The following is a 58021-nucleotide window of genomic DNA, read 5'->3' as shown; positions in this document are numbered from 1 at the left end:
ACAAATTTTTTTAAATGTCCCATAATATTAGTTAAAAAAATTTTATAATTAGAACTTTTTGTAATATTGCCTTTGAAACTTAAATCACCTTCGAATAGGGGAGGAAAGCAACTTTTGTCTCCCAAGTTCATTCTTTTTCTTGGAGGGTCAGATAACTGTAGCTAATCTTCAATTGTTCTTCTCGCTAGGTGGTATTCTTCTCACTGAAGTACCTGTATCGATTTTTTCATATAAATTATTAAATTTCAAAACAGACTTTAAAAAAAGGAGACAAAAATTAGATTAGAGTGGCGTGAAACTTTTAAATTATGACTTTTTATAAATGATCTGTAAATAATTTGCTGGATATAAACATTTCAATCATGGCCAATTTAGTTTTATATTTCTTTAAATACAAATGCTTTTAAAACTTATTATTATTTAGTTTACTTGTTCTAAGCAGAATAATTGGGGTTTTCTTTTTTAAGTGTTTTCAGATCTGAAATAATTTATTCTTGAATAGGATATCTAACTGATAAATTATCTTCTGCTCCTTAAAATTCATCAGAATAATCCACTTGAACAAAAATTACTATGATTTTATTTATTCAGTGATGAGTTTGTAATAATTCATTTTAATGAGATGCATGACCTATTTTAGCTATAATGTTTGTTTTAAATCCTGGGTTTTCGAGGCCACATTCTAGAGGGAGACCAAATTAAATTACACAGTCACATTAGTTCTCTTAATTTGGCACATATGGAGGAAAAAAAATTCAAAGCAGTACTAAATACTCGCCTAAAATGTATTTTTATCTCTTTCTTGCTTTTAACTAAAAAAAAATTTAATCGATCATAGCTCCAGAAAATTTTTTTTATTTGAAATATTGACATATAGCCACTTTTTCCCTCCCAACCAATGTTTTAAATAAGTACATTTATCAGAAGCTTGGAATATATATAGGTATATATATATGGGCAAATTTCTAGAACCTTTAACTTTTTGATAAAAAAAAAATTTAAAAGAAATATATAGGCACACTATTTTAAACCTCCAGAATTGTTTGAAAATGTATGAAATATTAGAAAATAATCGTGAACATCAAAAATTTCGATGCCCTTATAAGTATAAACAAAATATTAAAATTTTTGAATTTTCCTTATTTACCCTTTATTTTTCATCAAAAATTATTAGCATCATAAATGAATTGAAAAATTTTAATATTAAGTTAAATTGTTATAAAAAAACCTACTTTAATTATTTTCAGTCAAAAAATATTTTCAATTAATAAAACAGGGAAAAAACTAAGTTCTGATATGTTAAATTCAATTAATTAATCCTGTGGTTACAGTCTGGACAACCTAGGGAATAGATCGAAAACTTTACTCAGATGCAATGCACACAACACAGAAAATAAATTGGGCAATGACAAACGTGTGATCAAAATTTTGATTGATTTTAACAATTACTTTTTAGATCTGCGTCAGGTTACGGTCTTGACATCGTTACTGCTACCTCACCGAATGACAGTTTGGGATAAATTCGATTAATTTATAATTATTGCAAATAAAAATATTCATCTATAATAATGATACAAGTTTGTTCTACTTTAAATAAGCTTTTGGAATATCACTCGCAGAATTGGATTGTATACCTTTTTTTTCAATTTTCGATGGTCACGGTTTGACGCGCCAAAATTTCGCGACAAACTTTAAGTGTTTGCAAACGTCAATATTTACGAAAAATATCATTCAAGAAAATATTATACTAGTACATCTGATACACTTAATTATGTTTTTAGTGATTTTCAGTTTTTTTTTAACAGAATACATATTGAAAAAAAAATAAAAAGTATGTTAAACTCTCTAAGCGACACTCCTGAAAAGTCGTCAAACGTAGGATTGAAGTAAGAAATGAAGGTCAAAATCAAGTTACTCGCGATCAAAACTGTACGTATCTGAAAGTTAGTAATGCATAGTTACTCCTGTAATTTTATTTGAATTAATTTTCCCTTATTATGTTATATATTTATAAGAAAAGATTGAAGACACCATAGGTTAAAGGTTCTAGAGATTTGCCCATATATACAGTCAAACCCCGATATAGTGAACGAAATGTTCGGTCCCGTGACTTGCTATACACATATAATGTTATTTTTTGTGAATATAGTGAACCAAAAAAGTGAGGAAGTTGGATGCAGTGAACTTTCTTCTGTCTTGGATGGATTTTTTTCTTCATTTTTTTAAAATAATTTTAAAATTTCTACATCAAAATAAATATGCATACTGATTTTTAAAACCATCTATAGAGGGGAATGTAGCGATAAGCATTTTTTCTTGTTTGCTTTTTTTTATCTCACTTTCCCATCCCTAAACAAACCAAGCAGATGTTTCCAACCAAGGCAGATGATGTACCTTAAGGTGTCAGGGGATGAATATGCATTTTCTGTCAGAGGGAATGAGTATTTATTCATTATTGGTCAAAGGGTTGAACACTAATATGTGTTGATAAGGACCTCATTTCAACTCCTTTTTTAGTTCAGTTTAAAAAAGGCTGCAAACAAGTGTCACAAATTTGACGAGCAGTAAACGTAAAACGTTCTTCATTGGTGATAAAATAGGCATTATCAGAAAATGGATGCAATCAAGCTGATATTTGCAGAGAATATAAACTGTACAAATCTGCAGTATGTAACATATGAAAAAATAGGCAGTTAATAATTTCTGCTCATGAAAAAAATTTAGATGCCAGAAAATAAAAGGGAGGATTTAAAGAACCATAAGTTAAATCGCCTACGTATCGGATATAGTGAACTGAAATCCCTTGAAGGTTCACTATTGCGGGGTTTGACTGTATATGTATAACAAAAAGAAAAGAGAGATTATCGAATAAATTAAGAAAAATAATAAGTTTTATTCATTGCGCATAACCTGCAGGTACATAGAATTCATATAGTAAGTTTTAAAAAATATAGAGAAAAAATTAAGAAAAGGAAAAAAAAGTAAGGAATTCCTTATTTTTCTTTAACCGCTTTTTGATTTTTTAAATATTTCAAAACTGTTATTTTTATAACTTTTTTTCTCTTTTAAAAAATTTCCAAACTTTATATATGTATTTATAAAAGATTTAAATAAATCCGATGTTTTCTTACCCTATTTGTCAATTAAAAATTTACCAATATTTTAAATAAAGAAATGTTGTGAGGAAGAAAAACTCCATTGCAAATAATTATTAAAAAAATTATTCTTCTGTTGGATATTTCAAATTATTATTTCTTAAACTAATAATTTAGAAATAGCTTGAGTACTTATTGAAAACATCAGTTTGATAATGATCGAAGAAATTTAAAACACAGAAATGCTGCAATACCTCTTAAATCAGAAGATTTTAGTTTGAATAATAGATTCAAAATGATAATACAAGTACACAACTTGATACAGAAGCAACTTAGTGAGTGATCCCTCAACTCAACATTTAAAAATTTTATTGAATCATTAACTTAGTTTAAAATATGAATTTACAGTATAAATTTTTAGCAATATTCCTTTCAAGAACTAAAATTGCAGACAAGTGTATAATTTTTAAGTGCAATATAATACAATGAACTTACAATTTTGCAACTATTATATTATTCGTTTAATTCAAAACAAACCTCCTAGCCAGAAAATTCGAAAACAATTCTGTAAAAATTAGTGGATGTTAGAGTGATTTTGACCAAATCAATTCATTATTTATCTTAAATTATAATTAAATAAATGGACAATAATTTAGATACAACAAACTTTCCACGGAAACCTATTTGCGAATGATTCGCAGAATTCGAACATAATCTCTGAGTTTGTAATTTTATAATGATTAAATTGTTGAACTAAGGAGCTTTTATTCCTGCAATAATTTTTTACCGTTGGTGAACATTCCTTCAATTTGATGTTTTAAATTTTTGAAATTATTTATTAAGTAAGACTATTAATGAATTTTAGGTAGAAAAAAATAGGTAAAAAAAAAAAGAAACTACACTTAAATAAAGTAATTTGAATCAGGATTTATGATTTTTTTCATAAAATTAAAATTAGATTTTTTAAAAGATACTTCAAGAGCTCCAATTAATATTAAATTAAATTTAATACATTGCAATTGATATAAAATTGAATTGCTTTATTTTCCAAACTGTATTACTGTATCAAATTTTTCAAACTGTATTACTGTATCAAATTTTTCAAACTGTTTTACTGTATCAAATAATAATGCATGCAATAACACAAAAATATGAATACATTTATTGAAAATGAAATAAAAATATATTATTAATTACAGAGAAACAGCAAAATAAAATAATAAATAAAATCAAAAAAATTAATCCTGATTAATTTGCATCCTGGAAGAAAGAATTATCTGAATTTTTATACACATTATAATATATATATTTACATAGAAGATATTTAAAAAAACTGTCACTTTTTAACAATTATAAAATTAAATGACAGAAAGAAAAAATTTTTATCTAAAAAATATTTTTTTCATATACACACAATAGAATATATATATATATATATTGAAAAAAATTACATATTCTTCTTTTTTGAATCCAGAATTCTGATTTCTTCTTATTTATAACTGCTCGAATTTGCTTATTTTTTAAAAAATTGTTGAATGATTATAAACATTTGTTATTCACTAAATCACTTAAGTTATTTCTCTAATAGATAAGTGCAACAAAAAATGATATTCTATGTTGCTGCAACAAGATGTAATATTATCAAAACAACAATAAGAAAATTAGGTAGCACTTAAATGTCTAAAATATTATGTCAAGTTTTAATATACAGGGTGCTTGAAAAGTATGAAAACAGGTAAATAGCTCAAAACATGTGCATATCAAAACGAGAAATATTTTAAAGATGTGACTTATCAAAATATTAAACAAGTCCCAAAATGTATTACTAAACAAAACATGTTGCACTTTTTAATAACTTTATAAAAAAAGGATTCTTTTCTGAAAAAAATGGGTAGTACTTTCATGAAAAGGGCAAGGTGGGCATATTAGCCTTAATAAAAAGGCAGGTATCGTGGGCCACTTTTATAAAAATACTTAGCGAGAAAACTGTGTTATGAATAGAGATGTTCGACAATTTTCATGTTTTTAGCAAGGGTGCAGAATATGTCAGATCATCACGTAAACGAAGTTTAGAGAAAATAAAAGCAGCCTGGAAGAAACTTTAGGTCAAATGAGAAAGAAAAAAATGCTATACAATTTTTTCCTTATATATAAAAAAAGAATGTTACAATTTGCTTATTTATTAGTTCAAATTTTTTACAATTATAAGTAGGGCTTTAAATTTAGTTTTATAAATTATTACCATTTTAATATATTTTGATTTTTATTATTTTTAACACAGATGCCAGTTTATTCAAGAACTGTATAAAATAATTTGTTTTTTCCTTGTTAAAGGAATAAATACTATCAAAACATTTTCTTCTAATAATATATTAAGAAAACATTTTAACTAAAAAAAAGCGCTATAAATTTGGGAGAAATTTCAAACCAATAAATCCGCATTCTGGGGAAATATTATGGTCTGAAAATTGTCTGCGCCCCTGGTATTTTTGATACTTTACAAAACAAATTTATGTAAATAATTTCACATTTAATTTACAGTGTTGCAAGTCTCAATGTGATCAACTCCATCAACAACACTAGCTTGTGACACTGTCTGGTCAGAAGTAGCATCATCTCCTAAAGATAGACTACTATTTAACAAATCATCTAATCCGGCAGAAAATTCTTCCTCAATTTCCTCTTCAATACTTTCCTCAGAATTCATCTGTCGGTCAATCTCTTCAGATGATTCAGGATCTATATCTTTCTTTGCAAAATCGTCTTTATCAACGTGGCCAATATCAGTTATTTCCTGCAATTCTTTATTTTTACTCTTATCCTGCTTCATCAAAGAAGGCAAATCTCTCAGCGACGATAAGCTTCCTTTATCAGATAACGATAAAGTAGAAGATATCCTTTTCTGATCCTGCAGTACGCTATCTTTCTCGGATGTTAAAAAAGAAGAGACTTTTATCTCATCATTTAATGCGCTACCTTTTTCAGATGTAAAAAAAGTCGAAGAAAGTATTTTCTGCTTACTTAGAGCACTAAGACTTTCTTTCTCAGAGGCTAATAAAGTAGAAGAAAGTGATTTTGGTTCTTTTAATGAACTACCCATAAAAATGTTCGACTTTTCAGAGGGTACAGGATCATCAAAAAAATTATCAATAGACTGATCTTTAAATATGTCTTTCTCTTCAGGCTTACTAAAATCAAAAAAATTTCTGTTATTTCCCACATTGTTCACAGAAAATGAAGTGTTGCTGTTTTTATTGGTTTCACTGCTCTCTAGAGAAATATCTTTCGTCTGCTTCGTACTTTTTTGAAAGCTATTTAGAGTATTTTTCTCATTAAGCTTATCACTAACAGAACTCTTATCCATTAAATCTTGAAATTTTTTAACATTGTCTTCATTATTTTTAGAACTAACAAATTTTGAAGAGCTATGCGTTTTTAACAGAGCTGACAAAATGGGTCCGTCAAATTCCGTTTCCTTTAAATTAAGATCTTCGCATAAGCTTTTTCGACTGGCAGTAGAACTAGAGACCTCTGGATCAAACACTGACAAAGTGAAACTGAGGTTGAAATATTCTAAGAACTCACGCACAACTGATACAGCAAGTTTCCCTTCATCCGTATTTAAGAAGTTTTCAAGTTGCTTGTTAAACAAAGGAATCTTTTTTTTAAAACTTTCTTCTTCAGACAAAGCAAGAAATACCCCAGCTCGTAGCTCAGCCTTAATTTTATTCAAAAATCCGCACGATTCTAAATTTTGAACAACTAAGTCTCGTAATTCACCTTCAGCAAACATTATTGCTTTTGATAAATCTTTTCTAAAGATAATAGTTTCAATTGGAATCTGCATTAATTAATACGAGTTATTTAAAGTTCGTAGAGGAACACAGCTTCCAATTATTTTGAGTCAAGCTTGTAAGTTTTTGCAGCTTGCATAGATTTTTGCATTCATAAGAGAAAGTCAAAAGCTTGCTTGTAGCTTTCTAAACTTTTTTGTAGCACTTTTTGAGCAAAGCAAGCTGTAAGAGGCAAACAGCTAAGAGTTTCAAAACCTCCCTTCAGTCATCATGATCAAAATATAACTAAACAAATGTGAACTTTCCAATTATAGTTAACAACCGGATATTTTAAATATATTTAGATTTTTCAGTATGTCTCAAGAGTGGTAATTGTTTCCTTTCATTTTCAATGTAATGTTTTGTTTAACTTTGTTGAGTAGGATTTTTTATTCATCATTTTACAGTCTTAAACCAATTAACACCCCCTTGTCAGTATCTTTTCTTTTCTTAATAAAACCGTATAAATGAAATATTTGCTCTGGTATAAAAATGAAATTTTATTGAACGTCATCAGCGATTTTTGTTTGATGCTGGATGAATTGAAGAATAAAATGTAGTAATAAACACATTATTTTGACAATTGAAATTAATATATTTTTTTTTTACTGTTTGCCAAGTAACATAAACATTTCCCAATAAAATTTTCTATTTAATTTATAATTGTTTTGAATCGTGCATTTGTATGCATTATTATTATTATAAAACAATTTTTAGCACAGTAATACAGTTTCAAATGGATTTATTTATAATAAATTATAATTTATTCATAGTTTGTAATTGTTTACAAAATAAAAGTTGTTAAAAGTGTCATAAATAAACCTAGGAAATAAGATAAAAATTAAAATCTGTAGTAAATAAAATAAATTGTCTTATTTCATTGTTTTAAAGAAAATCAAAAACTTGTTTTTATGTTAACTTGCTTTGTTTAATCTATTTCACATTTATATCAGTACATCTAATTCTGGTCCACGAATGTGGGCGTTAGTTCAAATCCCACTTCTGACACCATTTAATGATGTTCGGTGTCAGAGAATAAAAGGATGAATGAAGGTAAAAAAAGAGTTAAAGTTTATTAGTTTAGATCTGTTCTCCGTTTCAGAATCGTTGCAACACAGCGACATTGTCGCAGAATGTTACAGAGTTCTTGTTGAAAGATTTTTCCTTTGAGAAGTAAAAACTTTTGCTTTTCTTTTCTACAGAAATTTTCGAAATATTTTATCTTTTCTTCATAAATGTATTCTAAAGAGGCATTTTTTGCACATAGGAAAGGGGGGAATATAACAATTGAATTTCGAAATGAAAACACTAATTTAGTAACCCCTTTTTAAAAAGTTCAATTCCTGTGATTTCGCTCTCGATCTTTTTTCCGGCAGTTACTGCTATAGATTACACAATTTTTTTACATTCTTTTTTAATGTGATGAAGAATTGCAAAATGTGAAAAAGGAAATAATTAGTGTGTTATCTACCTACAAAATGTGAGAATAACGCCCATAATATTAAATAAAAATAAAAATCTTACATATTCAATTTAAAAATTTTTTTTAATTTTATCCGATTTTTTAAAAATCCTTTTAAAGCTAATGCTTCCGTTACATTCAATTAGTAACATGTTTATTTGTTGTTTTTAAGTATCTTGCAAAAAGATACAGTAGAGAACCAATTAACCGGGATGCTCGGGACCATCGCTATCCCGGATGTCTGAATTTCCCGGTTTTCTGGATCGGCCAAAAGTGCCGTTATTCAATGTTTTATCAAACCCAAATTACATGGAAAAAGTTAAACATATTTAAAAATAGGGAAAAAAACGAAAAGATCTCCTAAATTAAAAAAAATGGTAGAAAAATAACATTTAAGAGGATAAAAACATTTGCAAATTTAGACAAGAAAACAAGTTTAAAAAATACAAAATTTGCATATTTATTTTTTGATAATAGTTAAAATCCCAAAATTAACTAATATAAAACAAAACCAATGATTAAAAATCACAATATATTTCATACCTAATTATACTGGGGGGGGGGAGGTTGAAAAGAAAACTTATTAATCTAAATCAAAACAACACTTGAAAGTTATGGAACGGAAACGATGTTTGAAAAAAGCACTAACATAAGTATTAAAACCTCGAAGAGACAGGATATTATAAGATAAACGGAATTTTAAAAAAAACTTAATGATAAAATTTATGAATAAAGAGGATTAGTTTATTGAGTACGAAATTGATCCTAAAAGAAAAAAACACAGTTGAATCAGAAAACAGAATCAAAATTAAAAAAAAAAACTATCTTCTTTATAAAATAACTGCCTGCTGGCTTTTATTAACAAATAATTATATGTTTAAATTAATAAGCAATCTTCTTCTTTAATTTTTTTTTTTTTTTTATTGAAAGACTATTTTTAACGAAAGCAGATGTGATTGCACATCAAGAAAAACTTGCTAATAATATTGCATTTCTAAGAAATCAGAATTTATTCAACAAAAAAATATTGTTTTGTCAATTGATGTCAAATAGATGAATATAACTGGTGATTAAATAATGCATTATCCGAAATAATAAAACAATTCACCATAATAAATAACAAAACTGAAGTGGATGATTTAAAATAAAGCTCACATTTCACCTTTAAAATCAATACTCTTAGCCAGATGTTTCAAGTTCCTTAACTCAAACATTCATTGCTATGCCTGTGCAATGCATTTTTCCCACCCCCTCATAAATAAAAGAGAAAAGGAAATCATCTTGCCACTCCTTTAAGTTTGATTGAAGGTAGCTTATCAGAAAAAGAAAGTAAACACAGGAGAAAATAAAATATTTGTCCCTTCCCTGCCCCCTCTGGATCTAATGATCTTCAAGGTCAGGAGAAGAATTGAAGTTCCTCTGGGCAAGTGAGGAGAAGAATTCCCCTCTTTCCCTCTATTCAACTTTAAGGATGAGTCAAATTTCCACTTTTTTTTATTTTTTATAATTGTTATAGTACTTTAAAATAGCGGGAAAATCAAGCTAAATTTTTCCCGGTTACTGGATACCAGATAAATGATTCTCTACTGTATTAGTGTTAGAGAGAGATGTTGCAGAAAGCCCAAAAAAATTCTGCCATGGGGGATCTGTTTGGTTATATTATATATCATCTATAAGTTTATTAAGATCGCATAAAGTGTATGGATTGATAGTTGTAGCTGATGATTTGTGACTTACAAGTTTGAATGTTCTTTCAAATATGTATGTTCTTTTTAATTATTCATCTTTTCTTTTAGGAAGTCATCTCTGAAAATCTATGTTGTTGAGTCACCTAAAAGGGAAGAAGTTTTTGAACATCCTTTGAAACCTTCCATAATAACGGTTAAAAATTATTCTTTGATTTCTTTTTTATTTTAAAAAAAAACACATGCATATAATTTATGATTGTATCAATAAATAAAAGTGTAAAGAAACAGATAGAGAACTACTAAATTAGATGATTTATTTTTTAATTAAATTAAGATTTTTTTAAAAGTTGAGCAGTTGCTGTATTTTTTTTATATCAATGTTTAATAAATTTGTCTTTTTTTTCCCTTCAAAATCCCCATTTCTCATTGATTTTTCATGAAAATTTAATTTATCATATGAATGATTTTTACTTATTTTTATGAGACTAATCAATGGTGTAACTATTCAAATTTAAGAAAAGATCCCTAACACTTTTATTTATTTATTTTCTTTAAAATGCTTACCGTCTTCATATAGATATTTAAAGCCATTTTTATAATCAACTTGAATAAATCGGAGACCAAATCTAAACTTCCAACAGTTTTAAAGATTAGATTTTGTTTGCCATTTTTCATAAAACGACAATAACCTTTTAGCGTAAATAAACAAAAACTATTATCTCTGCAGGCCTTGTGTTTAAATTATATTTTATCGTGACATTTAAAAAAAAAAACTAACTCAGTGGCGCGACAGCCCATTAAGAGGGCCAAGGCCGACTGTGCCCATCTCAGTTTTCTTGACCTTGGGCTCTGGGGTGCAGGAGCATATGTTCCGGTCAGGTGGTCAGCCGAACGCGGAACCCCCAGTGTTAGTTCCCAAGCATGCTTGGTACTCATTTTATCGACCCACTGAAGGGATGAAAGGCTGAGTCGGCCTTGCCCGGCCCAAGGATCGAACCAAGGACCTGTGGCACGGCAGCGCAAAGCGCTACCACTCAGCCACCGGGCGTAATCGTGACATTCGCTGACTTTTAATTGTAATTAAAATTAATCTATGTCTGTATGTTTTTTTTCTTAGATTCAAGAAAGTAAAATAAAACGGAGATTTGGAGGCAGCAATGCCAACAGCAATTCATCTTCTGTATCGGGAACACCGAAAAAGGGTCCACTTTCAAATTTTCACCCTCTGAGCTCAGCTCTAGATGGAATTGATCCGCTTTCACAGTTTGCTGCTAGCTTGGATCCCCTTAGTCAGATGGCAGAGGAGCATGAAAGAGCTGTCAGTACTCTTTTAAGTTCTTTATAAAATATTTTATTGCTTTGCGTGAAGGTTGGAGATTCGGACGTACTAAACTGGTTTTGGACCGGACACGTATGTTTTACTGTCTTAAACTGACTAAAACTGTTTTAAAGTGTCCAAAACCTTGAACATGTAAAGTAAAAATGTAATGTGAAAAGTAAAAATTCTACATGCGTAACCATTGTGCACATAATAATTACATATATTGATAAATATTTGACACTTTTTATATAATTTGCTTTAACTTATTAATGGAAAATAATTTAATATAATAGAAAAAGATTTATAACTTTTGAAGCTCCACAATTCAATGAACACAAAAGCGAATACATTGTTCTTTAAATACAAATAAATATGCTTTTAATACTGATAAATTATGTTTTTGTATAAGGATAAATAATGCAGTATTAAAATAATAATAAACTTTTTTAATAAAACAAAAACTTGTCTTCATTCTGTTTCTTGTTCAAAAATTAACCCTTTATTTTTTCACAATATTTTTTTAAATTGTGACATAATGTGTTTGAATAAAAGAGTTTTGGGCAATTTAAGACAGTTTTAGACAAGACTGTTTAAACCTTGGATTAATCCATCCTGTCTTAAACCTTGCCAACTCTGCTTTGCATATAGGAATTAAATGTTTGGTTATGAAATGTCTCTCAGACTTACAATTTACTTAATTTTTACTTAAAGTACATAATGAATTGTTTAAATATATGAGGGTGAGACCAAAAGTAAGTCTCCCCTAGTGGGTGTGGGCAGAGGTATGTAGGAAAGAAGAAAAATATATGGGAGGTTACTCTTCTACTACTACTCTTTTACTACAGATAAAAGACACTGGCAGCAAGATAAGGACTGTATGATGGTGGATGGTCTCATTTTCTCAACCAGGATTTTAGTTTTGAAGATTTCCGTTGCTGAGTGTGGCCTCACTTTGTCATCTAACAACAGAATGCCTGATGTAAAAAGGCTGAATAGCTTCTTTAAATTTCGACAGGTATATACCATACCATTTACCAAAAAGTCCATCAACAAAACTGCAGGCTGAGAGCCTATCTGCTTGATCATAGTTGAATGATGCCCAATAGTTTGTCTTTCAAATGCAACCACTATATTATTTACCTGTTTGATTTCATGGGGCAAACTTATTTTCAGACTCCCCATTCGATTTTACCAATTTTCTGAGCTATGTGTTAAAGTTATTGACTATTGAACTACATGGACAAACTTGAAGAAAATTCCATGCTTAGTTCCTGTTAGATAAGCATAGTGGCCATTTAATTTTTTTACCAAGTGTGTAAAATTTAGAGTTAAATTATAACTAAATTTGTTCTTTATTAAACTTCAAATAACATATTAAAAAAATATTCAATCTTATACTTTATTTGCTAAGATTTTCTTATTTTAGTTTTGTTAGTATTTATAACCATTAAAATAGGTGACTAACACTGATTCTCATTAACTAGAAAGAACTATCTGCATCTAGGAAATGTCATTTGGATGACTCATTTGAGCCATGGTCTTCAAAAAAGGTTGCTATTCTTAGTAAATACACAACTTCTGAAAAATTATCCATTGCTACAAGTTTCTTATCTGGTGGTGAAAAAGGTAAACACTATCACTTTTAAAAATTCATTACAAATTTATGTTTTCAGGGTTTGTAGTTGGCCTGGTATTACTGATAAAATATATTTAGTCCTTATTTTTGTGATTATTCAGATCATCCCATTTTAATATGAATACAAATGCAGATTTTAAAATTAACAATTTGAAGATTTTCAGTCAAATATCATTTGATTTTAATTAACAATTATAGGAAAAATCATAAAATTTGATAGTTCTGTTGGCCGATTATATGCATGGTTCGGGCCTTACCCATCTGCTGTTTTTATTGTTTTAAACTTTTCAGTAATTCAACAATTTTAAGAAAAAGAAATTCAATAGAATTGTCTAAAAAAACATAATCTTTAATATAATAAAATAGGAAAGGATTCTCAAAAATTTGCTCTTAGAATAATTTAACTTTTCATATTACTTTGTCTTTTAATGGAAATAATTATTAAAATATTTAAAGCACTTTTTCTATCATTGGAATTACCTTTTTTAAAGCATTTTCCAAAATATAGACCGTCTAGTTGATCTTTTGTTTGTCCGTTGTGTTTTATACATAAATAACAGTTACTATGTAATAAAAGGTTGATTTTTGGACATTCTTTTTTCAATTTATGTTAAATTGTATAAAAAAGTAGTATTTAAAACTTGACTCTAAACACTGTGAGCAATATGCCTATTAAATATAGAAATAAAAATATTTATATCATTATATGAATGTAATTTTTTAGGTATTGTTACAGTTTTGTGTCTGGTTAAAATTTTCAAAAACAGGCCAAACCTAGTAGTAGCTGAAATAAAATTGTGTAAATTAGGTTAAAACCCTTTCAATTTCACTCTGTTTTAAGGAAAATTTAATTTGTATTTTTTTCTGCAGTTATCGGTAAACCCACTACTACTGTGAGTGACAAAGTTAAAACAAGATTGGAGCAACTTGATGATTTTGAAGAGGTACTGTGTCATTAAATTTGAGAATTTAACAATTAGCTTCATGCACAAATATCTTAGCATATTTGTATTTTGTAAATTGTATTTTTGGTGTGAACTCACCAAACCTATTTTAACACTACGCTTTTAATTTTGAATGTTATTTTGAAAAATGATTTCTAATCAAAATTATTTTTGTTCATTCATAGAATCAGAAAGGAAATGTTTAGATGTGAAAAGAAGAGGTGAATGCATAAGCAAATAGAATTATCTTTTATGTAAAGGAAAAACTGTTTTATGTAAAGGAAATACAATTATTTCAAAACATACATTGTATTTAATGAGGAGTTTGAAATAATAGGCTTAGCCCCCTATTTTAATATAAAAGTGTGATTTTAATCAATGAGGCATAATATAATGGGAAGGGGGGAAAGTTTCCAATTCAAAAAATTTTCAGTCTTGATAATATTTTCAATGCACCCATTTCTCTTTTATTACAATATGATTAAAAATTCTGGGATAATAAATATCCACTTTGTGATCGATAGACATTTTATATGCCGCTTACAATTTGTGTTTCATTATTTAAGCATTTACACATAATTTGATATTTAGTTATTCAAGGTTCATTGTTTGGGCAATTTTAGTGAGTCGAATAAAATTATTCATTATAAATAATTAAACTTGTTGGCTAAATGAAATGAATAGTAGTTTAATATATATTAATCATTATTCAGTTTCTCGTCAGTGTCATCTGTTTGATAGTATACTAAATTATAGGTTTCTTTGTATCTTTTGTTCATTATTAGTTTTAAATTTGATTGGTTTGTTAGCAAATAAAAATTTCTAATTTTAATGATGAAGGAATGTTGCATTAATCTTTTCAGGTGCTTAATTTTTTTTTTTTTTTTTGCATGTTGCAGGGCTCTGTTAAAGAAATGATGAACTTGAGTCAACAGGAATATGTGAATCGCATTGAAGAATTGAATCAGGCTTTAAGAGAATCATGGGAACAAGATCAGAGAGTAAAAGCTCTTAAAATTGGAATACAGGTAATGAATAACTAGAAAGCAGGTTAAAAATTAAGTGCAAACTTGACTTTCAAATAATTTCTTTATTGCAGTTTCAATTTCTGATTTCTTCTGGTTTTTAGTTCAGCAGATCATAAATGTCATTAAGATGATTATATATCTATTGGCAAGCAGAAAAATAATGTAGTAGCTACAAAATTTAAAACTACTTTACATTATTTACTACTACTTACTACTTTTTTGAACTACTTCCAATTACCTTCCAAAAGAATCATGTAAGGAAATCGGCTGGTATATGACATGTTAGCAGCTCCTTCTTGCTACACTGCTGCTTTTAAATTAATTAAAATTAGCTAAGTGCTATAGAAAAAAGCTAAGAAAAAAAGTTTGGACATTTTGAAAAACTTAAAAAAATAATGATAATTATAGATATCATGAGCAGAAAATATTTTAGTTCATTATATGTAGAAAATGTACAACTTAGATATCATGAGCAGAAAATATTTTAGTTCATTATATGTAGAAAATGTACAACTTTGTTTTTCTATTAAGTTTTAATTTAGGGGTGCCCATCCTGCAGCCCGCCTACTGTTGACGTGCGGCCTGCAGAAGCTTCGTAACACAATGAAAAAATTATTTTTTTTAAAAAAATATGAAAATTTTTAATGACACATTTGAGTAATAACTTTTCGATGTGCTCAATTCGCACACATTCTATTGTAAATCTATATTTCTCGATCGCTTTTTCCTTAGTAATTGCTTTGGAATTTTGCATGGTTTTCAAGGAAATCCAATATTTTTAATATGATATTACGATATGTGAAATTTGTAATCACTTTTTTGTCACAACTTTTTTGAGTAATCACTTTTTGATTCGTCTTATTTTTGCCGCTTTTTCGTAAATCCAATTATTTATTTATTTATTTATTTTATTTATTTATTTATTTTTTTTGCAGTTACTAATTTGCAACTAATTTCCATGTGGTTTTTGAAATCCCAATACATTTAATATGATATTACGACTCGTGTGTTATAAATCGCGCATCTGATTGATCACTTTTTGACGTGATTTATCTGGGCTGATTTCATCGTAAATTTAATTAATATTTCTTTTTTTAAAGGCACATGTTAGTACGACGATATTTTGAAAATTCTGTATTTTTGCTGAGAGATTATTCTGGAAAAGAAACTAATAGGTTAAATTCGTTTTTTAAATTTACCCGTTTTACAATGTAGCTGCATTCACCTATAATTGGCTCAACATTATTGCTGTAATCAAAAACTTATGAATTTTTCTAACAATCGTTTTGTTTTCCTTCTTAAGTGGCTCCTTTTTAAAAAAATAAAAAATATCCTTACACTGAGATTCTATATCTAATTTCAACACAACTTTATAATTATTCACAAGCGCTTTCTGCGGCCACATAGAAGCCTGAAGAGGATTTTAGAGTACCGTATGAACAATTTATAAGTCCTTATTTTCATCTATTGGGCTCACACTTTTAGAATTATTATAATCCCATTCGCAAGATTTTGGTTTCAGTTTACAAACGACAGCCCAGTGGTTTTTCCCATCGCATAATTTACATATTTCTCAGTATGCAGGGCAATTTCTATAACTTTGATTCCTTTTTTGCTTCTTTCATAAATAAAATAATTTCTTCTTATGAGAGTTCGAATATATCAGATTCACTTTTTCAACAAAAGCTTTTCTTTTCATCTTATAAATCTTTGATTTATCTTTAGAAGAATGATTCATTTTATGACACAGTTCTTTTTCTGAGTTTGGCGATTTTGCATTCACTAATTATTTCTTGTAAATAATTCTATTTCTTCTTTCTCAGTTATTCTTCTTGTAAGGATTTATTGTTGATTCCTTGTATGATTTTGGCTCATAACATTATTTGTGGTTTTTCATAATTGCAATCTTCTTCCCTGATTTCAGGCAAGTAAAAAATTCTCTTCATCTTTCTCCAGATTTCTCTTTTATTCACAGAAAAATAAGTGACACATGTATTTCAATTTCATAGTCACCGAAAAATTTGCAGAATTCATCAATTGTTTAATGCAACTTAGCATTTATTGTTTCTCTTTATTTTGGTTTTATCTCGAGAGAACAATATTGTAATTTCAGTTAACCTTCACAGACATGGCAAAACTTGTTTTCTCGAACTGACTTGCATATCCTGCAGCTTCTAAAATTCAGCTTACTAAAATTTCTCTGATTCAGCAGAGTTTCTGCCAGATTCAAACCATTTAATAATATCATTTCCTTGACACATCTTCAGACATTTCCAGTAGCATACAGGAAAGGAGTTTTAGTTTCACTTTACTTCGGAATATTCATTTAGTTTCACTTTAGGTTTGGAATATTCGTTTCTAGAAATAAAGTTTCTTTTATTCCATTTTTAAACTTCTTCCTCCAGTAACTTCTGAAGCTATTTGATGCCCTTTATTTGTGGAGATGTGTTAAAAAGAAATCACATGATTAGACGATCACACATTTATTCGACAAATTCTAAGCATTACGGGACAAAAACGAACAGATAGAATCATCTTACCTATTCTGACGTCGTAATCAACAGTGTAGGCTTACAGCTTTATATTAATATCTGACAAATATATTTTCTATGTTTATCGTAAGATATGTTATAAATACTCGTCAAAGGGAGGGAAATTTTATTTGAATATTTATAGAATTATATGAAAATTCTTGAGTATGCAAAGTTTTAAATTTGTATTTAAAGGATTTTAATGAAGATAAAATTTGTTTTGAAACTTAATTGAAATATTTTGTTTGGTTCTCAAATAAATATCCTATCCACACTCTGTCTGTATTTATTATTTAAAAAAATATAGTGAAAGTTATGATGGTAAATAATATCAAAAAAATTGAATACAAAAAATATTTGCTTTGTTTGGGGAGAGTTAAGCTTGTAACATTATAAAACTGGTTGTTGATGAGCAGGAGAAACTGTCTTTGCTGTTTGCTAACCTTGGACAAATCTTGACTATCACTAATCGGCCACAATGAATTTATATTAATAAGGAGAGGCTAGTAGTGTGACTCCTTAATAACTTCAAAACCATTTGTGTTGGGATACTGAAATTGTGCCCTGCCGTGCAATTGAAAAAAGTATGAAGTGCTTCATGATAAATTTCCGGAAAAGTGGTTTAATCACTTCCCTGATTATCCCGAGTTAATTCGGGTATGCATATAGTGCAAGTATTTATCATCCCGATTAAACTCGGGCATAGCAGAATTCGTCAATACGCTTTGTTTTATCACATTTTTATTCAGCTGGAAGCAAAACAAGAAATAATAATAACCTGCTGTCATTGGAAGTTTGCCAATTTTTGTTTGGGAGTTTTGATGTTTGCGGGACTGCAGACATGTTTTGTACAATTGTTTATACGATGGTTGATGAATTTATGTAGAACAAAGAATTAAAAAATGGCGTTCGCGAGCAAAAGTTAAAGTAATGGGGATAGTAAACTTATGGTAAAAAAAAACATTTTTTACTCATAAAAAATTAAAATTTCAACTTAGAACATGTGTATTATGTTTTGTTTTAGTTCCTTGTATTTATTAATGAAATAAAAAAATATATGTTGATTTGTTGCTTTTTTTTCCTTCAAAAGAAATTGGTAAGAGAAGCGGTTAAGAACTATTCTTCTTTTTTTTGCATCACTAATACTATCAATTCTAAAATTACATTTTTGAGAACTGATAAAATAAACTTTATTTTTGAAGGAAAAAAAATGCAATAAATAGCTTATCATGCAGATGTATAAAAACCTCAATTTTAAATATTTTTTCACAGTTATTTTTCTCTTGCACAGCCGTGTAAAGGACAGTCATAGTCCACAGATCTTAAAATCTTTCATAAATTTAAATTATAAAATATCAAAATTTATTTTTTGGGGATTTTTGCTAGTTTTCAGTACATTGAATCTCTCAGCAAATTGGGTTCAAATAAAACACCTCCGATATTTGCACCCTTTTTTAAATTTCATGCAATTTTCTTTAAAGGAAAATCTCTCTTCTTTTTCTTTGAATGATTATTTTTCGATTTTAGTTTAAGTAATTTCTTACACCTAAATTCTGTGACTTCCCTTCCCCTATATATTTTTAAATTACATTGTCCAAAAATCTATTATAACTAATGACGAAACGGATTTCGTACTTTTTAAAAAATGTAATTAAGAAGTAAGTTTCCTTTTATTCTGAAAGAAGCCTTAGTTTCATACCTTTTCCTGATGCATAGCAATATCACAATTTCCCCCTATTTCCATGAAATTTATTTATGTGTCCAAAAGTTATCTTTGTGTATTTTTAAGTATTTCTCAAAAAATATTTAACTTTTTTTTCATTTCAGAGTGCAAAGCTACTTGTAGATACAGCTGTTATTCAATTCTACCCAAGCAAATTTGTTTTAATTACAGACATTCTTGATAACTTTGGTAAGAAATTCCTTCTCTTTTTAAAAAAATTAAATTAATTAATATTTTGATTGTTTTTGCATGCTTTTGTTTACTATGATTTTTTTAATGTTTTATATCAGCTAACACTGCGATGTTTTTCTTCCGAAAAAATGTAACTTTATTTTAATAGAATTGCAGTGGTGACCTTTATATGAAATTTGTCACAGAGAAGTTTGGTATTTTTCACAAAGAAAATTTTGTTATACGAAGTTTTAGAGATTCTTGCAATTATTTAAGCAAATGTTTCAAAGTTTTTAGTTAATGGGATAAGTTCAACATATATAATTCTTACTTTTGGCTTAAAATAAATTTGATACATATTTAAAATTTATTAGAACAATTTTTTTTGTATCAATAAAATGTTTAAGACAATCCATTAATTTAGATAATAATATATGCACATTACTTATGCTATACATACAATATTGTTAGACAATGATACATATAGATATTTTACTAATACCTATGTATGAATAATTGTCTTTAGAGATTACATAATTTTACAATGCTTTTCATTTTGATGTAAAATTTTTATAATTTTTTATATATATATTTTGGAGTGAGTTAAAACAGTATGGCCCAATAACTGGGAATTTTATCAATCTGGAGAAATCAGGGAAATGCCAGAGTATTTAACTAAGATGCCCTGAAAGTCAAAGAAAATTAGGTTTGATAAACCTAAAAGTCAATCATTTTTTTCAAAAATTATAATAGTAATGCACTTGCAATAATTAAATTTTTTTTTCTTCTCAATTCCAATGGCAAGTAGAAATGTTAATTATAATGTCTAATTACTTATATTGTATATTATCACTTGCACTTTATTAAGTACAGCGTAATTTATATTTAAGAATAAGGATATATTAATAATAAAATTTATGCTATCAGTTACAAAAGTCAGGGAAATTCAATAAAATCAGGAAATTTTTATTCTGAATGTGTTTGATGTAAAAATATATATTTGTATGCCAACATATATGTGCATTAATGATAGTTTCACTTTTTTTAGAACATGATGGAATTTTTTAAAAGTGATAAATTGTTTTTGTTATGTTATAGGAAATCTTGTATACCAGAGAATTCATTCTAAAGCAGAGCATCAAAAGCCTGGAAGCAAGCATTCTGTTCCTCTACCAGGTAAAAGATACGTATTTCAAATGATAACCTTGAATGCCAAATTTATAAAAGATGTTATATGTTTCTGCAAAACATTCTAGAGCAATTCACTCCTGATCAGGTGCCTGAATCAGCCAAAGAAACATGCAGAAATTGGTTCTTTAAAATTGCTTCCATACGTGAACTGATTCCACGTTTCTACATGGAAACTGCCATCCTAAAGTCATACAGTTTTCTCACTCAAGGGTAAATAATTTAACTTATTTTTTCCATCTCACAACATTGAAAAACTGTGTGAACAAGGCTTTTTAAAATAGGTTGAAATGACTTGAATATTGGATGAGATTCGAGGCTAAAACTGTTCCAGTATTGATTCACTCTCTCGTGGAGGACAAACAGTTTCAAAATTCCCCATTAAGGTCAAAAAAGAAAGAAAAATCCTAAAATTTTCTGAGGAAAAAAATGTTTTTTTTTTTTCAAAAATGGCGGGAAAATTTATCGAATTTCGTTCCGGTTTTCTGGTTTTCTGATTTCCGGATAACGGGTTCTGTACTGTATATTACTTTTTTGTTTATATCAACTAGTGTTTTTAGATTTAAAAACTGTTAAGTATTGTTAAAAGTATTTTAAAAGTGAAACTTCTATTTAACGATTATCAGTTATTATCTTATTTATTTATTTATTGTGATTTAGTGACTTTATTAAACAGAGGTCTGACTGTATGTTATTTTTATTTTGAAAATTATTGAATACAAATTATTGAAAATTCATTATTTGAGACTTTTTATTACCTTATCTTATACTATATAACAAACTTCTTTGTCTGCAGTTTTTTAGTATAAACTTGTTTAATTGCAGGGAATATTCCAAAGCATTGATGCGCTTAACAAAGATGATAAGAGGAATTGGAGACCCATTAGCTGCTGCTTATGCTCGATGTTATCTATGTCGGGTATTTCTATATATCATGTCTTATAGAAACATACTTTTTTCTTAAATATAGTGTTCAAAATGTTGTCGAATTTTATTCTGATCTGAGTAATATTTCTGCATACACAACATGTAAAATCATAATCTATGATCTAGCAGGTTTTGTATAGCTTCATTTATAACAATGTATTTTAAAATTTGAATGAAGTGATATCCTCAATAATCGACACAAAGAATTAGAAGAGGAAAATCTTAATGAGGTAAAAGAGCAAAATTAATTAAACTCATTTAACATTAACTTCTAAACACTTCAAATAATAAAGTTTAATAGAAATTTAATGTTATGAAAATTTTTAAAACATTTTTAATGTCAAATGAATAAATAATTTAGTTTACGTAAAACCTATGTAACTTTTTAACTAAAGAACCAATTTATTTGATTTTGATCTCACGTGAGTCAGCCTAAAAAGTTATATTGGGAACAATACCTCAATTGTGTATGTTAGATGACATAAAAATTTCCCTTTTCTTCCTGTAAACCCCCAAGCATTCAAAGGGAAAGTAAGGAATCACTTCTCAAATGACAGGAAAACGCTTTCTTTTGTGTGAAAAAAGCCTGACATGTAAATGTTTTGATAGAAACGCTTTTTTGTTGTTGCTATAATTAATGATCTGTTAAACTTACAAAATATAGTAGATATTTATAATGCAAGACTTGATATGTGAGGCTTCACGTTGTGCTATACTAATCATTTCACATGTCAAACTTATCTGTTTAACATCACAATATGTGTATGTGTGCATATACAGGGGGTGGACAAAATAATGGAAAAACTTCTATACTGTCACATTTTTTTTTTTATATTTCTCAAGAAATGCTTACAGAATTATTTTATAAAATTAGAAGTGTTTAGATCATGTGATTTTTCATACTTATCCATGAAGTTTAAAGCTTTTAGTGCCTTGAGGGACCGACAAAAAGAAATTGCAAACGAAAAATAATGTTTTTGAACACCCTATGCCCAAAACATTTTTTTTAAATGTGTTATTTGTAACAATTATTTTGGTTATTATATACAATAATTGCACAAAATTTTGTAAGCCTAGATTAAATATTTATGGATATGTCGACATTTAAAAAAAAAAGAAAATATTTTTTTGTCTTGCATTTTTTTTTCTCCTATAGCTTTAAAAACATTCAATAAAATTGAGCAAACTTTTTAGAGCAATTTAAAATTAATTAAAAAATTTTTATTCTAAATTTGAAAAAATGTGATTGAAAATTGTACAATATATAAGTAATTAAAGTAGTTCTTTTATGTTATGCATGCTCGGAAAAAATCAAAAGAAAATTTTTTTTGTGAATCCTATTTAGCCACTAAGGAAAAAGTCCAATTTGAATATCCTAAAACTTTAAGAAGTTTTCAGCAATTTACTAAGTTGTTTTTATACTTTTTAAAAGAAGCTAAATATGATAAGGGATTTTCTGTAAATATTATTTTGTATCATAGAACCAAATTCAATAACAAATGATAATACCTGACAATAAACGTTCATACACCGAAATGTGGTTGTATAAGAAAAGAAAACTTGAGAAAGAAAAGATACTTTTTATTTTTTATAATCCCCGACAATGCCGGTGTCATTTGTAATTAATCTTGTTTATTAGAACAAAATGAAATTTGTGGAAAACCCCATATCATTTTGAAAAGTATGAAAACTAAAATTTCTTGAAACTTTTTAAATTTTAAAGATATTCAAATTGATTTTCTCTTATTAATTGCCAAATACGATTCACTACAAAAAAAAAGGGAGAATTTTTTTTTTTTAAATTTTCCGGTGCATGCGCGGTTTAAAGAAATTTCTCTCAAATTTTACCGCAATAAATTTGTAATTAATTTTAAATTGCTCCAAAAGTTTTCTTTTATTTTTGAATATTTTTAAAGTTAAAGCAAAAAAATTAGTTTTTCCATAAAAATATCCATATCTTCTTCATAAATATTTAACCTAGATTTTCGAAATTTTGTGCAATTATTGCATGTAATATCTGAAATAATTATTATAAATTTATTGCTGCATTTTTTGTCATAGGGTGATTAAAATTATTTTTTTTCAGTTTGTAATTATCGGTCCCTCAAACCTCTAAAAGCTTTCTGCCTCATTGAAAAGTATGAGAATTTAGCACAACTCCTTCTTGGTGTTGGGATTTTTTTTTCTGTCAGTGTACATGAAAAGCATGCATGAAAATCATCATTATTAATGTTTTAAAATAATTTTAAATACAAATACTTTAAACGCACTGAATTATACATTTGAATATTTGTTATTTAAAGGAAAAAAAAACTTTCCAGAGCATTGGATCTAAAAATTAAAATAAAAATTATTAATTTTGGTTTGTTTTAGAGATTGTAAAGCTAATGTGGCTTATAGAATTATGTTATATAGATCTTCTACTGTAATGTTTTCAAAATGTATTTTGCTTACATTATGTTTTCTCTTTAAGGTTGGTATGAGTGTGGCTCCAGAAGCTCATGAGCATTTGAGAAATAATTTCTGGGATTTTTTGATGATGTATCATCAGGTAAGAATACCATTTAACTTTTTTTAATCAACAGAAAATTATGTAATTTAAAGTTACAACAGTTTTATGAATTTTATTTATGTTATTCTCAATTGTTTTTTCATCTATGTGCTCTTAACATAATATATTATATTACATAATATTCCTTATAAACAACTGTAACATTTGCCATTCGGGATATTCATTATCATTTATATCAAATATTTTTATAATCTTTTACACCAATATTCACAAGTTACTTTTGAAAACAAAAGTTCATTTGATGTGATTAAAGCATCTTAAAAGTTATAAAATTCATAGCAATTTTTTTTAGTGAATGACAATATGAATTTATAATAGAGTAAATTTTTTTAGTTTTCCCTTTTGCACCTTCCATTTATCTGATGTGATTTTATATATTTATAGTAAACAGCTCAAAAATTGTTCGTTTATTACCGATCATGTCAAACATGACTGGGGTCTCATCCATATTTTTGAAAACTTAACTATTTGCTATCCAAGTCTTTTGGTAGTTTTTGTGATACTTTGGTTTTTTCATGTGGAACTAAATTTTTTCGAGCCGTAAATCGGCTACACCAACTCACAGTAGCCTTGAAATTTTCTCTCTCATGTGGATTGATCTTTGCCCATTTTAGAGCAAACAAGCGAGCACAGTTTTTTGTTACAATCAAGCCATTTTGCCGATTTTCCAAAACCCAGTTTTCTATATTGTCCTCTGACACCGGCCATTTTGTTAGTCCTGTACGCAATGTACACTTATCCTTAGGCGTATGCATTATTTTTTCTTCCATTCACGCACCAAGCTTTCCCCAATACCAAAATGTCTCGCCGCAGTTCGATTTCCATTTTCTTTCGCAAATTGAATTACTTTGCATTTAAATCCAGCACTGTGTTTGTTTCGTTTGATAGGAGCCATGTCTACTACTAAAAACTACGCTGAATTCTTAAAGCTTACTATGTTTCCTTTTCAAAGGCAGGGCATCAAATGGTGCGATAGGCAGAGGAGGAATTACATTTTGTCTCCTGATTTGTGGTATGCTTTTGAGACATACACAATAGACAGCATTCCAGATACCCCTCCCCCCCTTACTTCTGGAATGTGGGGAACAACATTCTTGCACACACCTGCACTGCTGAATACAACAATCTCTTTTCTCTGAATCACATTATTACTCTTTCAACTCTATCCTCACATACATGTCAAATTCAGTTCCTTTATTTTTGCAAAAGATAGGGAAAAAACTTTTTATTTACGATCTTGAAAGATGAGATATTGCACATGCACAATCCAAATTTTCGTACACGTTGAACAAAGAGTATATCTTAAAATTTTAAAAAAGTGTATTAGAAATTACGGGTACGCGTTATACGGCGGGGTGCGTTATGCGCCAGAATATATGGTATGTGCTATCGTCATCACTATTTCCAACAGTACGATTGTTGTACGCTAAGAAAATAATTTTTCTAAGAAATTAGATGTAATTTACTACCATTTATAGTGGACTTATTGTTTGGTCTTCAGGCAATCCACTATAGCAGAGTTTGTCTGCATTTCAAATATTAAGTCCTAATATCTTACTTTCAGTTGCAGAGCAAATTTGTCCAAGACACTTTGACGAAACAAAACTTGGATTTACCAGCATATCTTACTCTCTATCCACCTGCTCTTGACTGGATTCTTCAATGTGTTACATACAAAGCATCAGAAACAGTTTTAAGTCAAGTGTTGCACAATTCTAAAAATCAGTGCAATAGGTAATGTTTTTTTGTTTGTTTTGTTTTAATGTTAGAGCCGCGATGGCTCAGGGGATAGTGTGTTCGCCGTCCAATGAAGCGAACCAGATTCGAATCCCAGTCAATATGAATTCCGCAACCGACTTGCACCGACCACAGTGCTGACCTGAAATATCCTCAGTGGTAGACGGATCATGGGTTAGAGTCCCCTTGCCACCAGGCTAACCCTGGGAGGTTCTCGTGGTCTTCCTCTCTAAGTAATGCAAATGCGGGTTAACTCCATCAAAAAGTCCTCCAGGAAGGCAAATTTCTCACAATACTCGATCCAGGAGTTCCCTTGTCTTCTGGATTGGGTTCAAAATTAAAAGGCTTCAGAGTTGAACATTAGTAGTCGTAAACCCATAAAAATTAGGTCGGCTGTTCAACGATGGTTATAATAAAATAAAATAGGTAATGTTGATAGGAAGCAATTTATTTCTGTTATACCAACAATTCTTTTTTTTTTATATATCTAACACTATTATAAATTTAAAAGTTTTAAGTTTGAAAAATCATAAAGCATTTTAATTCTTTTCATATTTTTTTTTAATTTAAATTTTTAAAATTTTTTTAAATGTCACTTGTCTACACCAAAAAGTTATGAATTTATTTTTGGAACATAATAAAAAATTAATTTCTAAGATAAACAACTTAGTCTTTGTTATACATTGGATGAGTTAGATCTATTATGACTGTGTTAATTGAATAAACATCCGTTATGACCTGTTGAATTGAATAAACAGGTATTTTGACCTGTTGAATTGAATCAATATTTATGGAGTAAACAGCTTTTCAGAACTTGGACTCTTGAAAATATAAAATGGTTTAAAACTTTTGTGTTTAACTTCTGTTGTTTCGGAAACTATTCTTACGAGAAAACCATTTTCAATGTCTCTTTAGTGCTCTGTTGTTAAATTCAGTGATGGCTGCTTTTAAACCAGAATTCATTGCGAAACGTGCTACTGAACTCGTTGAAATAATGAAGGAATGTGATGATTCTGGCTTTCCAAAAGTATGTAAATTTCTTTTTTGTTGTATCAATCAATAGAATTCCCAAGTACAAAACCTTTAAAAAATGCTTAGAAAAAACTAATGTGTTCTCAGATAAAAATTCTGTAGTCATTGCAGAGCCAAAAAAACCTTTGTAGAAGGGAAAAACTTTACAAAACCTACTGGTCAGATATAGATAAAAAGAAACTTCATATAAACTGTTGCTTTGATTATGTTTATTTTATCTGTGTTTAGCTAAAGTTTCAGTAAATGTTTCTACTTTTATAAAAGCTGCAGGGAGATCTGTACAATACTACAGTTTCCTGAAATACTACAGTTTTCCTGAAGTTTTTGTTTTAAAGGTTTATGCAGAATTCTTTAAAATAATTTTTTTTATTTATGCAGTAACACTCAATTAATGCAGGGCTTATTTTACGAATAACTCAATTCAGTATTTAATTTAAAAATAGATTAAATACTTACCAAGCACTTAAACAAAAAAATATTGCACTCAAACAAAACAATTTCTGTAGACTTTTATGTATTTGATATATTCTATCAATCACGTTGATATATATCAGTCACTTTAAATTACCTTAAACTTTTGTATACTTTATTTATCTTTTGAAAACTGACAAGATATTTTTGATTGTAACGAAAAATAAAATAATTATTAAAAAAAAAACAAGTTTCCTTCTAGACTTTGCATATTTTTGAAGATTGTTTAAGATATTCTGAGTCATCTGTTAAAGGTACGCGTAACGTTGACACTTTCAAAGTATTCAAATAAGAATCAGTAGTTAAATAATCGGTTATTAAATATCATTAATTGAATGCCAGCTTAAAATGATAGAATAATTAAATGAAAGAATAGAATATTTAAATAGTTACCAACTATTCAATGATTATTGGTGGGAAACGGGCAGTTGCTAAGACACACAAATGCTGTTAGATAGTGTTGTTGGGTATCGGACTTTTTCCCAACAGTCAATAAAACTTCAGAGTAATTGACGCAGTAGTTGAACTGAGAAAGCAGAAAATTCTTGCGAAAATAAGCATTTATTAGAAGACTGTGGAACATGAATTACAAATGATTATGATGAAAAAGTTAACAGAACGTACTAAGCTTCACATAATCGAGACGCATGTCAAAGCATAGGCTCCACTTCTCAAAGAATCTTACATGACAAAAGCTTTAGAAACTAAGTTAAAGAGAGCCACTATTCTGGTCAATTCTCAGCCTTTAAACATCGAGATTCGACTGAATGGTAAGCTGCTGTACATCTTATATAATTATTGTACAAGTAAGTGAGAAGTTGAGTAGTAGCTGGTCTTTCCGTAAACATTGTCTCGCAAGTGTGGTTACGTTCCCACTCGCAATGAATGCCCAACATTGAACTTTTATTACATGACTTAATTAGAGATAAACAACTGGCATAGGCTCAGGCTTAATTGACGTAATTATCGATCATATTTCCAACAGGTAGGTCGCTAACTGGCTATGCAGATTGTTAGGATGCATCAATTATCTCTGAATTGGCATTTCTTTCAAAATAAAGCTACAACACCAGAAAAGTGATTTATTAAGAAATACAAATATTAAATAAAAGATTTTTTATAGATTTTTGTTTCAGTTAAATGATTTTGTAAAAAAATCTGCTTGGTTATTGCAAGTTATCGACAAAGTGAAGATTTTTCTCAAATTTATTTTCGGGAATATTAAGATTAAATTAGGAATGTTTGTTTTTTGCTAATTAAATGGAATTTTTTTTCTGTCATCAAAAAATCTAAAAGACTCTTTAAAAAAAAGAATAAAAAAAAGACTCTCCAGCAGAAAAAGTTTCAAGCTTTCTGCTAATTTAGCTGCATTGAAATAAAAAATCTATTAATTATTATCAATAAATTGTAAATAAAATTGTTGCTTTTTTTGAAATATTTTTTAACTGATGCAACTCAAAGCAGCAAATTATATTATTATTTTCCAACTTTTTGTAAGAACTATATTTTCTGCTTTAGAAATGAAATACATTTCAATATTAATGAATAATTTAACTCTATTATTTACCACTCTATATAAATTTATAAAAATTCTGCATAAAATATATTTGAAAATTCTGTTCAAATCTTAAAAAAAAGCACTGAGAGCTTAGGTGATTAAAGTACCCTTCCTTTTAATTAGGTACAATTAATTTAATTGTATCAGAGAAGGTAAAAAAAAACTTTAAAAAAGTCTTAGTCTTATTTTTAGACGAAAATGAAGGTTTCAGAGAATTTACAAAATTCTGCAGAAAACCTATAAAATAACTGCAGGCCATGTGAAGGTTTCACAAAAAAAACAAATTGTGCATAAAACCTTTACAAAAATTTGTACCATTAAAACCTGCTTTAAAAAACCTGCAGGTAATCTTTAAATTAACTTTTCGACAGCTGTATGAAGACTTTTTCCCCCCTAAAACATCCTTTAAAGAAATCTGTGAAATGAAGAGATTTTTTTAAACTTTTGTACAGAATTTTTTACTTATTAAAACCTTTTATTTTTACTTTTCTTTAGCACCTACTGTTTAGAACTCTTGGTTTGTGTTTAATTTCTGCAGATCCTCCGGAAAATGAAAAATTGCAATTGTTGAATGACATTTGGAAGATTGTGACAAAACTTAAAAATCCGGCTGTGAGTTAGAATTTTTATTCAATAATTATTTATTATTTTTATTGTTATTTTAAATCAAGGCTAGACCAAGAGTAAAGCAGCTGAGGCATTCGTCTGAGACCCCATTCTCCTATTTGGAGTTCCAGAGTTTTTTTTTTTCAATAGTTATTTTTATTATTTTTTGTATTATTGTAGACTTTTGTTTTGTCAAAATTCTTTATGTAGGCTTAAAACATATTTTTTATCAATGAATAAAATTTCAGATACCACTGTAGGCCACCTATATCAGTGATATTGTTTGGAAAGATTAAAGTAGGAATAGAAATAGCAGTTTTATTAAAAAAAATTTAGTATTCAGAAGTAAAACTCTCTATTCATATCAATTAAGAGACCTGCACTAGAAAACATAAAAATAAATGTTTTATACAAAAGCAAATGTGACATTTCTATTACACTGTCAGCATTTTTTTTAAACAAGTTAGAAAATTTAAATTTTTCTTTTTAAAAAAATTTGTTTTAGTATCACAAATTTGAAAACTTTGTTTTAAAGTTTATTTATATAAATAAATACCTAGGAAGGACATGTAAGAACCTATCGTAACCCCCCCCCCCAAAAAAAAAGGAATAATTTCTTTCGGTCCAAAAAATTTGAAAAGAAATTTATCAAATCCTAAAATAACTTTTTAAAAAGTTTATAATTGCAATTTAGTTTAAATAATAGTATTCATTTCCAAGATATTTAAAAGATCATCTTTAAAAGTGTGAAAATGAAAAAAAAAAAAAAAAAAAAAAACTAACAGAAAGATAGTTAAAACAGTGTTTTCATCATAGAAAAAAAATGGGTGAGAATTTCTCACCCTTTCTCAAAAACAGGGTGAGATTTGAAAAAATTATGTGAGATTTCTAAAAACTAAAAAAACACAAAAACTCTTGGAAAAAAAATCATTTCTTTAATTATAATACATACCTTTTTAATGTCTTCTATTTTTTAAAGCATTGAATATTTTTGGTGCATCATCATAGAAGATTTTGCCTTTACAAGGTATTTGTCCATCTTACATAAGTGCATAAAAAATTTGAGCGTCTTACATGAAGAAACCTTACCTACGATAAACACGTGGTTGCAGAGAAATGTGTTCCGAAAGGGGTTCTGTGGTTGTGTTTTGTTGTTCGAAAAGGTTCTGAACAATACTGGTAAGTAGGGAAACTAGATAATGGGGCAGATGTTGAAAATAATGAAAGATCCAGGAAGAAAAGTGAAACGGATTTTATTCTAAATGGCGTAATTCGAAGCTTTTTCCAAAATGCGAGAAATTCGTGAAGTTTGAAATTGATTTATAGAATGCGCGAATTTCTCGCGGTAATCATTTTTTTATGCGAGAAAAGAAAAAATATACGAGATTCTCGCGCTGTAATGAAAACACTGGTTAAAATATCATAAACTTTATTAATTCTACTAAATCAACGAATTGCATACTTAACAAATAGACTATTGCAAACCACATATTAAATTTGCAAGTATTAAAAGCATACTTATTTTTCTAATTAAATACTCTTAAGTATGGGTACTCAAATCTAGTTTTAAATAATAGGATTTATTCATTTGAAAATTCCGTAAATAATTCATTAGAAAATAGTTATTATATTTTTTTTTTAAAGATTTGATATGAAAAACATTTAAACTTTCTGGTACTTATTAAATTTAATTTTAATTACATTTAAGTTTTTCTTCATTATGCAGAAACCGTAATTGACACTTCTTAAGCCATGATAGCGGTATACAAAATCAGCCTATCATTTTTTTATGCAGAAATTAAATATATTCATTCATTTTTGAAGGTTACAATGAGAAGAATTTTACAAATGCGCCATTGTAAAATTATATTCCCAAGGTGTTAAATGCAACTAATATAAGTACACATATTAGCAGTATTTATATGAAATCAAAAATTGTATTAACACTAAACATACCAACACTTAATGTATATCTATTTCTACCCTAGCCGGTCAAAGGACCGGACTTAATGTTTCTTGACTGAATGTATGAAATGTGGATTTTGGAAAGAAATAAACTATAAAAACTGTATTATAATTAAACAAAATTGTATATTGCCAATTTTTACGTATTACAAACACAAAGAATAAGAATTTTTAATTCATTACTCAATGCATTTTTTACATATACAGGGTGTTTCTATTGTATATTTTATGCAAATATATTTCTTCTAATTATTATTATTTCTATAATTCTTATAATTATAAGAATTATAATTCTTATAATTAATATTATTTCTTCTAAGAACTTGTGCTGTCTTGATTGTTTCGACATCTAACAAGCTAACAGTTAGTTAGAAATGAAGTAAATCTATCAAAATAAATTACAAACTACTTACTATAACATTTAGTTTTTGTCACCTTTTCTTACACAAAAACACCAATCTAAAATTTTAGGTACTTTCTTGAAATTTGAACTCACAGTTGTTCTGATTGAACTAACTACGTAACAGTCTTTGCAGAAATGTGCAACTAATCGAATGCAATATGTGAACGCGCATTACATTGTATTTTCTGATCCCATAACCTTATAAAGCAATAAATTGTTCTCCCGGTCAAATGACCGGTTGTGGTAGAAATAGGTATACGACAAGTATTATTCAAAACAAACAAAATACAGAAAAAAAGTAATAGAAGATGAACTGTATATTATTGTTAGAAAAGGTTATGAAGTCAAATGTGCAAAAACGATAAGATGATAAGCGCATTTTCGATGCTAAAGTTCTTAAACGGTCATTTGACAGGTTATGGTTGGTTTAGTGTTAACGCAATCACGAAAATTATGAAGGGTATCGAAATTGTTTTAAAAAAGCATTGCTGAGTTAGGTAAGTGTAATTGTTAAAAGTGCCTCCAAGTACAAAATCAAATAAAGGAATGAATAACTCAACAAATTATTCTATTGTCAAACTAAATTGTATGTAATCTACAACCTGGTTAACATGATAATAATTCGATTTTTATCCCTACTGTGACTGCTTTACGAATTGTTCCACTTTAACGGATGTATTGTCTATTTATTTATAAAACAAGATTTATTTATTTTTTTAAATTTTATTTCTTCCACTTGTGTTGGTATAAATCTGTTTTTTCCTGGGTGCTTAAGTGGCATTATTTATATAGCTTTATTTTAACATTGAAAGCTACAGTTTCAATTATACTAAAGAGAGTATTGAATAATTTTTGTTATAAATGTGTTAATATATGAATTTTTTAAAAATTTTAATGTGTATTTTATTTTTTAGGATTATATGAGTTGTGCTGAAGTATGGATTGAATATATTGTCAAGCATTTCTCTGTAAGTACAGTAAATACAGTTAAACCTCACTGACCTTAGCATGAAATGCATGTTTGGTCCCGTGAGTCAGCAATCAATTATTGTTCTATTTTACATGTTTAACACGAAATTTTCAAGCATTATTTTACTGATTATCGCTTAACATTAAAGGAAACTGTATACAGCATAAATAATAAATAATTAGATATGTACTATAGTATGTTATAATACAGGGGTTTCCAACTTACATGAGGCCGGGGACCACAATTAAAAACACAAATCACATGGCGGGCCACAACTTTATCAAAATTTTGTGTAGGACTCTTTTATGTTTGAAGGAACATTAAATATTTCTGTCAGATTTTTACCAAGTTGTGCAAAACAAAAGTATTGAATTACAAATTAGAATAGGAAGTAGATTTTTGAAATATTAATAATAGTTTTAAAAATATAAAGTAAATAATAAAAATTCGGGCTGCAATTACTTTAATGTGCACCTATGTATTAAACAATTAATGTGCAACAGATATAAAATTGTTAAGATATAAAACTTTAAAAGGGTTGGTATTAAAACTTACACAGTAGCACGCAAAATATTCAATGAGAAAATTGAGGTATGTCTGCTGTAACCACCAGAGAATAGATATTTGCATTTTAAATTTAAAATTTACAAATATGGGTGTAAATATTTTCGTCCAAAAAGAGTGGTTTCAAGAAGTTAAATCAGAGAATTCCTTCGAGAAAATTTCAGGTACGCGCGTGCTAAATTATATTCACAAAATACAAAAAAAAATGAAATAAAAAGGAGCAACATACGCGATTATTTTCGTGTTTGAATAAATATTTTCTTGGATGCAAAACCTGAGAAATAAATTTTTTTGCACCGTTGGTATGTTAAATTTCACAGAAACGAAGAAATTAGGTTTTTATTAACAAGAAAAGTATTTTAAACCCATATATATTTGTTACGAAAATTATTCGCAAAGCAATGACACCTAATATATTTTAGTTCTCGGGCCTCAAAAAAAGGCCTCGCGAGCCAGAAGCGGCCCCTGGGCCGCCAGTTGGAAACCCCTGTTATAATATAATACCTGACCGTGTTATTGTATTATTGTTATGAATGATGAATAAAATCTTAATTATTCATTTTGAGGAATGCTATTTCTATTTTTCTTCCTTTGTTAGATGGGCAAATAAGATAGGTTAATGAAGTAGTTATAATTCTAAAGCTTATTTTAATTTGTTTAGTTCATAGTAGAATTATTTGCATACATTAATGTAGTACGTAACATGTATTAATAGTATGAAACAAATTGTTTTCATGATGTATCGGATAAAACAAAATTCGGTTAGCATGAAATAATTATGATAGTCCCTCCGATTTCGCATTAACGAGGGTAGACTGTTTTTCCCTTCATATTTCAATGTAGACGATTTTTGCTTTCTTTTAAATCAGTTGTTTCTATTGGCAAAAACATACATTTTTAAAATGCTTTTGCTATTTTGTTGAATACAGTCGAACTTTGTTGAGCCAAAATTGGCGGGACTATCATAGTTATTTTATGTTAACCAGATTCCATCTTATCAATACATCATGAAAACAATTCATACTTATTATGCGCTACTTCTTAAGGGAGAAAATGAAATAACATTCCTTAAAATGAATATTTGACATTTCATTCAGATGCTTATTATCTGTGTTGTGTGTGTCCAGTTTCCTTTCATGGCATATAACTAAACTCATAATGTATGACTTACATTAATAAGAAACACATATTTATTTTATCTCACTTAAATATCTTTTTTTCATTTTTTCTCTCTCATTTTTCAGTTGCAAAATTTTCTTTTAAAAATTATTCATCAATCAGTCAAACCTAATAGAGACCTGTTTTCATTGCAACCATTATCAGCACTGTTAATGTTTTCTATCATAAGTTCTATGTAAATTATCACAAGTCCTTTCACATTGCACAAAAGATTTTGCAGTTAATTCTTTTGGAATTTTTTTCCTAGGCAGCATTGTGTGATTGTAGAATATGACAATCGACGAATGCTGTATTTAGTTAAATCGCTTTTTCCATTTAGTCCATAGCATACCTGCCAAGTCTCCTGTTTTATAATGAAGACTATTTTCGTATTTTACGACTATCTCCTGTTTACCGGTATACTCTCAAATTTCTCCGTATTTGTTGAAGAAATTTTTAAAAAAACTTGGCGATAAAATATCTGGTGATGGCTAAAATACTTCTCTTATTCCTCAACAGATTGTGCTATTGCCAGTAATGTTGAGTGTTAATAGTTTTAGTAATTATAAATAATGATTTTAAAAAATCTTCTTTAGATTAAGATATATATACATATTTTTTACTTTGCTGAATGTAAGTGCTTATATTATTTCCAATTTCGAATTTATCTTTTTGACTTATATGATTATGCATGATGTATTAAAATACTTCACTTGTAGCCTAAAAAATGTTGTTAGTAAAATCACCATAATTTTTATTCTCCAATGTTGCCAGTTATGTTATAATCGTTTCATCTAATGGTTAAATGGTTTGTTCCAGCGATAACAAAAGAAGTGAAACACCTGGTATGACAGCAAGTTCGGTTTTATAATGTTATCTTAAACTCAATTTAACTTCTAATGTTTTGAGTGAGGTTTGCAACTATTGAGCACAAGCAGAGATCTGGAATTGAAAAAAGAATGAAGTCACATAACTCAAACTTTCTGCTTATAAATATTATTAAGAACACTTTTCATAGAGCCTTCCATTGCTACAGTTACCACTAACCTCTTTTGGAAATTCACTTTTAGGAATGTTCTTTAATCCTTTAAATATAATCAAAGGTTTGGGTGTTATAACATTTGCCATAGCACTCAAAACTACAGTGTTCTTTTTCTTTTGTTTTGCAGACTACAACTTAAAAACCTTTAAAGTCAAAGGTTTATTGTAAGTCGAACTATAAAGGAGATTCATCCATATTGCCTCTGAATCTAATGTCCATATCCAAGGGTCCTAAGAGGGGGCAAGTCGTCATAGACAATTTTGGACAGGGAACCCTTTGTAAAAAATATTTTAGATATTTTTTGTAATTTTGCAACTGTAAAATTGACTTGGGGAATAATTTTAATAAGGGGCTATTTTTTTTTTCAAATTTGGAGAGGGGATTTTTTAAGTCATTCTTATATCTTCATGGAACAGGCTTAGGATTGCATTAACTAATAAATGAAAAGCTCATTTATAATCAGTGGTTTAATTAAATGGACGAGATTTTTCGATCTTAGTGAAGGAATATTTTTAAAAATCTATTTTAGTGATGAAAACTTTTCAGATAATGTTTCTTTCTGTGAAAGTTATTTTTCTCTTATTAAATCTTCTATCTAATAATATCTTCGAATTACAATTCATAAGTACTTAAAATAAAAAAAAATAGAGAAGCTCAATCGTAAGCAGGCGTTAGGTTGAACTTTAGCTTAAGTTTTAATTTTCTTGATTTTAATTTAATTTTCTTTTGTAAAATCCTTTATGTTGGAGCAATTTTTATTTCACCTTTATTATATCTGAAAAGGATGTTGACACAAAGAGAGAGATACATTTAAAGATAAAATTGATGTAATTTTTTGTACACATTGCACATCTGTAAATCATAGTCATACAAATTACACATTAATATACATATTTTATTTAAATAAAAAACTTAGATATATATAGTAAAAAAAAACATTATCGTAGCACTTGCAATTTAAAGCTTAGGATTCTTTTAACATCACAAATCACTTCAGCGGAAATTATTAGCAATAGATTTAGGATTTTTTGCAATAATGTCCTCTTATGACTAAAGACGTGCAACACATTTAACTTGTTTGAATTAGTATTTTAAATTATTGAATTGTTTTTTTTTTTCATTTTTTGATCTCATTTTTCAGTTTTTTTTAATGCAAGGCAAAAATTAATCGCAATAAAAATATATTTTATTGCAATAACTTTCTCTTTTATTTGAAAATATAAAAGATCTTGGCCATTATTTAAACATTTTGAATTACTTTTGAAAGTATTATCTAACGAAGTTTATTTTACCCTCGCACATCTTGGCTTGATTTTAATAAATTCCCTACCTTTAAAATTCTTTTATATTTTGTTTTATATAACCCAACCCTATCACTCACTAACCCCAGAAATTATTCTCAGATCACTTCACTAGCTCGTTTCATGTATCCGACACACAGGGTTTGCCAATATTGTGTTTGGTGCGGATGTATATTTTTTTTTCTCATTTGAATTTAAAAGAAAATCAGCTACTGATATTTCTTATGTGATTTGAACTTTATACTTTAAACCAAGGCAAGAAATTTATTTTCGCTATCTCTCGATTGGTGATCAAGGATAGACGAGTAAATTCTGTATTTTCAATTAAATTGAGAAGTTCGTATTTTCGCTCTACAGATCAGGATGTCACAATAGACAAAAGGCAGCATACAGAAACTCTTTGAAGACACTTAATGATTTGCTTAGAATATTTATAAATCCCCTCATCTTTAAGCTTCATCGGGCTGCATTTGACAAATGGTATTTTAGTAAATATGTTTTTTAAATATCTATATACTACTATATATTTTATCCATTTTTTATATCCATTGATATTTTTATCCATTTTTGTTGTCTTTAAATTGTCAACAATAGCTCTTTTAAAAGATATTTCTTCTCTTGATCCACTATAGCGCATTTATTATTTTCAGAAGCGGGAAGTGAACACTTTTCTCGGAGACATCATCCGCCATATGTTACTCGATCGTGCATTTGAACAACATTATCCACAGCTGACCAAAGTCGTAGATCGCATTCTTTTGCATATCCATGATTTCAGCGTCATCTTCTCTATGGATAAATTCTTGCCTTTCCTTGACATGCTTCAGAAGGATTCTGTTAAAGTGGACGTCTGTAAAAATATACTGGAAGCTTTTATGAGGTATTCCTCTTTAAGTTAGCGTTGTCTACAACACTGTTTACACAACTACCGCTTCACAATAAAATAAAGTATACGTATATCACATGGTGTAGGATGCAGGCACGGAATCTTTTATTACATCTTATTAATACAGAAGTAGAACGGCAAATCTGGGAATACACATAAAACTTAAGTGCCTCGATTTTTATTGTAGGGATTATTTTGAGAAGATGTTGTAAGAAACTCCCTAATGACATCAAAATTAATGATAAAAAGGGGAAATGAAGTATTTTGAATCAAGTTCATTGAAGTGAAAAACTTTTATGATAATTTTTTTTGAGAAATACTAAACATTAGATCTAAAAATAGTTCTTCAACAAAAAATGGAATATTAATAAGGGGGAAAAATAGGGTATGGCTCTTAATTAAAGATATTTTAAACTAAATTTTAATATGAAAAGATTTGTTCTAAGCTTTTTATGTAAGTTTTTATTTAATATTTTTATAAAAAAAAAAAGTGAATTGCCCATAGTTTATTTTTTATAGTTTAGTGCTTACATCGCTGTTCACTCTTTCTATTTAGATACCAGCAAGAGACGACTTGTGATCCCGTTATCGTCAATGCTGCTATGTTCATTTGTAAAACAATACACGATTCGGTCAAGTGAGTCTCTTTACTACTTTTTGCGGAATTAATGATTTTAAAACTTTTAACAAAATGCTTGAATAAAAAAATAGTTTGCACTGAACAATTATGATTAACAAAATTATTATCATATGAATCAGTATAATATTTATTTAAGCCTGGACACATTATATATATATATATATATATATATATATATATATATATATATATATATATATATATATATATATATATATATATATATATATATATATATATATATATATATATATATATATATATATATATATATATATATCTATATATCGCCCTGAACTTTTTTTCTATTAATTAAATTTTTAAAAAGAAAATGCCTATCCTAAAATGCTTAAAGAACTTATATTAAATATGCTAATTAGTTCCAATGGGAATAGGGTATCCTTTATGCTGTTTATGAATGAAGCAAAACGGCAAGAATAAAACGCAGGTGAGAAAAAGTAATATTTTTACTTTTTTTGTTCTTTGTCAGATCTCAAAGAACTCAAAGTTTTTTGTTTTTCCTCAATCTGATATACAGTAGAGCAGGAGTGTCAAACTCGCGGGCTGCATGCGGCCCGAGATGAACATTTTTGTGGCCCAATAATATATCCAAAGCAAAATAAAAATAAAATAGAAATGTGAGTTAGAAATGAAACCAGCATATAAAATTATAATATATTTTATTTATAAACTATACGGATCATTTTAAATTGTCCACTTGAAAATGTAGAATTCTAATTGGCTGAAATGCGGCCCGAGATGAACATTTTTGTGGCCCAGTCAATATATCCGAAGTAAAATAGGAATGTGAGTTAGAAACGAAACCAGCATATAAAATTATAATATACTTTATTTATAAACTATACGGATCATTTTAAATTGTCCGCTCCAAAATTTAGAATTCTAATTGGCTGAAATGGAGTCAGTTTCACACTAAGCTATCAATTAGATAGTACATAATCAGGTTTATCCTATTGTAGCGAGGTAAGTTGATTATCTTGCTCCAAGCTTCTCAATCAATTCTGGGATTTGAAAGAAAAAATATGTAAGTTTTTACAAACTATAAATCAAGATACAAGCTTGTTCTACAATCAAATATGGTTGCAAGATTTATCTTTTATGGTTGATATAACCAAACACTTATCCGATTTAAATTTATTGTTACTAGGCAAGGATCAGATCATTACGAACATGTTTGACATAATTAAAAAAGCATTCAAATGTAAACTATTTCTTTGGGAAAGGCAACTGAAAAATGAAGATATAACGCACTTCCCAATGTGCAACAATAACAAATCTCGTTTAGATGATACTGCATCCTGTCAAAAATACGCAGAAAAAAATTTCAAATCTTAGAACAGAATTTGAGACAAGGTTTAAAAATTTTAATTCTTTGGAAGACAAATTTTGTTTGCTTCCTTCGATTTTCTCAATAAATATAGACTCAGTACCCAGTTATATGCAAATGGAAGTGATTGAGATGCAGTGTGACTCAAATTTGAAGGCAAAATTCATTGAAGTGGGTGTGCCTAAATTTCACGAATATTTACCAGCAAGGTTTGAAAATACCCGAAAATTTGCGTAGGAAATTATTTCCAAGTTTGGAAGTACTTATCAGTGAGAGCAATTATTTTCTGTAATGAATGGAAATAAATCTCCTGTCAGAAACCGTATTAATAACGCTCACGTTGGGTCAATTTTGAAAGTAGTCTCGGCCAATAAAATTTCTCCCGAAATAGAAAAGATAATAGCAGAGAAGAGATGTCAAGTATCAGGACATAAACAATAATTTAACTTTATATATGTTTATTAAAATTAAAAATAAAAATATTTGTTTCTAGGAACATTGCAGTGCCCCTGCAGTGGAGCATTATTAGGACATGCAAATTTCAAACTTAAGATATTACTTTTTTTTGAAGTGTTAGATTTGTGATGATTCCATCGTATTTTCATGTCATTTGATGATAGTTCTTATGGAAGTTATAATTTTTTTACATATAATTTTTTATAATTTTTTTTCGCATGTTTTTTCAAATTCCGATGTTTTCTTAATATAATTTTATTAAGGCGTAAAAATTTCAAATTTGAGTTATCAATTTTTTGACGCATTTGATTGGAATGAATCGATCGTAATTTCCCGTCACATATGATAGGTTTTCGACTATTTATCATTTTTCGCCTTTTTAATATGAATTTTTATATTGGAAAATAAAAAAACTTTTTTCATGTCATTAAAAAAAAAAAAAACATGTTTTTTTTTTTTAATTTATTTTTAAAAAATGTTATTATTATATATTAAGCTCAAATTAAAAGAACTTAATTAAAAAAAGTATTTCTTTTTTTATTTATTGATTAATATTTTAAATATTCACTTTTTTTTCAGAACATGATAAAAAATATATATAATTTTAAATATGCTTATCGATTGTTTTACAATTCCCCTTCACTTGAAAATAAGCATGCTATAACATGAAGAAGGAAAAAAAATTAAAGGTTATTTTAGAAGTAAATGTAAAGCTAGTTTCTCTCTCCCCTTAACTATCAATATAACATAATAGTCTTATTTACATTAATGTCATTTTGTAGTGGTATACAATTTGTAGCATTAATATCAATTAATTGTTATAAGATAAGCATTTTTTTTTTATTTATTGAATCAAGACAAATTTAAATATATGAGACCATTTGAAAAAAAATGCTGTCAGAAAACTTCATATTTTTCATTTGGTTAAATTGAAACTAAATTTTATATGAGTAATAGAAAATTTAGTTGTAAAAAAAGAAAAGAAAACATGGTTTAAACCAACTAACAGTACTAGCACCAAAATGTTCTTTCTTGCTTTAGTGCTCTAACCTTGGAAGATGAGAGAAGGCAGATTGGTGTACTCATTTGTGCATTTATCAGAAAAATTAGTTTTGGGCGTGACTTTGAACAACAATTGGGTTTCTATGTTGAAGCCAGAGCTACTTTCAGCAACTTAGATATGGCCTTAATTCAATTAGTTCAGGTAGGTAGTTAACTTTATATTAAACAAGCAACACAATTATGCTGTGAAAGTTAATTTCCTTCCTTTTTTATAGTGTGTAAATCTTCTTGCTATGAGAACAAGGCAAATTGTTAAAGGTCACCATACAAGGAAGACTTCAGCTTTTGTAAAGGTATGCTTTTGTATACCAGTGCTACTTTGGAACATTATGACAAAGACATATTTATTAATAATTTATAAAACTACTTACTAAACTTTAATTTCTCTAGCATTTAAAACAGTCATTGATCATTGCCTAATACTGTTAAAGCTGGGAATAGTTTTTAAAAGTTTTAACTTCCGGCCAAATAGGAAAATCTTAGTTGAGTCCTCTCTCTCCTCTTTGAGGTGAGGTTTAACTATCATCTTGAATATACTGGCATCTCAAAACCTAAATATTGGTGTAATGTTACTTCATCACCCGTAAGCCAACCATAACTAAATTAATTTCAAAGAGATCAACAGTTTGAACTTAAAGATAAGAAGTAATATCATACAGTTTCAAATTCATGATTTCTAATAAGATATACATTTGGTAAATTTTTGACACAAAGCATTTGGAGAGATTTGAGATTCGTTTTGAACAAATATCTCCTGATTGGCAGGGTTCAAATTCAGTTTCTAATGCATTGAAAAATTAAACATATTCAGATCATAGAGGCTGAAAATATTTAAACCTGTCCATCAAGAAGTTGCAGGTGTTTGACCACTCCAACAAGCATCCTGTAAATCTCCACCTGAGATTTAGATTATGAAATATTAATAATATAATAAGGAAATTGTGTTCATCCTTAATTTCGCATTTTCTAGGCACCTTGACCAATTCACAATCCTGTGATGAGATCCTTCTAGCCCAACAGATCTTTGTAAAAAAAATATTTTTACAAACTTTTAAATATTAAAATCATTCTTACAGAATGCAGTATTATGATCACATATTATTTTATGTAATAAATGTAAACAAACATGAAGATCTTAAAGTGTAATATTGATATACATAAACATTGTGATTTTTTAATTTTATAAACCCAAATTTTACATGCATTAGTTACAAACAAATAATCTAATTTAAGTTTTTGTTTTGAAAAAAAAAATCATATTTTAAATCATACTTTTGTTTATGAATAACAAAGTGATAGGTTTATTATTACTTCACTCTAATTATTACCTTGACAACCAAAGTAATAATTATTTACATTGTATGAGTGAATCCAAACCCATCAGACGATTCGGAACATCAGTAAAATTTTTATCTTATACCTATTTACACGTTTGACATTGCTAGCTAGATGAATAAAGTTATGTTTTCTATTTATTTTTTATGCAGAACCAAGTATGACCAAATTGAAGATGATAGGTCTAAATGTTAAAAAGTTAAAAGGATTTTTCGCGTGTAAACAACAGGAACTTTGACTTGAACCAATTTACAGATCTTTGTATTTTCTTTGTGCAGCATTCCAATGGAATCAAACTTAAATAAATAAAACTAATTGTTTAAAAATTAAGGGCTTAGGGAGTAAGAATTATATATTATTAACAAAAATTATAAAATTTAAATTTGATAATTACAGGCTTGTATTGCCTATTGTTTCATTACAATTCCTTCTCTGACGGATGTGTTGAGTAGGCTGGAACTTTACCTTCTTTCTGCCCAAGTCGCTCTTTTGAATCAAAGCCTCTCACAAGGTATGTATCATTTCATTTAAGATTTTAATGTTACTCAGCCTATAATTATTTATAGAAAATAAGCAAATTTTATGGATAAACTGTAAAAATATATTGCACGCTACGCACCCTGTTTATGCTAGACATCTTTCAGAACTTGAGACGAAAGAAAATTCTAATTGCTCAAGCAAGAACTCTTTTCATTCTTAAAGCCATCAAAAAGCTTGATCTTATAAAACTGAGATAATGAAAAGATAGTTTTAATATTGTAAATGATTCCATTCTGACAGATTTAATTTTAAAAAGTGGCTGATTTTATAATTTATAATATTGTGTTCTGTTGTAATATCATTTCTTGGGTAAATATTTTAAAATTGAGATAATTTTTGCCTTTGTGGTTAACATTAAAAAAAAAAGATAGAGAATTATTCCTTGAAACAAATAAATGATTCCTTCTTTTTTCTAAAATTGCAGCCGATGCTTTCCTAAAATCTGCAATAAGTTTGATTCCAGATACTCCTGCCTCCATTGAAATAGACAATAAGCACAAATCTACAGAACCTTTCTTAATATCATATATCTGTAATTTGTTATCAACACTGCTAATTGTGCCTGTAAGTATTATCTCTTTTCATGCTTCCTAACAAAGCAATTTTTTGCAGTGTCATTCTACAGCAAAAGTCTAAAATTGTGAACAATTTTAAAGTCTTGCTTCTTATGGATGTTTCATTCAATACAATAAAAAAAAAACTGTAGGATTCCTGTCATTTATATATCAAAGCAAGCACCAAATAAATAAAAATGTCATTCCTTTTGTCTTCTAAATATGCACACCTCCTCAGAGCATATCACGAACAAAAAATTTTGACCTAGAGCATGAATAATTTGTGAATGATTTTGTTTAAATTATTACTTTTTTGTTAATTTTTAAATTATGGGTCTAAATTGAAAATAATGACGAGTTAATCATGCAATTTCTTATGTATGTTACTGAAGTGCTGAGTAAAGCCTTATGCATAGATTTAATAGAGTGCATCAACATGGTAGATAGATGCATCAAATTAGGTTTTGCTTTATAATCTGCAGTAAGTTTTGTTTATTTAATTCTTAAAAATATTAGCGGTTTTATTTTTATTACACACTTTTTTTTGTCAAAAGGTAAAAAATTTGCAATTTTTTTCTTCAAGTATTTTCTCTAAAATGTCATTAAAATTTTTTATTGCACTTTTATTTTAAAATGCATCTTTTTTTTTTACATTCTTATTAAAAATGAGTGATCTAGGCTAAATAGTTTTCTTGTAGTAGCTGTTTTTGTTAACTGTAAAAATAATCCATGATGTTATTTATTTATTTATCTTTTTCAAAATTTTAGAAAATCTGCAAGAGGATTTTGATTTCGCAAAAGTATATTTTGCAAGATCATCATAACATATATCTGTGGATCCTGGTTTGCTATTTCAAAATTTTTGGGTTTTGCCTCATTTTAGTTTAACTGTCTTAATATAAGTCTATGAATGAAACCTTTTTATAATTTATTTTAACAGAAATACTTAAATCCCTATTTTTAAAATGTTTACAGTTTGTGAGAAATAATTTTTTGTTAAAATTTGTATTCATCCATGATGAATCAATCAATGCTTTGACAAATTTCTTTAAAAACTGAAAGCACTTTACTAAACAAACAACTATACTATTACAAACTAAGTCTTCTAATTACAACTTTCAACTGCTGAAAAAAGAGCCAGAACAAATATCTTCATTGTGGCCACTAAATTTTTTGCGTCTTTAGAACAGGTTGTTACACTCTTTCTGGGCTGATTCTTGCCCAAAAACTAAGCATATTTGAAGGAAAATGAAAAACTAGCAGCGGTGAAAAATGTACATAAATACATATAACAGAACAAATTTCAGCAAATTTAGATTGTAGGCTGGTTGGTTTAAATACTAATCATAGGCTGATTAAATTTAAATCAATAGTTTAGTCAGTCAGATTGACTATTTTCAGAAAAATAGCCAATCGCTAAAAGAATAAAAATTGCTTGTAGTAGTTTGTAATAAACGTTTATTTCTAGATAACATCAATAAATTTTGTATTTCAGGCATTAAATAATTTTCTTTCAATTCTTTTAATTAGTCTGACTCAGTTATAATTGTTGTGAAAATTAAAGAAAGAAATCTCTATTTCTTAACAGGATCATCCAGAACAGGAACCGCTTTATTTAATTCGAGGTCTCATGAACGTTATTCAGGACTACAGTTGGGAGTCAGACTCTAAAGTCACTATTTATTTAAATTTCTTGAACTTGCTTTCAGCTCTCAGTCAAGAATCTTACATCTGGTCTATTGATGGAGGTAAATCAATGCATTTGACGCCCCCCTATTTTTTGTACTATTCTGTTTTGAAGAGCCATAAAAAATTTAAAAAAAACTATTATTGATGTTGTAATAGGTAGTGCCAAGTAATATCCAAGATAGAAAAATCATGATTTTGTAGCAAAATTTTTGATAAGTATTTATTTAATGAGAAAATTGATAAGTCTTATTGGTTGGATTTATGTAAGTTTAATATTTTTGAGAATGTTCTTTTTAATGGTTTAGATTTTTATAAACAAATTATTGGAATTCCACAAGGTAATTCCTTTTCTGGTGCTTTTGCTAATATTTTTTTGAAGCTAAATTTCTTGAGTATAATGATTTAAAAGCTTTTAGATATATTGATTTTGTTTGTGATAATTTTATTTTTATTTATAGTATTTAACCTAAAGATTTGATTTTGAAGAAAACTAATGACATTAAATGTTGAATATTTAGATTTTAAAATTGATATTGTTGATAAACTTATCAAAATTGGTGTTTGACTTGTATTTGAGTAATTGGTACTGTGGTGTTAAGTACCACATTGTAATAATGGGTTTTTTATCTCCCTCACCCGAAACATTATAGTGCTGATGCTGATATTTTAATATCTTCGTAATAAGGAGTAACAGGTGTAACATAAAATATTTTGTTTTAAAACTATATTTGTATCGTAACATTTTGATCTCAAATTTTTTTTAATTAATTTTATTCCATGAGTTATGCTTTTTAAAACTGTTAGCGCTGTTTGCTCAAAACATTTTTTTTTCTATCATCCTATTTCTAAATCTTTTTTTTTTCCTTTCAAAAAGGAGAGGCTTTACTTTGTGCTACATTAGAGTAAAAGTGAAAAACTACGTAAATAAAGTACAGAAATTGACATACTATAATTTCAGATCTTTAAACAAGAACCTTCCTCGGTGTCTAAACACCAAGTGACATTAGAAAAGTGAAAAGATAAACACATGCAAAGCGGTTTAAACAATCAGGGCAGAGGAACAACTTTGGAAACAAAGAAAGAGACACAAATTATAGTAGGACAGATACAGGAACTAATTATAGTAGGGTTTTTTGAAAAGTTTTCACTCTTAAACCAGATTTTTTTTTCAATATTTATTAAAAGGTTTAAGACTGCAGGATTATACAGGGTAAGGTTTTTACAATATTATAACATGCATTTTTTAAACATTTAAAAAGAGAAGTTGAAAATATTAAGGATTACATGTTAACATAAGAGTGAAAAAAACATCTTATTCTAATGACTCATGATAAGAAAAGCACACACAATTTACTAATAGCATAGTACAATAGCATATACTAAATTTAAAATAAAAATATTATTAATTACCTGTAAAAACAAACTATAATTTTTTTTACGTGTCGTGAGAATGTGGGTAAGTCTGGAATAGTTTCTAGTTCATAAATTTATAAAAATATTTTCATTATTAATAACGATTAGATATTATTAAAAATTTTCTATGCATGTAATATTTTAAAAACGCAGTCTATTATTAATTGTTTAACTTGACATTTGCACAAATATATCTTTTCTCCATTAAAGTTTTGTAAAATTTAACAATAAACGAGCTTTCTATGAATATTCAAAAGTGATGCATAGTATAATAGATCATTGTACTTAGTTTCTGTTTGTAAATTAATTTCTTAATCATGCACATTTTATTTAAATGAGGGGGTGTATAAAACATAATTATGGAATTCATAATAGCCTGAGAATAATTTTAATGAAAAATCAAATTGTTTATGTAGGTATTAAAGTTCTCTTTAGCTGTGTATGAATGAAGGTAAAACAATTGTTGTTTGTCTCCTAGTCTGACCGCAGTGCGTTGAGGATTAAAACTATTATAATGGACAGCAATGCAAGTGCAAATGATAAAGAAATAAATAATAGTCTGTTAAAATGTTATCTTTCCTCATTCTGTTGTTGTACTTCTGATAATGTATTTTGTTACTGCAAGTGAGAATCCAGTTAAAATTAAATCCTTTTGAAATGACATAAGTTATAGAATGTGTTGTTTCCAATTAATTACATTCAGATTGAATAGTTATAGCATTTTTTTAAGATAAAATTGTAATGGTATATCCTCTTATAATGGAATAACCAGGTTATTTGCATATGGTTGTTTGGAACTGATGGTATTCCTTTAAGCGAGACTGTCTTCTACTGCAGATTTTGTATTCTCGAGCATTTTAAAACACTTATCATAGTCGTAAATCTTGAAAGGAACATTTTTAAATAGGGACAAATATAATATCTATGCCTTACTAATTTTAATTGTTTCTATAATAATTTTTAATAGTTATAAGTATAATAATATATATATTTTTAATAATTTCTATAAATTGTTTAGGAGCCGCAATGGCTCAGAGGATAGAGCATTCACCTTCCAATGAGGTGAACCAGGTTTGAATCCCGGCGATGGCTGGTCGATACGAATCCGCATCCGGCTTGCACCAGTGCTCACGCGAAATATCCTCAGTGGCAGACGGATTATTGGTTAGAGTCCCCTTGCCGCCAGGCTAACCCTGGGAGGTTCTCGCAGTCTTCCTCTCCATGTAACGCAAATGCGGGTTAGCTCCATCAAAATGTCCTCAATTAAGGCAAATTTCTCTCAATACTTGATCCTGGAGTGGGTTCAAAATGACAAGACTACATAGTTGAACAGCAGTAGTTGTGAACCCAAAAATTGGGTCAGCTCTTCAATAATGGTTATAAAATAAAATATGTATTTTTTTGTATGTAATCTGATATTTATCTAAACATTTATCTCTAATTTGAATGAAATGTTATTAAATATACCCTATTTCATTAGGTCTTTATTAGTATGTTTTGTTATTTTCATTTACAGTGGATTCTAATGATGCCCTTTATGGTAGTGATCCCAAATTTCTGGCGGAAATAAACAAAATCTCATCGACTCTCATTGATGAAATGTTATCCCATCTAAAACAGCTTGGAGATAAAGGCGTAAGTTTGGACATTTGTAGTTTCCTTTTTTATAGTATATGCTCTAGCAACAATTTTATCTTGACTCCAGTTTGGCTTAATATGAGTCCTATATGAATGTGTACCGAGAGACCAATATTGGGATGTCTTGATTTTTTAATGTTGGTTCCATATAGGGGCAATATCTGCCTTTATAGGGACTATATTAGCTGAAAATTAGTATAAAATATCTGATGAATCCTGCAGTTACACATACAACCATAGTGTACTGTAATATTCTTATAAAAAGTAGATGACTTAGGAGAAATAAAATGATTGATTGCGCAAGCTAATTTAGTTTTATTTTTAAATACTTAATAACTGACAAATGCATTTTAGTAGATTATTCCATTGAGGAATTGCTTTATCCTGGCTGTGGCACATGCTATAAAACAAAATCACCATCCACAGGACCACTAAATATAACAAATGGCAATTAAAAATAATTCTCAGCCTCTTTTTCCATTGAAAATGCATCCCACGTGCTTTTTATTATTATTTCTTAAATAAATATGATATTATTATGAATATTTCATAGTATTCTAAAAATTATTTTGCTGCAATAGTTTCTTAAAATATTTTTCTTCATTTTTGAAATGACTCTTTTAATGTTTACCATATTATGAGAAATGCTTTACATTAACAATATCAACTGTTTTTCTTTTGTTATACATATATGGTCACTTGCTTTAAAAACTGGTCGCTGTTAAATGTGCTATAACTAGCCACCGGCTAGTTGCGAAATGTTCGAATTTTGCCCTAGCACACGCGTAGCACATTACTTGTAGTGCAACATTGTATGAGCCAATTCAGTGAAAGACCTTCAAAGCTACATAGGTGTAGTGTATGAGCACCTATTTCGATACTGGAAACAAAACAAACATTTACGCCTAACTTCTTTCTGTAAAAATAAGTATTCTTTTAATGTTTAAACTCAAGGGGGTTATGGAGATAAAGGATCCATAATTTCTAGATAACTAGATCTAACAAAACACCAAGGCCAGATTAAGGTAGCAAAAGGCCTGGGGCTGAGTAAATTGAGGTCCTATTTATCATAAAATGATCAACACCCTGCACAGATCAGAAATTTTTCCAAATTACTCCACTTGGAGCAATCCTTCCTTCTCATACAAGAATTGACCATGTATTACAATGCAAATTATTATTCTTTTTTAATCCCTCTCCCTTTTCTCCCGTTAAACAAAATTTTCGAAGAAAAATAATTTAAAAAAATTTTAATAAATTTTTTTTAAATTTTTGACTAAACACTTTCTTCCATTTTTTGCATATTCATGGCGAGCTCTTCTAATAATTTGTGCCGTGGGTCTGCAGCCCCAGTAGCTCCCCTTCCCTGCACAACATAGTCCTCTGCAAAAGGTCACTCATATTATTGGTGAGAGAATTGGTATGGAAATATTTCTGAGACTACCTTTACAAATAAGTATCAACAAAGCAGCTATGTTCATTGCTAAAAATCAATCGACATCTGATCGTAATAAAACATATTATTTAAATTGTAGTAAAAGTATTTTTATTTAACGCACAGTCAACCTAAAATTTGTTGAATTCAAATAAATCCCAAAATATTGTAGCTGACTTCTCAACAAAAAACAAAGTAACTACTAATTTGAGAATTGGTATAAGTTTTATAGAATAATTGTGCAATAGTTTTTTTTTAATATATATACATATATATATTCCATGTGATATTTTCTTATTTTGTATGATTATATTTTATTATTTCTGAAGTGGTTTTTGGTAGTTTAAAGTTCGTTTCTTAACACGATAAGTAAATGGGTATTATATAGTTTTGTTTCAAACCTTTAGCTACCTGTGGGAGTTGTTTTTTTTTTTAAAAAAAAAAATAACAAGTGCCTTATGAATGTGATATTTTTTTTACCTTGCATATTTATTTTATTTCTCACATAAATATGTATGAATTATTCTCAAGCCTGGGTTAGGAGAAGCTTTAATTGTATGTAATTTACACCCAAAAATTTATAAGGATGACAAGATAGTGTATGGTCAATGCCACATGAGGTTTTTGTCTTGCGTATATCTGTAAATTTTTATTTTGTCGGCAAAGGTATGTAAATAAATAAAAAGGTAAATATGTTGTTTTCTTGTCTTCAAATTTAATGCTAAATGTGCATAGAATACTTGTTTTAACTCAGTCATTTAAATTGTTTCTTTATTTTACTGAGTAATGTTTTTATTTCAGAATTTCAAGCGACAGTCTCATTTAGCTCTGGAACTGATGTGTCATGTAGTTGCCAATGGTGACTTATCTTGTAATTCACTTTTCACGCTTTGCAACAATTTGTGGCTTTTAGCTCATCGCCACGGATACTGTGACACCAAGTTTGCTGTATGTATTTTTTTATTATTTTAACTTCTTGATTAAAATCAGTGTGATTTAAATTATAATTATTAAATATATCAATTAAGTCTGAAGCAAAAATAGTGCAATTATGTTCAAAGCAAGGGATCGTTCAAATGTGTGCCACAATTGTGTAGACACGGCCCTGACCACTCTTACTTAATCACCCTGTTCAAAAAATTCAGACAGTATGCATGGGAAAACACACTTCAAGTGAGTAAAAGATGGTAAAAATAATGAATGTTAAAATTTGTCTTCTGCATATTCATCTTATTTGTTTCCACTGTTTCTATTTTTCAATGCTGCAAAAATAGCTGTTGACTTCTGATTCAATGTTTATTGATGGCGCTGCTTAATTATGTAATGTATAACTTAGAACAAGCATCACTTTCTTTTTCACACCTCGTCTTTTCTCCATGTTGTTAAGAGCACTAGCTTTACAACTTATACCAATTATGTTTACAGGGTTGCTACAGGCGACTATTTTCGGCTTGAGGCGACTTTTTTTTGCCTGAAAAGGCTAAAAACAACTGTTTTCAGGAAAAGGAGACTATTGGGAGACTTTTCTGTACTCCTAGCTACGTTTTTTAGCATAAATTGGGTTTACAACCTGCGGCTTGCAGGAGCTTCTTAACACAATGAAATTTTTTTTTCTTAAAGAATATAAAAATTTGTACATTTGAGTAATCACTTTTTAATGCGCTCAATTTGCACGGATTCCATCGCAAGTCTATTTTGTTTCTTGATCCCCTTTTCAACGGTTATTGCTTCAAAATTCTGCACAATTTTGAAAAACCCAATTTTTTATACGATATTACAATGCGTGAATTTCGAATAGACACTTTTCACAATATATATATATTTTCTAAATCAATTATTAGTAAGAGAGAAAATTTTTTAGAAAAAGTATGTTTTAAATGAAAAGTATTTTTCGGAATGAATTCTAGTAACTTTCTGCAAATATACTAATTTTTTTTATGTATGAATGTAGTGCTGGAACGTTTATACAAAAATTATCATATTTGCCACCAACTTGGCTAAATGGATCATGGTTATATGACAATTAAGCAGGGTTTGTAATTTTTTTGATTTAAATCAGATTTTTTTTTTATTCAAATACACTGTGAGAACTTTAATTTATGGTTGAAAAAACTTTATAAATGTTTAATCAAAATTAAATTAATGTTAAAACTATATAATAACAATATTTTAAAAGCTCCAACTTACTAAAATAATTTTTCATTGTAATACATAGCTTTGAATTGAGCAACCATTTTGAAACAAATGCATGATTGAAATTTAAAGACTAGATGAACTATTGAATTTAAAGAATACTTCAGGGATCTGTCTGGGTTTACCTGAAAGGTACCTATTTTGTTAAAATTTAGACATAATTTGTGAAAATTAAAAATTATATTAAAAAATCAACACAATTATGGTAAAAATATGGATTTATTGTTTCTTACAAAACACAAAAAAAAAACGAATTTTAAGAAAAAAGTATTTTGTGAAATTATTTTACAGTTTTTCCTAAAGTTAAATTTGTGAAGGTACCGCTAAACGGTAGTAAATTTGGCTTGGACAGATCCCTGTACTTTAACTACTAAAACAAAGTTTCAATTAGCAAACCATATTTTAATTTAAAATTGTGATTTCTTCTTTTTTTTCTCTTGATTTTCAAAATGACAAAATAAATGTTACAGATTGTGTTTATAAATGTAGTCATTCATCGAAAAATAAATAAATATTTAATCTATATATTTTTATATTAAAATATTCATTTTTAATTCTATATTAAAATAGATAAGTTGGCTAAAAAAAAATTCTTAAAAATCTGTGTACTCATTGGAATTTTTTTTCACAAAATTTCTTTATAGAAAATAAGATAATCTCAAAGATACTGTAAACATATTATGAGAAAAAATACCAGTTAATAATCCTACTGCTTCAAATAAACTTTGAAAGGGAAGAATGACACTATATCAAGAAAAAATATCTGAATTCATCAGTTTTTTTTTTTTTTTTTTTTTTTTGGCATATTAGGGGAAATTTTTTTTTAATATAACCTCAAGCTTCAGAAATATATTTTTTCCACCAATAATATAATGTAGATTTTAATTCCACACTTTTTTATTCAAAAGGTAGAATTTTAAATAACATTATTAGCATTATTTTTGAAAAAAATTCATGTTTATTAATTACTTTCTACAGCTACCAAGTCTATATTACAACAGCATTAAATGTTTACTTTAATGTGTACTTTCAATCTCAAGAATCAAAAGATTTTTAAAAATGTAATTTCAAATGTGTTGGAATTTAACACACACCAATAAAGAAAGTAATGTCATTAACTAAAATTAATTAATGCAGCAATTTATTTAAAATAAATTTTAAAACTGAGAAAAGAAAATAATAAAAGTATCAGTAATTTAAAACACTGTTTTTTAACTTTTAAAATCAATATATACATAAAAAAAAAGAAATTAGTTGATTTAAATCAATGATTTTTAAAAAAAAAAAATTTGATTTAAATCAACAAACCCTGCAATTAAGTCTTAAAAATGTTAGTCAATATTAATGAAAAACTTTTGTACTTATTTAGGCAACTATTTTCATGCTTTAGGCTACTAAAAGCAACTATTTTGTTCATTTTTTTTCTGTGGCTACCCTGTGTTTGTTTAAGAATTAACACATATTTTAAAAGGCACTCTGAACATGCTAATGCCTCAAATTTTTGAGCAAGTCAACAGCTATTCATGCAGTATTGAAGAATCGAAACAGTGAAGAAAAATTAGAAGAAAATGCACAAGGGGAAAGTGAGCATTCATTATATGTGCTATCTTTTATTCTCTTGAAATGTGTGTTTTCTCACACATTATGAGATTGAAATATCTCACTTAATAGGATATCAACAAAAATTGTTTCCTAAACTGTTAATAACTTTTTTTGGCGAACAATAAATATAAAACAATTAGTAGACAAAAAAAAATCTTCTTTTTTCTTCCTACGGCAGGCACTGAACTTTCGTTCTTCACCTCGAAAGATACTGAAAGTGTTGCTTATTTAACGTTACCCAGTGGGCACCTGTGAACCTAAGTCACAGAGGCGAGCAACAGTACCCACGCCACACTGCTGCAGATATCCGTTCATTGGGTGGACCATATTCAACAACAGAGAAAGACACACAGAGAGGGAGACAATTTATTTTAATACAATGGGCAAGATTTTTTTGATAGTATGAAATCTTACCGATTGTATTAAAATAAATTCTAGTCAATAAGTAGAAAATTGTGTTCATTGTATAAAAAATAAAATTTCTGAAATTCCGAAAGAATTCAAATACAGAACTCCCCTTGATTTAGTTCATAGTGACATTTGTGGTTCAATACAAATAGCTAGTATCAGTAGTAAATAAAAATGGCACAAAGCTTGACAGACATTGATCGCCAACTGGATTCTTGGTATATATTTGACATTGCAACAAAGAAAGCAATCTTGGGATGTCAAATTACATAAACGTAGCACCAATATACAAATTCTTTTTGTCATACATCAAATTTATTCTTCATAGCATTAGCTGTATGCGGCACATTGTGCTATCTCGTTGAAATCGTAAATCTTCAATATTGATGTCCTGGCCAAAATAATTTGAGACGCTCAATTTTCCTCCTAATTCAAAAGAAACAAGGTTCTACAAAAGTGTCATAAATTTACAGATCATAACCCACAAGTAGGCTGCATAGCGCTATTCCATAGACGCTTGAGACGCTTGATATCAGGCAATACTGTTTCCCTATTTTTGGGAGAAATAAAAGAACAATCCTGAACAAGGTTGCTATTTGGAAATTGTATGACAAATATATTTATTTTGCAATCTTTATGTGTGTGATTTTTTTAACATGAACTATTTCTTGATATTTCTCTCTTTTGAGTGAATAGTTTGTCCTTTTTGAAACATTTTGCTGGAAAAACATTAATTTTTTACTTTAAAATATATTTAATTTGATAGAGTTAAAAGGTTTAATAGAATTCACTGTTTGCATTTGGCACGCATTAAGGGTTGTCTCAATTTCAAGCGTGGAGATGTTTCTCCTCTTACTCCCGCTTCGAAATTAACTCAGCGTCCGAGGAGATGGAGCCAACTCTTGGTGAACGAACTGTACTAACATACAGTGGTGGCCAAAAGTGTGGACATTTTTTTAAAGTTTCATGTTTTTCAACTTTGTGTGCTTGTAGGATATATTAGTTTTCACTTAAATGCAAACGTTTATATATCAAATTGAAGGTAATTTAATGTAGAATTTAATAACAAAAACAGAATTAAAATATCTGTATTACAAAAAAAGTTATGCTCATTTTAGTAGAACAAACAAATGCAAATCGTTTTGAGTAAGGACGTGTTTTGTAATAAAAGCGTACTAGCCAATCACAAACACTGTTCTTAGGACCAATCAAATGTCTGTAATTATAGTTTAGGTTATTTGAATGGTAAAAGAGTTCTTGTTGGGGAAATATTTTGCGGAATGATGCATACTAGTACAATTAAATAGATTATTGCTGTTTTTGAATATTTAAAGTCCTTTTTTTCATTAAACTAAATTTAAACAATGTCATCAACAAGAAGAACTAATTGGTCATCTACAAAGAGAAGCCGAATTGTCATATTGAGAGAATAGCCTCTCTTATGCTGAAATTGCAAGACAAGTTGGTGGTTCAATGACTTGTTCTGGTGTTAGAAAGTTCTGTTTGCGTTATGAAAAAACGAAACCAGTGGAAAATAAAGCCAAATCAGGCCGAAAAAAATCCACAAGTGCTACTACCGATAGAAAAATTTAACGGCTATGCCTTCAAGATAGAAAAATTTCATCAGATGCCATTAGATGTGAAATGAATGCAACGGGTATTGTAGTAAGTTCAAGAACAATAAGAAGGTTATCAGGATTTGGACTACAAGCTAGAATTCTAAGGAAAGAACCATATTTAAATCAAAAGCAACGCGAAAAGCGAGTTAAGTGGGCAAAAGAACACATTAAATGGTCAGAAAATCAATGGAAGCAAGTAATCTGGAGCGATGAGAGTAAAATATTGCTCTTTGGTAGTGATGGTAGAAAATAAGTGAGACGTAGAGTAGGTGAAGCACTTCATCCTGATTGCATTGAAGCAACTACAAAAAACCCAACAAATGTCATGATTTGGGCATGTATGTCTGAATTCAAGTGATTGATGGCATACTGAATGCCAAAAAATATGTAAAATCTGTCCTGAAACCAAAATTGATACCTTCCATCTGGGATCTCTTCCCCAACAACACACCATTTATTTTTCAGCAGGATTCAGCTCCATGCCACACAGCAAAAGTATGCATGTGATAAAAGAACCATGTGATTACGAAAGATGAACTCCAAACACTCGTTCACTCGATGAAAAGACGCTGTGAAGCTGTCTTGAAAAATAAGGGTTATCCTACTAAGTATTGATTGTGTAAGTATCACTTTAAAAAAATGCAAATCTAAGATAGATCTTACTATTAGTTGCATAACTTTTTTTTCTAATACTGTATTTATTATTAAATTACCTTCAATTTGATATATAAACGTTTGTATTTAAGTGAAAATTAATATATTCTACAAGCACACAAAGTTGAAAAACAAGAAACTTTCAAAAAATATCCTCACTTTTGGCCACCACTCTATATAAAGATCTTTTACAAAATTGGTGGACTGCACAACAAAAACGGCTAGGAACCGCTACTTAAAATTGAGCGTAACATTGTTAATATGCTTAACACTAGTGGGTTTTTCTCACAAAAATATTGGCAATTTTATTTGTTAATTGTTTACCTGTACCCATTACATGTACCCATTATACACATTGACCTCACAATAATATTGTTATAAAATGAAGTTGGTTTTTTTAATTATTATGTTTGATTCTGTTTTTGAAGTTTATTATAATTTGACAATTTTCCACTTGCTTGTATTTTAAATTATTAAATATCTGCTTTTTATGATTTTTTTTTCAGGAGAACTGCTTAGCCTACGTTAAAATGAGAGGCTCAAATCTAGGAAATGCTTACCAATCTTTAGCCTCAAAACTTCAAGTGCCAACTCAAGTGTAATTATTGATGAGTGCTCTGAAGAATAATTGATTGTAAATGACTGCAAAAATCTTGGACATAAGCTGTTATTCACTGATAAAATAGCTAAGATATACAGAATTAAGGAAGGAAAAAAAATTACATTTGGGTCACCTTGTTAATTATAAATTTAAAATGTAAATATGATTTAAATGATTCTGTAAGTTTTTTTTTTTTTTATGTTTATAGAATAAAATTGTATATTTCGTATTTCCAGCTTTTACTATAGATTTTATATATATATATATATATATATACAGTCAAACCTGTTTATCTCGAATCACACAAGAAAGGCAAACAATTTGAGATAGAAGAGGTTTTGAACAGGTACTTTAAAAAATTAAATTTAATAAAGAAATTCTATTAAAAGTGCTTTAATTGTTTTTATTAGAAAAAAATAGGCATTTCTTTAAATTAATTATACCACATACGTTTAACACTGAAAATAATTTTTCAAAGATTTTTTATGTTTAACCTTATTTGTTTCTATTATTTTTGTAAGGTTAGAAAGAGCGCAAATCTCTCATAACCAACATTTTCCTGAAGTTCAAGAATAATCTATAAACATTCTACAATTTTTTCTACCCCTTTTGCATTCACTTTTGGTTCATCAATAACAAAATGATCTTCAGCTTCTTCATCTGATATTCCTTTGACATTATCTATGATTTCCGCACCTGTCCAATTGTGAAAATCTTCAAAATCGGTGTCAGCATTAAATCCAGATTTTATTGCATTCCATTCTGCCACTGCATTATCAGTGTCAACAGTTTCTTCTTCTTTACTGATACATTCAACCTCTTGTACAGTCCACACACAAAAAAAAAAAAAAAAACTAATCACCCTGACTAACATTTGTTCTAATGATCGGATTTTCACGAACTAAGTGTCAATCTTAATGATTCCTGGGGATGACCTCAAATATGCTTATTAATTAGTGCTAACTATTAATTAAGTTACGACATCAGATACAAAAACGTACTTTCTCTGAATAAACATGTAT

At 28.4% G+C, this 58021-nt stretch overlaps 2 protein-coding genes across 4 annotated transcripts; one reads left to right on the top strand and one right to left on the bottom strand.

Moving 5' to 3' along the window:
- Positions 1–4234: 4234 nt before the first annotated feature.
- Positions 4235–7016, bottom strand: LOC107439582 (uncharacterized). Its single transcript, XM_016052225.4, has one exon. It carries the CDS (start codon positions 6940–6942, stop codon positions 5626–5628), a length of 1317 nt encoding a protein of 438 aa, XP_015907711.2. The 5' UTR covers positions 6943–7016; the 3' UTR covers positions 4235–5625.
- Positions 7017–7113: 97 nt separating this feature from the next.
- Positions 7114–57228, top strand: LOC107439581 (VPS35 endosomal protein-sorting factor-like). Of its 3 annotated transcripts, none has more exons than XM_043052609.3 (25): positions 7114–7257; positions 10187–10271; positions 11196–11396; positions 12884–13025; positions 13906–13979; positions 14879–15007; positions 19366–19450; positions 20531–20608; positions 20689–20833; positions 21446–21539; positions 24021–24098; positions 25684–25853; positions 26772–26883; positions 29413–29529; positions 32806–32859; positions 37577–37806; positions 38369–38449; positions 41298–41460; positions 41534–41611; positions 43050–43164; positions 43618–43757; positions 45336–45495; positions 48366–48484; positions 50724–50870; positions 56905–57228. In XM_043052609.3, the coding sequence occupies exons 1-25, from the start codon at positions 7244–7246 to the stop codon at positions 56998–57000; spliced, it is 2907 nt and encodes a 968-aa protein (XP_042908543.1). In that variant the 5' UTR covers positions 7114–7243; the 3' UTR covers positions 57001–57228. The 3 variants fall into 3 exon arrangements, with proteins under 3 accessions (XP_042908543.1, XP_071036542.1, XP_042908545.1); XM_071180441.2 differs by having other exon boundaries at positions 7123–7241; XM_043052611.3 differs by having other exon boundaries at positions 7153–7282.
- Positions 57229–58021: the final 793 nt, after the last annotated feature.

The sequence above is a fragment of the Parasteatoda tepidariorum genome, chromosome 1 (genome assembly GCF_982258835.1).
Source record: "Parasteatoda tepidariorum strain Cologne lab strain chromosome 1, Ptep-v5.0, whole genome shotgun sequence".
In the NCBI taxonomy this organism is placed as follows: domain Eukaryota; kingdom Metazoa; phylum Arthropoda; class Arachnida; order Araneae; family Theridiidae; genus Parasteatoda; species Parasteatoda tepidariorum.
This window is presented reverse-complemented; position numbering and strand designations above follow the sequence as displayed.

Coding starts and splice junctions, on each gene's coding strand:
- LOC107439582 (XM_016052225.4), bottom strand. CDS start 6,942: ATGCAGATTCCAATTGAAACTATTATCTTTAGAAAAGATTTATCAAAA.
- LOC107439581 (XM_043052609.3), top strand. Junction 32,860..37,576: donor ATATTGTCAAGCATTTCTCT/GTAAGTACAGTA, acceptor TATTATTTTCAG/AAGCGGGAAGTGAACACTTT. Junction 43,165..43,617: donor GAATCAAAGCCTCTCACAAG/GTATGTATCATT, acceptor CTAAAATTGCAG/CCGATGCTTTCCTAAAATCT.